Source organism: Cygnus atratus, chromosome 3, assembly GCF_013377495.2.
Source record: "Cygnus atratus isolate AKBS03 ecotype Queensland, Australia chromosome 3, CAtr_DNAZoo_HiC_assembly, whole genome shotgun sequence".
Taxonomy (NCBI): Eukaryota; Metazoa; Chordata; class Aves; order Anseriformes; family Anatidae; genus Cygnus; species Cygnus atratus.
The window spans coordinates 104,168,059-104,240,147 of record NC_066364.1 but is presented as its reverse complement, the minus strand read 5'-3'; the positions used below and the strand labels follow the sequence as shown (position 1 = coordinate 104,240,147).

Below are 72,089 nucleotides of genomic sequence, written 5' to 3'. Positions count from 1 at the left end.
AGGAGACCTGACTGAGCTAAAAGAGGCTTAAGAGTTTGTTTCTTTGCTTTCAGCTGTAACTTTTTGAAGAATGGGCCTCATGAAGGCATATTTGGACCATTAAAAAGTGATGTAGGTCTGTCAGTTTTTTGTTTGGTTGGTTGGTTTGTGGTTGGTTTGGGGTTTTTTGTGTGTGTGTGTTGTTTTTTTGTTTGTTTTTTTGTTTGTTTGGTTGGTTGTTTTTTTTTCATTAAATCATAACTGTAGAAGTTTGTACATAAATTCTGGGGGGAAATGGCCAAACAATGTAAAAGATTTTGCCCTGTATGTTTAGGTTGTTTTTGCCTTACAGGTACATCTTTATAGGCTACTCTTTTTAAAGCGGAGGAGCTAAAACAGCCATCAAGAGATGCAACTTTAAAAAATATCTAGAAGTTTTCTGTTTTAATCCAGCCAAAAGATAAGCCAGTGATTAAAGCATATGACAACCTTTCCCGTGTATGAAGCTTGTAAAGCCCAGGAGTAACACACTGTTTTATCAAACTTCTCATGTAGAGAAATAAGGCATACACCCAAGATCACTTGTGAAAATCTGATAATGCTATCTAATATGCTGTGTCATCTCAAATTGAGTGAAAATCAATTCTCCTCAAAGGATAAGTGTTGTGAGGTGTATTTGCTCTAGAGTGGCAGTACGCATGCAGATATTCTTTCGAAGTCCATAATATCTCAGGAATATAACAAAATTTGTATGCCATTATTCCTTTTTTCCTGGCAGCTCGAAATATATATATTTTTTTCTACAACCTTGGGTCTGCACAGGCATCTGAAATGCAAGTTTCAACAACGGAAGCTAATGTGAATGCTAATATTTGAAACACTCAATTTGAGATGACAGAGCATAAGCTTTTTCCTGTTAGGGTGTTGCTTAGATACACAATTGTCCATAATACATATATATATATATATATATATATACACTCAAAAATATAGGAGAGAAATAAGAGCAGAAGGAGCTTTAAAGGATGAAAAATTACGATCTCAAGAGAAGGCAACTTTTTTTGAAACAATGTTCACATGGAATTTTATCCTCAACTATGAAGAGTGTGCGAAGGTCAGAGACAGCAGTCATGAACAGTTTCAGACAGCTGACAAATCTCAAGAGAGGAAAGGAAGTGGCAACACTTGGAGTCCATGAGCTCTACCATTATGTATATCCATAGGTGCTGAAGCTGACTGTGTATATTTCTTGTTTATCATTCTTTCCTTTTCTGAAAATTTTTGGACATAGTTACTCTAAATTCAGAGTTGTGTCCTCTAATAGTGTTAATGTGTCAAAATCTCTATGCTTTAGCTGAGGTTCAGCAGAATGGCAAACTGAGACAGATGCTTCTGCACACAACCTGGAATGAGATTAAGGCTTTGATACAGCTGCAACAGCTCTTAAAGCAGGATTTAAAGACCATTAGCCTCTAGTGCAGGAAAGTGTTTTTCCACAGTAATATAACTTACGCAAACAACTCAGGAGTGTGTGGGCTATATTTTTCCATTATTAACACCACCGCAATTTCAGAAAACCTAATAGCAAAAATGTTTTTCACACAGCTATTAGGATAAGGAAAGAAAATAAACCAGGGAGAGGATTCTGATCATCAGACAGCCATGAGAAACAGCTCCTGACTAGGTTAGGTCAATTCACAAGGACTCAGTCTTCTATTGAAAGAAAGGGCATACTGCTCGATGCGTTGGAAGAAAGTTTATGTACGACATATATGTTAATAGAGAAATTAAGGAAGACTGGTGGTGCACAGTGCTTCCATCCCTATTCAGTCTAGGGACTTAGAGTCAGCAAGAATACTGCCAGCCCGTAGGTCATGGCTTTCTTTTTCTCTGTAGTCTGAATATGTAGTCTCCTGGTTTTCAGGAGCCATCCTTCTCAGAGCTTCATTCTCCATAGTCTCCTTTTTGGAGAGGGCTTCTGTCCCTCATTAGAAACCCTGTCATGATACAGTAGGATTAACCAGAAAACCCAAACATAAATTTGCCAAAGATTTCCAGCCTTAAACCTGAGACCCTCCTTGGGTGTTCCAACTCCAGGGATGCTGGCAGGAGGAAAAGGAGCTGCGTAGCAAGGCCTTGCTCCTGGAGCTGCTGCTCGTTTGGCGGTGCTGGGTGCTTAGCACAAATTGATACCCAATTGCTCATACAACGTACACAGAGGAGCAGCCAGCCACAGCCGAGGAACCATAAAACTGATTTAGAGACACTTCTGCTTCTTCCTGGTCTTGGCTCTGTGCCGAAGCAGCTTGGCAAGAGCAGATGATCAGCCTCCTTCTGTACTTATAATAACAGCCTGTAGCAGCAAGCAGGGTTTTGGGGGGGTTAGTCTCTGGTATGCCCTCAGTTCTCATGGTGTACACAGAAATGGCAATGTGCGGTACAATGCGCAAAAAAAGCTTACCTGCTTCTGGTAAATTAATAGAGCAGGAGTATTGCTGCTGGTGGGGAAGCTGAAGCTCCAACACATTTTTTAAGGGCCACTTGTCACTCAAATTTACAAAAATTATACCACTTGATCTTCTAAATGTCCCTGCTGACTACTCACTAGAAATTGACAATCTTTCTTGGAAAGCTCAACCAGGTGTCGGCATAGTAAAACACACTTAGGAAACCTGCAGTGGGGAGCAGAAGGTAAACGTATGCAGTCAGCCAGGTTGTAAGCTGTATTCTTCTCCCCTTCCTTGGGGGCACCTCCAATGCGTTTGAGTCCTGTCGAGGTGGTAACACTTCAGGTGCTCAAAAGAAACCTCATGCTTACTGCTCTCAGGTCCAGCACGTCCTTCACCCTAAATACGTTGCTCCACATCTGACACACAAGACATGTTCCTTGTAGGGCATGGGTGTCCCCCATGACAACTGTTCATTAGCTTTACCTTTTAGTTATTTATTATCATGATTGCCAACTTCATTTTTGGGGGGGAGTAAGGAAGCTTAGGGTGTTTGAGGATGACAAATCTGTTAACTCTCTTAGAAACTGGTGTGTTTTTAAAAGGAGTGAAAACCTAGCCATGACCTTTTAGGTGGTGGTTTAAATCACACCCAGCAGAGAAGCACTAAGGATAACTGATTCAGTAATTCAATCCTGTTACGCATAGCTGTGTTTTGGACAATCAATAACCTGATTACAGTCGTGTAAAGAGAATAAAATTGGTGCTGTAGAAAGCCTTTAATAATTGTCCTCAGTTTCTTGAAACCCCTTCATGTTCTTTTCATCATCTCCGTCATTCTGCAAGAGTGGATTCCTTTGAATAGCAATTGCACCAAGCACCATATTTCAATAGCAGAGATGTAATGAGAAACAACAGCAGCGACCTGGCTGGCTTTTCACTATGTTCACTGAATTTATCATAGTGCTCCTTAAGGATACAGAGCAGATTTAACATCTTTGCCCACAGTGTCTAGCTAGTGGGCAGGGTGCATGTATGTACATTTGTGTGCACTGAATATAAGAGGTGGAAAAACAAAAGATTTGTCTTAGCCCACCCCAAGTGCAGCACTGGTTCACAAAGCAAATTTACAGCATCCCTCCCCACCTATTTACCTTGGAGTTTTGGGAGAGCAATTTCATGTTGAAAGAACTTTACAGAAGTTACAAAACAGCTAGGAGATGCCAGAAGTAGCCTACCTATTAATTATTATTAATGTGGTTGTACAGTAATGTTGACAGCAAATAATTTGGCATTGGAAAAGCTCTAAAAATATGTATATTGTTTGAGCCCAAAGTGGGGTGTTTTAATAAAACTGGCTGGCAAGAATGTTAAGGAAAGTAACTTTTTCATTCATGGCCTTTGTTATTGATGGGAAAATCGCAGCTGAAGTGGAAGAACTGCCTCATGGTACTCTCAGTCTTTGGGTAAAAGTGCTGTATGTGGCAGAAGAGTTCTCCATCTGCAGCAGATTGTCTCTAAGCTGTGGCCTTGTATCCAAGGCAACTGTTTCTGGATGTTAGGTGTTGAGGCGCTATAGAATAAATGAGAGGTAGCTGGGAAATTCACAGGTAAGATTCTGTCAGGAACAGTAATGATGAAATGCTAACGTGAAAAGTGGTCGAAGGCCCTGTGCAACCTGATCTAGTGGGTGGCATCCCTGCCCATGGCAGGGGGATTGGAAATGTATATGGTCTTTAAGGCCCTTTCCAACCCAAGCTGTTCTATGAAGGGAAGGAACACAAGAACCGTAATACAGAATTTTAGTCTCAAAATACAAAATATGATACAGTATACATCTTAATCAATAATGACCTACTAAGACTAGGGAAAACCATGAAGTATGGAACAGACATGAAATAAAATTGATTGCTTTTAGTTTATTTTTCTGTAACATATATCTTGGGGACCAGCCCTATAAGAGCTTGGTCTTTGTCTTTCATGAACTTCTTTCTGCCTGGAAGCAGCATTCCAGTTAGAGGGTTTTTGTTGATTTAGAGAAGTCATCTGTTTAGAAAGTTATACTCAACAATTTTAGGGTTCAGTTTGTTATTTTTTGTTGGTGGTATTTTTTTTTGTTTGGTTGGTTGGTCGTTTTTTTTTAATTCCTTTAAATATAACCATATTACTAAGGGATGATACTAACCTCATGACTTAAGTACCATTATACTCTGGGATTTAAAATGATTTGCCAGTTTTCTCACCTGCTGCATAACCTAAGTACCATGGCAGGACACCTGCATGAGAGAGGCTGGCTGAGAGAGGCAGGAGTGCTATAGGCAAAGGCTGGGAAACTTCCTGCTCCCTGAATTCTTGTGTTCAATTTTCAGGTGACTAAAGTATTCCTGGTTAAAACATTTCTGGGTAAATATATCTCTACTAGAAAACTGTCACCCCTTGAATCTTAAAAGCAAGACCAACAGGAAACATACTACAGGCACATACGTCTTTGCAAGTTTGTCAAGTTCTGTTTCTTGCTTCAGTCACCAACTTAAATACATTGAAATCCTGATGAGCTGAATAGTAACCACAAAACTTGTTATGCAAGTCAGGGAAAGGGACTCATTAATTGCCAGCACTTACCCATGAGAGACTGCAGAAGTATAAGCATTATCTGAGAGTTTTTATCAACTCATCTCTGCTAATTCTGTTTGTCTGGGGAGCATTCATTTCATCAAAGAGATGAAACTTCAGCTTGTGATTTTTGGCAAACCATTCATTTTAATTATATGTGGTTATTCATAGGTTATTCATATGGAATATGAATTCAGCTTTCTGACTGAATCTCTTTGACTGACATCAAAGAGAGGAAATGAATGCTGCCATTGACCTAATAGCGACCTAATAGCGACCCCTGAGGAGCTCCATTCATCACTGATCTCCACTTGGACATTTACCCATTGAACACTCAATGGAGTGCAACTACTCAGCCAATTCCTTACCCACCGAGGGGTCCATCTGTCAAATCCATGTCTCTCCAATTTAGAGACAAGGATATCATGCAGGACAGGGTCAAATGCTTTGCACAAGTCCTGGTAGATGATGCCAGATACACTGTTGTTCTTTGACTGAAAAATTCGAAGCAGGCAATTCTGGCTGTATTAATTTCATCCAGGCATCATGATGTGCTGAGCCTTGAGAAGGGACTGAGCTCAGCTGTATTGTGATGAACATACCAGAAGTAACCCCTCTTGATTCAAGTGGTGCTGAGGGGACAAACACAACTGACAAAGGAAGCCCATGTAGGAAGAGTGCATGAGTGCACTTCTAGCTGCAAACTGCTGAAAGAGCACGTGATGATGCTGTATTTACCTGTTCTTACTGTCTGCCTGTTTTATATATACCTTAGTGCTCTTGTTACAGCAACATGTCCTTTCATCTTGCATAGCTATATAGTGAATTTTGGTAATATTATGCTTCAGAAATCTTACTTAAACAAAATGTATGAAAAATATATACCGCCTCTCATGACTAATCACCAGAAAATACTAAAAAAAATCAGTGCATTTACAATTCCATCTGAACTGCCACTATTTTTTTTTAAATTAATAAATGTGTTTAGCCATATGTGTGACAATAAACCCATTTATTTTGATTGTGATGGTCACAATGCTTACAGTGAAGCACATGTTTAACTACTTTTATTAATGAGGCATGGGCTAACAGATGTCTTCTCTGTAATGAGCTGGCCATGTAGTCCTAGCTGGCAGCCACAGGAGACTCCCCAGCTTCTGGCAACCACTAATGGATATTCATTGCTAAATCAGAAGGCTCCTGCAAGCAGCTAGACTGACCCAGAGAACAACTTCACCCCACAGAAGAGGAACTGAATAAAAAACTTCTCATTCACCCTTATTGAGTCTGGGGCCAGCAAGGTAGGCTTTGTGAAGTCTGCTTGAAAGGTAGATTTTCAGCACAAGAAAATAGAGAGACTGTGGGTCTAGACAACATCTAATTACCTCTGTATAATTTATTTATTTTTTTTGTTCTTTGGTACTATTCTGCAGATTTTTCACTTCCACATATTTTGTGAATAAATAGGTTTTGAGCAGCAATCTCGACTCGTTTATGGATAGGAAATACTTATTTGTTTTTGTTTAAAGGTGCATAATGATAATAAACTGGATTTAATGATTTCATTATGTGTGCATTATCTATTAAATACAGCCCTTCTTACTCTTAGCAAACTTTCACTGATGTGATCTGATATTGATATTTACCTCCCTGAATATATTACTTGCTCAGCAATTTTATGTAACAATGAGGTAAAGAAACTTCAGCTTGTGATTTTTGGCAAACCGTTCATTTTAATTATATGTGGTTATTTATTCATGGAATGTGAATTCAGTTTTTGACTGAATTGGTGAGTATTTTTACAGGGAAGAATAGCAGTAGCAAGGGTAATACCTACAGAATTAAGTCTCAGAAGAATCTTTTTGAGATACTTCATGAAATATATGCAATTCTTTTTCATAAAATGACTGGTATCAGCAAATAATGTGGGACAAGTTTGCTGTGTTTACTTGCATAAAAATTTGAGATTGCTTTTACATCATTTGCACGTTTAAGCATCTACAGCTACAAGGCATTACTGCCTATACATAAAATTAGGTATATGAGTAATGGCAAAATCAATTCTTATAAAGAAGAGAAGAATTAATAGTGTTGCTAGATGTTTCTAGACTTTGTATACTGTGATTTGTTTGTTTGTTTGTTTTGTCTAACTATGCAGCAGTGTTTTACCCTGCTGTAAGTATCCATCTGCAGGACCATACTATTCCCAGCCTGCCAAGTGGCTCTACAATGTAGCTATCACACCAGAATTAAATGAGATCGTGGCTTTTCCTTTGTTCTTCGATTGTACCAGGTGGGCTAGGCTCTGTTGGGATTTGATTTAGACTTTACAGTGGCGTTATTCTTTGAATAACGTTCAATCTTTGAGAAGTTTTGTGTTTGTTTGTTTTCCATTATGCAACCTGAAGACTTCCATCTTCTCAGCCACAGGGGTGTAATCAACCTTTGATAATAATAGTGTTACACTGATTTACAGCTTTTGAATAGACTTTTTCAGCAGGCCATGGTGGTTCACACATGTAGAAGCAGGGAGATGACCTGATTGCTTCATCTCACCACAAAATGGCTCGGGCTCAGGAATGCTTTCCACCTGAATTTACAGTGGGGATCTTCATTCCTTACACGATTTTGTGTTGACCTAATCTAACTTAGAAATAGCACTCTTTCTTTTGTCCAGTGAGACAAGACCTATGATAAGTTACATAAATCCTGAGGTCATGCATGAAAAACTGTGACATTAATGTTGCTCATTTATCTTCACACCTTAGGTTTTGGAATGACCACACCAGCAACAGTGGCTGGAAAAGTATTCCTCATCGTTTATGGGCTTTTTGGGTGTGCCGGGACTATCCTTTTCTTCAACCTCTTCTTGGAGCGCATTATCTCTCTCCTGGCATTCATAATGAAGGCTTGCCATGAGAGACAGCTGCGAAGAAGTGGTCTCCTACCTCCCAACTTCCGAAGGGGGTCAGCTATGGCTGGGGTGGGCAGCCTCATCGGGTGGAAGCCATCAGTTTACCATGTGATGCTGATTCTGGGAATTTTCGCTATCACCCTTTCTTGCTGCGCGTCTGCGATGTACACGTTGGTGGAAGGATGGAACTACATTGACTCCTTGTACTATTGTTTTGTCACCTTTAGCACCATTGGCTTTGGAGATTTGGTAAGCAGCCAAAATGCTGTGTACCAAAATCAGGGATTATACAGATTTGGAAACTTCATCTTTATATTAATGGGAGTATGTTGCATATACTCTCTTTTTAATGTCATCTCAATTATGATCAAGCAACTCTTGAACTGGGTGTTGAAAAAATTTGAATGCAGATGTTGCCCAAAGTGCCATAAATCAAGTGCCCGCCTTGGACGTCGCAACGCCATCACACCAGGAGCACGCCTGCGTCGGCATAAAATCTCAATGGACGCTGATGGACAGTACGACAGTGACACTGAAGGCAGGAGGCTCTCCGGTGAGATGATCTCCATGCGGGAGCTCATGGCATCAAACAAAGTCTCCCTGGCCATTTTGCAAAAGCAGCTGTCTGAGACGGCCAATGGCTACCCAAGAAACGTTTGTATCAATACAAGACAAAATGGTTTCTCTGCAGGGGTGGGTGCTCTAGCCATCATGAACAACCGCTTGGCAGAAACAAGTGATCGTAGGTAGAGTTTTTGAAATGCCTTTTTGTTTCCTTAATAAAAATGATGACTTCAGGAGGAATTATCACTGTAAACTACTGGAAAGTTTTAAATTCAGAAACAGACAGTATTCACTGGGCGTCCAGCAATTTGGTTTCTCAAGTTTTTATGTATTCTCTAATATGCAGTAACATATTTACCGTAATGTTACGATTTTCCCCAGAGAGGTTGTGGGAGGGACTTGGGTGTCTTTGATGAAGAATCTGATGCAATTTCAGAAGAAGGGTGTGCATTGTTATGATGCTGCCAAAACCAACATCTTCCTCAGAAAATAACCTCAACCCAAACTCTGGGTTAAAATGCATTCTGGGCACATTCAGTTCCAGATTCAAACTTGGGGGATAAGGGTTGGCTAAACCAGTATCTCACTTTGTTGAAGTCTGGATCTGACCCTGAACTTTGTACTTGATGTTCTTCACCAGTTCCTCATACCAGGCCTGTATATAACATACATGTAGGTGACTGCAGTTATACCAGCTTTAGGGTGATTGTGCTTCACTTCAATAATCCTATTGACCTCAACGGCAGAGGATCATATTGACTGAATTCCCCTAACTGTCAATGATTTTTTTTCAGCTAGTCTTGTTTGAACCACTATGTGCTACCTAACTATTAAAAGTCAGGGGATTATCAGTCAGAATAAGCATGTTGAAAATGTGCAAAACTATTCCTACCTACTGAATAAGCGAAAACATACCAGAGAAGACAGTATTCATCTCTGGTGTCAAATGTTTGCATTACCACTGAAATATAAGTTAAACTGTTTACTAATTACATTACTTTTACATGAAATAGTCTGCTAAAGTGAATGTAGGCTCTCTTTGTTGTCATAAATTTGTATCTTTTACTTCTACAATACTATTGCAGGGGATCATGCAAATAATTTCTTCATGGGCCCCAGCACTGTACTTGTTTTCCACAAACCTGACTGTGAAAGTTATACAAAAGAGCTTTGCTTTGGAGATCCCCCAGAAGCTGACTTCTCCCAAAATGTTGATATTAAATCATAAATTGGCCTAAGACTGTTGCTACTGTTTTAACTCATATTTAATCTGTACTAGCCCAAACTGCTAAAGAAGCATTTTTAAGCAAACCTGGTCTAAGTGTGTAGTTTACCATGACAGAGGGGGCAGAGGAATATCTGCAGATTTCTATCATAACTATTTCCAAAGCTCTGGATCATTTCTCTGTTCTGTGCCACATCTTTAAGGATGTAAAGATAATACGAAGGCTTCTGTATATTTCAGCAAGAAATACAACTTAAGGTTGAAGCCTTAGGCAAGGTGATGACTACTAGGCTGGCTGTTGAGAAAAAATAATGAAAAAGCTGATGGAAACAGACTAGGAATATTAGAAATGTTTGAAAATACATCTGTGGAGTTTCATATAGTTATTGTGTTTCTGTGTTTTGTATGTGTTTGGGTTCTTCCTCATTTTGTTTTCTTTTTAACTTGTAGGAGTGCAAAACATTTCAGAATTTAACCTTGGAAAACTGACTTTTAAATGAAGGTTTTGCACACTTGAGACTGCCAGCTGAAGGATGGCAGTGACTGTATATTTTGTCTAAAGGAGAAGGAATCAGGGCAGCAGATAGACCATCCCATGTGGCTCTCATATCATAAATGTAGTCACAACTTTTATCAAGATGCATCTGGCCAAAAACACTCAATGATGTTTGCATTCTCTATCTACCTGATACAGAATCCTATTTAAGAGTACTTGGCGTGGCAGAGACTGTGTTCAAGAGGCATTCATCTGGCAGGAGCTTCCTTGGTGACAGAGACCCCCAAAGCAGCATGTGTCTGTGTGTGCACTCTGTCTCAGGTGCTACGTTTGAGCAGCCTTTTGAGGAAGCATACAAAGGTCAAAGTGTTTGGTCATGCTAAGTTGAAGCCCCCTGAAAGATTACTGTAAGCAGGATGTATAGGTGCAGGTCATGGTCTGGGGAAAGCTCAAAGACCCAGTTCAGGAAGGTGACTTCCAGAGCCACAGGGGCCATCTTTGGGAACAGCAGAGGCAGGGAGCCAAAAGAATTTGTTCTTTCCCACAGAACTATCTCCAATGATAGATCTCTTTAATTATTATGATTTATGAATTAGTTTATTAAGAGCATGTATGGTGTGCTGCGGTCTCTTTGCAGCTAGACCACTCTTAGGATTGTACCTTGGTACCTTTGCCATTGCATGGACTCATTGAAGAGAAACCCGCTGCATGAAGTGCAGCTTGAGTAGAGGCAGATGGGCTTTATTACAGCAGAATTACTTAGGTTTATCGTTATAAAACTGAGTGCAAATGCATTAACATTCTGTGAGCCCAGGAGATACATTTTTATGATAGCAAAATAGCAAATTAAGGGGCTTTATTTTTTCAGTAAGTTGCTTTTAAAGAATAAGAATTATAGCTATGATTAGGAACATGTTTAAATGTTTGTAAATTGTTTTCAAACTACCTGCTCCTGCCTGGGAAATGTGAAGTAATATGGAGTTGTACATACACCTGTTCTGCTATTGCTGCACTTTTCTGAGTCCACTGAGTTCTGATTTACACATTACTGTTTCTTATTGCCTTCATCTGATCTAGATGCTAGACTGGACCCCAGAGGAAGAGCATTGTAGGACCCTTTGCAGTTCCTATTGACATCAGGGGAAGTTGGATTGGCTTTTAGAACTGGGTTCCCAAGGGATTTGGACATCTGATTGCTACTGTGTGCAATTATGTCCAGTGCCTCATTACTCCTGAGATCCTTGAAAACCTTCTCCTTAGCCTCAGAGGGATGTAAAGAAAGCACATGCCTTGATTTCTACCAATCGCCCCATTCCTTGCAGTGCATATATCCCCACATAGTGACGTGACTCAACCACAGGGACCCCCCACCTTGTGTCTAAACTCCATAAAAATCCCTAAACTCACCTGACTCATCAAGCCCAGTTTACAACAGTGTTCAGAGCCTGGCTACTGAACTGTGTCTCACTGGAGAGCTTATGAGAAGGGGTGGGCTTTCGGTTCCCTCATATTCAGTAGCCAAAGTGTTTTTCAGAGATACATGAAAAGCAAGTTCCAAATCCCTAGACTTCTGCCTTCTATTACTATCTGAGCATTCATCACCCATGTGCATGAATACATGAGCCAAGAGGACACAGGAGATTTGAAACTAGTTTTTCACAGTCCCTCCTTCTCTTTCTTTAGCTTTCTCATGGAAACTTTAAGCTTGCAAGGCTTGAGCAACTATCTCCTCTCCTTTGCAATGTACGATTCTACTCAGTTCCCCACAGCAGCCTGTTTCTTTTATGAAGTAAACCCTAAACTTGCACTAGGTGCATGAAGTGCAATTTTTCCTGGTATTTCTTCACAAACAAAGGAGATACCTACAATACCCAGATATAGGCTGAAGCACAAGAAATCAGAAGGAAACTGAAGGAACAGAGTAAGAAAATGAAAGCACACTGCACTAGATTGCACTTTTTTTTCAGGAAACTTGGGAGTTATATTACAGTCTTAATTCTTTTTTTATAGTTTTATTTTTGGACAGCCAGAAAGTTAACTTAGGGTCTGCAAGTTCATCTTTCTTTATTCACCCCTCTTTGCATCCTCCCCCAGAGCAGTAGCAGTGATCCCTGCTGGCTCACACCCAGTCATCTCAGTTGCCTGATGAGCAGCTATACAGGCAGTACAAACTGTAACTCAGCTCCGGTACCCCAAATTGGGCTTTTGCTATTTTAGCCTGAGAAGAGTGTTCACAAGCAGCAGAGAGCTGCAGGACTTCTCTGTGAGCCAGCCATAAACGAGAGAAATGGTTGCACAGGCATGAACTGCTCAGACCTCCAGCAAGAAGGGAGGAGATAACATGTTCACCTGATCCAAGTACTAATATCTTGCAGATAAGAATTAAAATTTAAGTGGAAATTAACAAGACCATGAGCATGAATTCTCTCTTTCTGCTGGAGCTCAGGACAGAACATTTACAAGGAATAGTTTCTTGTGAAACCAGTAGTGTTTAACATGTCATTACCTTTACCTCTTGGGGTTTGTCTTGACAACTTTCAAACCAAGTTTCAAGTCACACTGACACATCATTAGATTGCCACTGTTTTCTTCCCATCTGAAAACACACTTCATGTTTTGTGAAAAAAAATAGATTGCCTTTTATTTCCTTGATATGTAAAGGATGTCCTTCAAACAACATAAAAGTTCAGTGAAACAATCTCGTTGACCTCCATCACAGATAGCAGTTTTGGAAGGACAAGGCTGCAGTTTAAGTTCTGGTTTGCCTCTCTCTCCTCTGGAAGAAATCTTTCATAAGTAGCTCCTGCTAACAGTAGCAAGAATTTCAAACGCACTTTATGCAGTGGTTGGAATAAAGCAGCAAAACTGAAAATGGAAAGATAGTCTGTTATAACTGGTATTTTTGCCTCTTTGATGAGTACATGCTAATGGATAGCCCAATTGTCATCTCCATTTGCAGCCAAAATTATTACTGGAAATAATTCTCACTTTTTTGTGTTTTTCTAACTTCACTTGAAAAAATAGTCAGTGCCTAATTATTCCAATGAATGTTCAACACTAATTTAAACAAATTCATACTTGGTGTGATGCTGATTGCTAAGCAAATTTATGGATATGGCTTCTGCTCTAATTGGAGTACTGATGTGCCTTCTCAATTTTCAACATTTTCAATGTTGTATTTAAATAACACAAGAAATGTTATGTCATGGAGTAAGTTCAATTAGGGCACATAAATATTTTATTCACATGAAACAGCTAGTGAGGTGTGCTTCGGGCATTTTACAACCAACACCCAAATTCTTTTTTTTTTGTGAATTCTTCCATTATGAGCTCACAATCTGCTTTTATGCATAGTCACAATAGTAAAACAGAAGCACTACATCGTCTGTGGGAAACGGATGGCCAACTCCCCCGAGATTTGACTCACAGGATATGCATATTAATATATGCACAGTAAGTGGTTCATTATGCCTTACAAGCATGTTATGTAGTGATGGCACAGAGGTAAGGCTGCTTCAGTTTATGTGACCTCAGTCAGCACACAGAGCCCAATAAAGATGCATGCCTTTTTTTTTCTCTCTCTTTTTCTCTAATAATAGTTAACATCCACCCCTTAATTAGAATATACCTTTAAAAAACAACAATTTCTCTAAGGATTTTATACCCATAATGTAAAACCCAAGGTCATTGGATTTATTTGTTCCATGGGAAAGGACAGATAGTGTGCGTATGGATACCACTTATAGCAGAGTACCCAGTACTGGCAACTTAGCACAGGAAAAAAAAACACAGACTTCTATCAAAGAACAGCAAGTGTACCTTTAGCAAGAGACATTGCCACCTGTTGATCCCCTTTTACTTCCAAAGCTTTGAGATGTTCACACCTATCATAAAACCTCAGACAACATCACAGCCCAAAGTAGCTCTTGGTGCATCACAGGCTCATCTACCTCATCTGGAACATTAAGAGACATATTTTGTGAGCAGCAGAGGGAAGAGAGAGGGGCCGCACACTTACATACACTCTGCACTTCATCCAAGAGGAGATCATTGTAATGGTTGGATTTCAGGATGACAATGACCAAACCTACTGCTGAAAAAGCAACTATGCTGCTCCGCTACATGGATGAGCAATATTTTAGGTATAGTGCAGGCCCTAGTTCCCATGCCTAAGGTCCCCATCAGTCCCAACACCCATGGCACACTCTGGCACATGCCAGCCAGCTCCCAAGCCTGCACCAAGCACAAGGAAGCACTGGGTATGGGGAAGTCAGTGGATTTTAAACAGTGTAGCATTGTAGTACAAGTCTTTTCAGGATTAGACCCTCCAGCAGCTGATGCTTTGTCAAACCATCTAAGAAACACAAATAAGATGTTCCCATAATCCCTTTATATTTCCCAGACTGTAAGATTACTTTTTAAAGGCAGCAAGTCAATTCAAAATAAATGCCTTTATAACAATACACAATCACCGATAATTCTGACTGTGCAATTCAAACACCAAGTATTTTCTCAGTGGCTGTCATTTTCTAATTTTTGTATTAGAAAATCTGTTTTACTCCTTGCAAGTAAAATATATCCAGCCATGAGCAAGAATTCAGCTCTAACTTCGTTGTAAAAACCTCAATATCTAAAAGCACAACATCTGAAAAATATTTTGGGCTTCTTTGTGTTTGTGCAGATAACGTTTATTTACAAAAATAAAAGATGCCGTCCCTTTACTTACACAGATACACGATTTTTTAGCTCACTGGAATTCTGCCTTGTACACTTACTGCAAAATTCGTAGTTGCAAATTTCAAGCCAGTTCAAAAGGACTTCAGTGATAAAAGAATATATCTGCTCAAAGGTATTCCTGTTTAATTTTTTTTTTAAGGGACACAGCTTGGTAGATATCTCTAACTGAACTGGTATTATTATCTCCTATTGTGAATGTCAGAAGAAATTTTCTTCTTCTGTTAATTCCATTGTTTTTTGTGTTTGGTATTTGCTTACTGCTGTGCTTCAGTGTGCATTGTGAAAGGAATGACCCATACTGTTTCCTAGGTGGTATCACTTTCCCCTTTGCATTAATTGCAGACATACTTAGGAGAAACATTGAAATTAGACACTTTACTGAACACTTTTGTTTAAAAAAATGTTTTATAAATTCTAGATTATGAGTATAAATTGTTTGTAATGGTTGAAATGAGCAGACTGGATATTTTTCCTATCAATAGAAACTTGACATTAACTCAGTAAATGATGTTAAAAGTACAGTTTTATATAAAAAATTATTCCAATTTTATCCAGTTTATCCAATTTGTGTAAAATTTTTAACAGAGAGTAAGACAGATGTAAATCCCATTCGCAAAATGCTCTATTCCACACACTCCTGCGTATGAACAGAACTTCTAAAGGGATTAAAACTGAGCATACCAGATCACTGCAAACACAATTGCATTGACAAGCTCTCAAAACTTGAATACTTCACCTGTGTGGCATCTACAAAATAAGGGCATACTAATGTAATTCTAATTCAGGCAAATAAACAGAAATAATGGAGTTCCACTTTCTGCTGGCCATTTTTATCAAAAAGACCATTGGTAAAAAGCTGCTGTATCGAGGATGCTTTACTGACTCAGTGTATACATGTGCTGTGTTTGGTGCTTCTGAGAGTGAGAAAGGCAGCTTGTTCAAGGTCAGCATGCGCAAAGTAACTCGGAAGAACGAAGCTTTCGATGTTAATGCTTTCCACTATTTCAGGGGAAAAAATGGTGCTGATTAAAGGAATATTTTCTTCGAATTTCCAACATAAGGAAGTAGAGAAAGGCCAAAAAAAGTTTACATGACTGGTATTGAGCCACTCCTGAGGGGCACAGCAAAGCACTGCATGTGTTTCACATACTCCAAATGGTTTCTGGCTGTCCTCGAACTTGGCTGTTCCTGAAAATTGAGGGTTTGGGGCACAGGTGTAGTTATTGACTCATTTTACACTGGAAAAGCAGCTGTGCTGTGATCTTAATTTGCCAGTTAAATGGATGGGATGATTTGTTTAGGCTTCCTGTATGAAGACAGCATGTATAAATATTACAAGATGAATCAATTGCCCAGGCTGGTTATTTTCACTAAGAGATCTCTAGCAGTAAAAAGGGAAGAAACATCTTACCATTTAGCAATTATGTTACAGCAAGTGGCAGCAGCCCCCTCTAGCCAAGCCTTTCTCAGCATGGGTTTCACGAAAAGCTGGCCTTCAGCTGTTGTACTGGTTCTGTCAGACCTGATTGCCCAAAATCGTGCAGGTAGCCATTTTGATGGTCATGGTTTTGCCAAAAAACTAACAAAATACAATATATATTTAAAAAATAAAAAAGGGAAAAAAAAAAAAAAAGAAAGAAACACCAAATAGCAGCATCTAAGAATAGCCAAATAATCCAAATAATAAATCAAAATAAAACAATAATGATGATCCATACAGAAGCTGCTGTTGGTAGCAGCCATAGATGCTTTCCCAGCACTGAAGGAAATTTGGGTTTAGCAGAGCAGAAACTGGATTTTTAGGGTGCTGGACATTGCCCTGCAAACAGCTACAGCAGCACAAATGACACTTCATGAAAAAGCTTTTGCAGATGTTTCTGCACTGTTAGGGAAGGTTTTCATCATCTATACCGAAATCAGAAGATGACAGCAAATTGTACACAAGCACGTGCTTTTTACAAGAAACCTGTCACAGGTAATAGCAATATTAGCTGTGGCAGGTCCAGGTGTGCATCAATCTCTGTTTCCAGACAGACAAAACCCTGAAAACCTCCTCTTTTGTTACATTCCTCCTCCACAAGCTGTTCACTCACTTTTAGCAAAATTCACCTGTCAGGAACTCCCACTCGTGTGGGTTTGGTGATGACAGCAATTTTAGAAAATGCTTTGTGCACTGCAAGACTGTCACCCCCGGGACCTCAGATTCAAATAACTTTCTACTTCCAAAAGTGACAGAATTGGTAACTTAAAAGAGTGGAAATTCCCTGTAGTGTTGGGAAGGGTGTTACCCAGAGCCTTCTGGGCTACCCTGGGAGCCCGGTCTTCCCGTGGGTACTGCTGTGTCTTTTTCTTTTCCCATTGTGAGAAATGAACAGAGATGCTCCTTCACCTGCTGACTTCGCTCACCTTATTCCTAAAGAGTTGAATGATGAGGAGATTACATAAATGAAAGAGCTGGGGGGGTTCTAGGAAGCAAACGCTGCTCTCCATTTTCTGCTCTCCAAGTGCACTTGTCTGAATCTGGAGTAACTTCATTGAATTCCAGGTAGTAGCCAGCCTAATTAAACTTACACAATTACTCTTAAATGTATGCTACGAGTCAAAAGAAACTATATGAGTTTTACAGCACAATTTCAGTTTTGTTTACTGAGTCAGGAGCTGAAATAAAGGAACATAAATTCCTGTAAACCATTGACCAGAAATTATAGATATTTATCCTCTTTGAGATGATGCTTCCTAGCAAAACATTAAGCTGAAATAAACTTCAAAACTGAAATCTATTTAAGCAAGTGACATTTTAAAAATGATTTCGTTCTGGGTTGAGAGGAACTTTCCCTCCAGCACATCCAATAATTGTGAGTGCTTTTAACTAACCCACCTGATTTTTGATGTCAGCCCATGATTTTTCTAGTGTAAGATCTTTGAATGTAGAGGACTAAAAGCCATATACCAAGCTAATTGAACTCAAATCTGCTTGTGTGTTATATACAGCTTGCAAACAAAATTGAGTGGACGTTTTTGGCTCCACACCCCTTCATTCACACGAGCAGGGTTACGGCACTGGGCGGCATAGAGGGCTGGCGGTCAGCTGCATCACCGAGTGGTGCAAAGGCACTGTCCGGGGGTGCACAGCAAGTGAGAACCCCGAAGAACTTGCTCGCCACACTCAGTGAGCATGCCTCTGTGGTTTTAACGCTGTGCTACATAGCCAGTTAAAATTGCTGTACCTCTGGTAGGGTAGCAGGTTGGAGATGGCACTTGGATTGTTGCCTTTAACCTCTTACAAAGACTCTTGAAATAAATAAGAGAAAACACTGCCTGGAAGATGTGTGTGAGTATTATTCTCTTTGGAGCCAGTGCTACTCGTGTTGCTTTTGATTGCATTCAATTTTCTTTCTCAAAGAAAAGTTTCTTCATGTGTGAAGCATGTTCATTCACCAGTGTACGGTTCGGTAGGGCTCGGGGGGTAACTGTTGTGACATGCTTATAATGCACACAGCTACCATCTAGTAAAGACTGCAGCAAACCCATTCTTTGCTTTGCAGTAACACAGAAAGCAGATGAAAACTGTTTGCTCTGTAAACAGCTATAAGGAACTCCAGCTCTATCTCCCCGGTTTTCGTTCAGATCAATAGGATCCTTCTGTCCAAGGTATTAAGATAAATCCAGGAAATTTTGGTATTGATTAAAGAGAGACATTTAAAAAAAAAATCAATCATACTGCAGACAGAGAAATGTTACTGCCTCGAACGTGGAGGCTTGTTAATCTTGCTAGATAGCATGGAACCAAAGTACAAACTTTTGTGGTTCACAGACCCAGCTCCTGGTTCACAGTCCCACGCTCCTCTCACCCACCTCTATACCTAATTAAAATAACCCCCAACAAGAGCTGGTGCTTGGCACAGGTTTTTCAAGGCACCCGGTCCTGCTGCATCCCAGCCAGACACACCACCTGCAGGCACTGATTTGACAGCTCCTGCTTGCCAAAACGCACAAAAAAAATATTTCCTTGTCAGGAAGGGGAAAGGATGGAGAGAGGAAGCCACCAAAAGTTGTGCTGGGCAATACAACAAGAGGGAGAGGGCTGCTGCTGGCTGCTTGGTGTTGAATTCACCACTGCTAGGTATCATCAGACACCAATGCTGTGAGTACCAGTTCCCCTGGCATTTGTACAGGGTCGGAGAAGTTAATAATCTCAGAAACATTCAATTTCTTCACAATTAAAACCATAAAATCCTCCATCACAGAATATGGGAGAAAAAAGCTACTGATCTGATAGAAATCCATATTTACATAAAATAGCGTGAGGGTTGGTGCTTACATGTTGAGACAGTTACTGCTGATTCATTAGACCTTGTAGAGTGTAATGTGGGGCTTTAATGGTATTTTACATTTTTCAGTGGTTCCACTCACCCAGCTGCAAACCTCAGTGGCTTAAGATGACTGCTGTTGCATTTTCCTGTGTCTGAATGTTCTTCTCCTTCCACCACTGGTGGACATCTGGTCATGCACTGAGAAACACACTGTCCCATACTTTGCATGTCTATACCCAAGTTGGAACGTGCATTTTGTGTGACTGTTACCTTTATATAGAAAGATTACATAAAGGTTAAAATCCTGCTCACCCTAGTTGTGTAACCACTTATTTTGGTAGAAAATTAGGCTATTGAAATGAGTGTAAGCCAAAAGACTTCAGCTGAAATGTCTTTTAAATTAGTGCTAGAGAAACGATAACAGGCTCTGTATTTGCCTCTTTGCTTTCATGGGGTTTAATCAGTCACACACAGACACACACAGACACACAGTATGTTGACACCAAGAAGGATGATTTCCTGAGTGCTTCAGCCCCAAAGCAACAGCAAGTGATACAGAATACTTCCTATTTGGGCACGTTTACAGAAATAGGAGAGCCAGTCCCCCTGTCTCACCCCAGTAGCTGCTGATGCTGCAGGTGGATGTGTGTTGTGCAAAGTTTGACACCCGTGTGCTAATCGCCACCTCAGTGTTAATTAGTTGGCAAAATACCACATTTACAACTTACTTGGTGGAGGAAATTGTATTGACCTTATTCTGCCAGCAAACTACAGAAAGGAATAACAAAACAAAGAAAAATACAGTAGTAAATTACATGCTTGTGTTTGTTTTGCCAAGAGTAGACATCTAAAGGCATCTCTGCTTTCACTGGCCATCACATCCCCATCCTAGGGAAAAGACATAGGAGGAGTGACTCTGAGCCACTCAGAAAGGCCCTTTCAGTAGAAAATAAGTGGGAATTTGATAGTAGGTGTCTTTCAAATGATGGATTTTGGCTAAATGGAGGTGTCCAGGAAAGGAAAATGTTTAGCCTAATATGCTACAGCAGCTTAATTTTGACATGCCAAAGAGACCAAACCCAGGAGCACTTCTCAGGAAAGGAGCGTGGGGGGGTCACTTTGCCTTTTCCACATTTTTGGGCTCTCCCCAGCTTACTCCCACAGTGGCCATACAGGTTCTGAAGTCTTCTCCTCCAACCCCAGCTCTGAAAGGAGCTGCAGCCACCTGTGTCTCCTTACATTGCCTGAGTTTACAGTGTTCACCCCCATGCAAGATCAAACTGATTCCTCTGAATTATACAGAGGAATACACACTCACTCCTGAAATCACTGCAAATCAGGTAAAACCCATTAGCAATTATACAGGATCAAGCCAATATTGGAAGAGATTGTTCATACCCATACAACCAGGCTCAATCTTTGCCCTTGACTCTTAGTGACTGCAAGTAACATCTTGATTTTTACCAAACTTTATATTTTTCCTCCATCTCCCAAAATGTAGTTATAATTAAACAACCTCTCATGAGCATCAGCTGTGCTATTACAGAAGAGATTAAACATTTCTAAGTAGATCTAATAGATGATGGGAAATTTTAACACAGCCAGGAGATCTGTGAAATCATTTAAACAGAAATTACCTTATATTAGAAATGGCAGTTACAGGCTGTATCCCCAGCGCTTCAGAGAAAAGAAAAAAAAATCAGGAATCAGTTTTAGTGACTGTTTCCATCTGAAGTACAATCACCTTTTTCTAATGCAGAGCATTATCAATAGTTAGGATCCTATGGATGTATAGATCCTCTGTCTTTTTGCCTTCTGTCACTGGTACTTCTATTGCCTATAATTTCCAAGTGTCCCATGAACCACCCTCTGAGTAAAGAATTTCTCCCTTATTTCTAATCTCAACCTACCCTCTTTTACTTTAAAGCCATTCCCCCTTGTCCTATCACCACAACCCCTGACAAAGAGTCCCTCTTCAGCTTTCCTGTAGGCCCTCTTTAGGTATTGGAAGGCCTCTGTAAGGTCTCCCTGGGGCCTTCTCTTCTCCAGGCAGAAAACAACCAACTCCCTCAGCCTGTCTTCATAGGAGAGGTGCTTTAGCCCTTTGCTCATCCTCATGGCCCTCCTCTGGACTTGTTTTAATAGGTCCATGTCCTTGTGCTGGGGGCCCCAGAGCTGAATGCAGTACTCCAGGAAGGGAGCAGACTAGACGGCAAAAAAATCACCTCTGACCTGCCAGCCATGCTTCTTTTGATGCAGCCAGGACAGAGTTGGCTTTCTGAACTGCAAGCACACATTGCCGGCTCATGTTGAGCTCCTCATCAACCAAAACCTCCAAGTCCTTCTCCTCAGGGCTGGTCTCAGTCCACTCTTCACCAAGACAGTTTGGCTCAAAATCATAGAATATTCTAAATTGGAATTGGACCCACGAGGATCATCAAGTTCAACTTATGACTTCACATAGGACCACCCCAAAATCAGACCATATGTCTGAGAGTGTTGTCCAAACACTTCTTGAATTTCAGCAGGCTTGATGCCATGACCACTTCCCTGGTGAGCCAAAGAGCTTTTTGGGCTCCAGTACCCGAAGATGTGTTCCTGGCTGCCCTTTAAGCCAAGCTGAATAAATACGTAGCAACTCCAATGGAGGAGACTTGGGAGACATTTTCGAAAAACATAATTTGATTAAAGGATTTTAAAGAAATTGTCTTTGCCCAAAAAAAGGCAAGGAGAAATGGTGCCATGCCAGGACCTGTTGTTCAGGGTGATGCTGCTGCTCCCAGCAGCTGTCTGCCAATCAGCCCCTTGGCTCAGAATTGGGCATAGAGGCATCAGTCTGGCTTTCAGCCACACTTTGCTTTCCACTGTGCTGGCTGACTTCCCGGTATGTAACAGTGTCTGCCTTGGGAGCACAAACAAAAGACTTGTGGCAGTGAGGGCAGGAGGGCCACTGCTGGTACCCACTGCTGGTGCACCAAGGATGCTATGGGCTGGGCAAAGGATTCCCAGTGCTGGAGTCCCAGTCAGCACTAGCAGTGCCCCATGTTGCCAGGAGATGTGTCCACAGCACCATTCAGCACTGTCAGTCATCTCTGCTCTAAAATATTTCCAAACCCCAGAAATTACAGCTGGGCATTATTAGCCTCAGCCCTATAGCCTTCAGTATCTTTCTAGCACCCCATTAATGATCAGTATACCACATCTCCTGCCCTGGAAGTGTGGCTTCCCAGAACAAGCTCTAGCTGCTAGACAATTCAAGTCTCCAAGCTCTCTTCTGCTGCAGTTAGACAGCACAGCTCACAGGGCTACGTGACATGGTGAGTGCCCACATGGGGGACCTGCCCCTGCTGTTCAGCAAATTCTGTCATTAAAACCCACCCCACAGGTGGATGAGGACTCCCACCTGCAGAGAAAATAGCTTCAGGGGGAAGCCAAGGGCTGGTCTCCTTCCAAGACCATCCACAAACACCACAAAATCAACAAAGATGTCCATTCAGAGTTTACCACTTATATAATATGAGGCGGGTAAAGAGCAACATCTTCATAAATATCTTCCAGAAACTACTTTTTTCCCCTCAGGCCATTTTAAAATAAGAACTGCTAGCTTTGGGGATATACTGAAGGAGACACTTGTTGGGTCTCTGACACGAATTTCTGACAAGTCTTTGAAGCTGCTTTGAGCAGTGCTGGGTTTACCCCCCCACTCTCTCAGCCTGCCATACAGACCATCAATAAATACCCATCACCACCTGTCTGCTCGCAGGTACATTTTTAATGAAGCCTGATAGGAGGGTGCAGAATGGAGGGGAAAAAAATATTTTCAGAAAGCTGTCTCTAGAAACATGAATGTAATACATTTTTATCTGTATTACCTCCCCTCCCCTTTTTCCCTTCCTCTCCCCTTTGACTCCTATGTATACCAACTCAGCAGTGCAAGACCCAGATGTTTGCTGCTGGCTGTCTGGAAGCCAGGTGGATTCACAGCTGTGCTAGAGCTGAGTTCTCCTTTGCAAAGGACAATATCTACTTTTTGCACTATTTCTATCTACTTTTACAGCGCTAATCACTGTGGGACCTAATCAGTGCCCAAGCAATTGGAAAATGGGATCCGCTGTTAGCTGGCAGCCCAGAGCCAGAAGAGGAAGCCAAGCTGGAGAACAGTGACACTGGTCAGCAAAAACCATGGCCAGCATTGGCAAAGCCTTTGGCTGGCCAGCTCTGCTGCAACGGGGTCTCCTGGGTGTGGAGCACAGCCTGGGCAGAAAAAAAAAAAAAAAAAAAAACATCCACCACCCCCCACCAGCACCACAGTTCATCACAGTGTTATTTGGAGGTTCATGCCCAGTGCACCTGGCCAACAAGCACACAGAGTCGGAATCCACAAAGACAGCAAATATTGTCTTACCCAACCTTCCCCCCCCCCCCCCACCTTGGATTGAGTCTTTGCACTAACATACCTTGTAGGCCTCCTGGTGTTCTTCTAGCTGCTTCCTTGGCTGCTAGGCCAGCTTTTCTGCTCGCTATTATTATGTCATGATCACCCTTTTGGTGGGCCTTACCATGCATTACTGCTATATCTTTGTGCCTTTGCATTGCCCCTGCACTTTCGTTGTTAAACTGCAGAATTTCTGGACTGTGCTCAATTGGTCCTCCAGCTGTTGTCAATAGCCCTTTGTCCCACCAGGTGGCTCCATGGGCATGCAACACTCCAAAGGCATATTTATCTGTATAGACATTGAGGGCCTTCCCTTCTGCTAATCCCAAGGCCCTAGTCAAAACAATTCAGCTGTTTGTGCTGAGGTATTATGGGGTAGTGAATTTGTTTCTACAGTGTCCCAAAGGGTTGCAAATACCATCAAAAGTTGTCCCAGAGTCAGTTTTCTAGCCTCCCGGACTAGGAGTACCGTCACTGCTATTGCCCTCAGGCAAGACAGCCGTCCCTTACTTGTCTCATCTAGCAGTTTGGAAAAGTAGACCACTGGTCTTTTCCAGCTTCCCAACACCTTGGTCATCACCCTGGCTGCCACCCCTCTTCATTCATGCACAAACAATTGGAAGTTCATTTCGGTGCATAGCAAAGAATGGTGTTCCCACAACGCACACTCAGTCTGGCTTCTCAGGTCCCGATACAATGCTATGAAAGCACTAACATACATCAGCTCATCCCATTTTCCTTCCCGCAGGCAAAATAACATTAATTGCGATATAGTATTGTAATTGAAGGATCCATTTTCTGGCCATTGTTCCCTATCATCCAGTTTGTATTGAGGCCACTCCTGATTACAAAATTGCCTAATTTTACCCTTTGTCCTATAATCACCACCAAATTTAGACCAATTTTTAAGGATGCATCCAAGAGGGGAGGAAGGGATTCTGGACTGACTGCTTCCCGTGTTCCCTGAAGCGGCTGCTCACACTCAGCTTTTACTTTAACCCACCGTAGGTGGCTCAGGTAGCTCACAGGGCCATGTCCTATTCTTGCCAAACCACAGTGCCTACGTGTGAGACTGACAATCCGCACTCCAAAAACCCAGAGGAAGATATAAATCGTACTCACCAGTCCAGTGATGTCCCCCTTGACCCCCAGACGTTCGGTGGTTTCCTCAGAGCGTTGTGCCGCTGTGCCACTCGCCGGCCCCGGGTTTTCGGAGGGTGTAGGCCGGACCCTGATAAAATCACAAGTGCGTGCTCGGTTTCTGGCATGCTCCCCTCCAACACTGATTTCCCTTGCTTCTGCTAGCTCAAGGCTACCAGTCCCCCTGTTTACTTCAAAGTTTCCTTGTTTCGTCAGCTTAAGACTACAACAGGCTGTGGGTGTGGAAGAACCAGCTCCTGCAGGCCTGGGGAAGCAAATATGAAAGCAGTAGGTTTCTGTGCGTTGTGCAGGGCCCAGAGCTGGCCTGTCCCACTTGCACAACACATCTCAAAGGAGCACCACAGCCCTGGGACATGGACAGTCATTCATTTCCAGGTAACCAGGCATTCACTTGTATGACTGCTACAAAATGTTGCGTGCTCTGACTCTGGGAAAAGCTACAAGGGATAGTCAATGGATCACCCACCTGTTGGAGCACATGCTGTGGTATTTGCTGCTGGCTTATGGTGTGGAGGCAGTAGAATTCATTATAGCTGAATGGGAGATCAATACACAGTTTAATTAAGATAGATGGTTGCAGGTTCTCCTCGTCGTGTGTTGCCTCTGTTGGGAGATACTAAGAGTGCCATACCTGGAGCTTTCTACTGCTTTCTGTCCTCTTTAGTTGTATTGCCACACTTACACTAAATTACAACGAGGAATTTGTTAAGAAGTCAAAGGCCCTATAGTTATTCATGCTTCTTATTTTTATTTAATTATTTTTTTCTTCTTAATTAACCAAGTTTTTGTCTAATTGATTGAGCAAGAGCAAGGCAAGAGGAAATAGCAGTTCCCATAAAGGGTACTTCAAACTGCAGTGGGTGCTGTGAGTGATATCTGTGTGCTCACAGCAGTTCAATGTCATGTGATGCTGAGTGCGAAGGCTGAAATTAAGTGACTTTAAGTGAAATTAAGCGACTACCAGACATTCCCCCAGAGCAACATGTTTTGCTTGTACATGCAGCATAGGCTGAAGCTTCAGAGTAGCCCTGGTGTGGACACGTTGTGTTCTTCCATACGTGCAGTCCCCAAGACACATCCAAACCCACAGACATGTCCAAATCTCCAGCGGGCTGAAGATGAGCTCCGTGCAGAGCGGATGGCAGGCTGCGTCCAAGGACAGTACCACGTGCTGGTTCAAATGCTGTACAAAGGCTGTGGGCAGAGTGCTGCAGGTATAGAAAAGTAAAGAACAAAAGCAGAAACTGTTTTTCCCTGAAATAGCAGTTGCACCAGCTAGTCCTGGTTTCCTCTGGCTTGATGGGTAGGTGCTGGATGTATTTATTTATGGCCAAAGCCCTCCCTGAGGGGAGGCTGGCCCAGATGCCAGTGGATCAGCAGCTCTGGGGTTCATACCAAGCACCCCTCACACAAACACCTTCCTCTCCTAGAAGAGAAATCCTCTCCAAAGAGCACATTTTTAGCCATCATCTGCAAATGTCAGATTAGTGTACAGGTTACTGTATTCCCCAAAAACTTTTGTGCACATAAAACATCTTTAAACAGCTTGGCACCTCACCTGATTTCTTTTGACAGAGGAAAAAGGAAAAGAAAGGTGATAAGAAGTTCATCCCACAGTATGCATGGGAGGGGGATTACAGTCCTGGATGATGGTTTTACTCTTTCTCATGTAGACAGAATAAGTGAGCATCTGGTCACTGACTATACAGTTTTCACTGCATTACTGGAATCCCTTAGAAAACAGTAAAGCTAAACTTTACAATGCTAACGGGTGAGATATTCATAAGCTTCCAATGTTTTCCTGAGAGAAAATAACACTTTTATCTACAGACAGAATAAACTTAAGAGAGAGAGAGATTAAACCATCGAGAACTACCAAGAATAGAATAGTGTAGACCCATGGACCAAATCAACAGCCACTCTGATCTCAGGAAAAAAATATTTACTTCATGCAGCTCCTCAGATTCGCACCAGATGAGCACTTCTCTTACAAGAGAGATTACTGAGAGATAATCCTGTGTCTTTCTATAGCAGAGAGATAATAGCATTGCCATTTTTTCATAGGCAATGGTGCACCATAACACGCTGTGCATAAAATCCAGTCCCTGCAGCACAGATAACAGCGGTTCTGCAAGATTTTCTTTTCACAAGTTAATTTACTTCTTGGGAGAGGAAAGAAGAAAAAAAAACTATTAAAATGCTACTACAAGTAAAAATATAACTCAGAAGTCTAGGAATAAGACTCAAATCTGTTACAGCCAGTTAAACTCTGCTTTGCTGAGTGATGGCAGGTCAGAGAGAGCCTGGGGCTATGCAGGAGCTGCAGGGTCCTATCTGCCCAGCACTTCTGGGACTGGTAGCATGGTGGGGAGGGGGGGGTGCTGCTTAATCAGTGTCTGCTTAGTAAGTGTCTTAGCCTGCTTAATAAGTGTCAGTCATCTTTCGTGGAAACCTCAAAGAGGGATAATCAGCCTTGGTGGTTTTATTCAAATCAAAGGTAATAAGTAGGACACTGTGGTGGCCACAGGACCAGCTCAATAGTGTTTTCAAGGGGTCTCATGGAGTATGGAGAACCAGTTGTAGACACCGAAAGAGACAACACCATGGAGCCAGCACAACTGGAGCTACTCTCTGAGAAAGGGCAAGAAGAGTATGCATGAAAGGCAGGAAGGAGGTGGAACCAGGGGCTTCATTTTCTTGTCAGAAGTACGGAATAACAGGACACCTATTGCAACCACCTCCCAAACCCTCTCACCCTCACCAACAGATGTGTTTAACAGCTGGCACAGTAGCAGACTGGCTTTCCCCCCTGGTAGAGCTGAGATGCTCCCACACACCCCATCTAACCTCAGCCCATGCTGAGGTTGGGACTTTTGTGAAAATACGTTCATCAGGTTCACCCACAGCTGATGGGTTAGGAAATGGGTTGGCTTTTGTCTTTAATCTCTGGGGGCTGCTTGAGTTTCAGAGCATTTCACAGAGCTCATGGGCACCTCGTGTCTCTAACTCCAGACCTGCCTTTTTCACTTTCATACTGTCCTGCTTTTGGCTGGGATAGAGTTAATTTTCTTCACAGTGGCTGGTATGTGCCATGTTTTTGATTTAGTAGAAAAATAATGCTGAAAACATACAGATGTTTTGGTTGTTGCAGGGCTGTGCTTACTTTAAGCCAAGGACTTTTCAGCTTCTCACACCGCCCTGCCAGTGAGCAGGCTGGGGGTGCACGAGGAGCTGGGAGGGGACAGAACCAGGACAACTGACCCAAACTGGCCCAAGGTACATTCTGTACCATATAACACGGTGTGGGAGAATAAAAACTGAGAGGATTGACTGGGGGAGGGGGATCATTGCTTGGGGACAGGCTGGGCATCAGTCAGTGGGTGGTAAAGCAAGTGCATTGTGCATCACTTGTTTTTATATAGTTATTATTTTCCCTTTCATTTCTATCTTATTAAACTCCCTTTAATCTCAACCCACGAGTTTTTACTTTTTTCCATTCCCATTCTCTCCCCCACCCCTGTGCTTATGTTTACATAACACACAGGCACAAAGTAGGCATGCAGTTTTTCAATGTTATTTATTGCTATTAATATGTAAGTTAATTGTTACATTGCATCACAGCATCCCTGAAAAGAGTAAATGCCACAGAAAAATGAAGATACAAGAGATGACCTACTACAAGCAAGAAGAGAGTGTGAGCTTGAAAATGCTATTAGTGCCCACACTGAAAACAGGAGCAATCAATGGTTACAGAAAATGAGCCCTTATTCAGGTATGGGCACAGCCACACAAAGGGAACCAGCAGGCAGCAGCAACAAGGCAACTGAAGACCAAAAAACAGCCCACAGGGGTTGGTATTTCCCTGGAGATGTATTTCCATGCACAAATAAGGGTACAGGACAAGAGAAGCCACAATATTATTTCAAAAGCTCAAGATAACAATCCATATTCCCCAGAGCACAAGTCAGCCCCTTCAAGCAGGCACAGACACCCTTTAGGAGTGAGCTGCCCACCAGCCACCGTTGCTGAAGCCCCTGCCTCACCACAGCACACTTTAGGTGGCATGCTGGGGACCAGGCTGTCAGCGCGAGCTGCTGTAGCTCCCAGCTCAGGGTGAAGGCCTGCTGCTTGCCATTGCACAGCCGGGTCCCGAGCCAGAGCCTGCAATGAGTCTCCATGGGAACAAGATTTTTTGGTTTTTGTCTTCTTTTTTTTTTCTTTCCAATAAGGAAACAAAAGAGGAAATCAAAGGAAGTCCCCTGTGCTAGTGCATTGCCCCAACAAGCGATGACTGCTGCATGCAGCGGGAGCAGGGGGATCCGCAGGGGAAATGCTCACCTAAGCACAGGCCATTTACTCTCAGATTTTCCCTCCACTTGTTTTCAGGTTTCCAGCCATCCCCACATAGACAGAATGACTACATCCTTATGGAAATGGCCACATACATCCACCAGCTCAACCCAGGTGCCAGGGCATCTTATGCCATGACAGCAAAAAAGCAGATACGTTTTTTCAGCTCCAGGGAAGTGCTACTTACTCCAGCTGCAGAAGCAAGCACAATCTGCCAGCTGCTTTACTGCATTGTTTTCTTTAGCCACAGCCACTGCTACTGGTCCAGGTGGCAGAGGACACTGCAGCAAGCTGAAAACGACTACAAATTGTCACTTTCCTCTTCAACAACAGAGGCTGCTACTCTCAACTTGACAGGCAAAGCAAAGCATGCCATTAATGTCAGGCCAAATTGAGCTACACCAGCTTCTTTTAAGGAGTTTTTTTTGTTTGTTTGTTTTTCTTTAAGTCTTGAGCATAAGCAGAACTGTTTTGGGAAAAGAATACACATGCATACCTGTGTCTACTCCTGACCCATCTCATGCAAAGGATCAAAAAAAAATTGCTGCTAAAAGAGCCACGCACACAAAGTGTTGTGATTCACACAGTGCAAGGTACTCCTGCATGTAAAGGAACACTGCAGACACCAGCATAATGGAAAAGAAAGGGAATAGGCTGGGAAGTATGACTGCAAGGCTAAAAAAGGAAGAAAATCTGAAATACAAGTGCATACGAGGCTTTTAAGTAAACAGCAAAGAGAGACAAGTTCTAACTGCAAGGGTCACAGGTATCTCACACGGAAATGACAATACCTCTCCCATTGTCTTTCTGGCCTCAGGCTCCTCTGGCCACTTGTTTTCCTTGTTCCCAGGTCAGCTAGATGCAATCCACTCAATGCATGACCTCACACTGCTTCAGATGCAAAGCAGCACCTGCTGCCTCTTGTTGGTTTTATTCAAATAAACCTGCCACGCTGAAGAATAGCGAGGCTACTTTTCACAGGGTTCTGTAGCCGTAGAAATCTCCCAGCTTACGTACCATAGTTGTATATTTTGTATATTTGAAAACTCATTACATGCCATGAAAACTGGTTTGAACTGTCATCCTCATCATGTATCAAATCAGAAAAAAATCTGTGCACACAATCCTGGACCTCAGTTGAGCTGCAAAGGCAGCATCTCCTCCAGTAGAACAATGAGCTCCCACACAGGCTTCACTAAATCTGAAGGAATTAGACCCCCAGCACATCCATTTGCTTACAGAGCATTTATCAACCCAGAACACCTGTATAAACTAAACTCATGCCAGAGCTAGTAAGCACAAACTTAGGCTCACAAAGCCTAGTCCAGGAGAAGACCTGTTCCCCATGAGCAGATGAAAGCAGAAGCTCAACTGCAGGTATCTGAAGGTCTCTCAGGCTTGAAATTCTTCTCAAGCCAGCTTTAGTGCACCTGTCAGTGGGAAAGGACTCATCTTGGTGGTGTTCTTGCAATTTCTGCTTCCAAAATTACCTTGGTTCCAACAGAGGAAAGAGATACAGAGCCATTTATCGACTACGTTATTATTTGCGATAAACTTGCACAGCTGCAAGTAGGAATAGGTATATGGCAGAGACAAGTCCCAGTACTGGCAGGCTGCTACCTCTGGATTCATTAGCTTGGTCCCCAAGTCCTCCAGACATTAACTGGAGCAGGCTGACCACAAACAAAGAGGTGAGCCCGGCCTTTTTTCCTCATCCTGGCTACCACATATTCCTGCAAACAAGTAGGTTGCTCCATCTCCTGATCACTAGAAGGTGGGTGGTAAAGCAATCAAAAGAAATAAATTCCTTCAGTGTTTGATCATGTGTGCTCTTTTCTTTCATCCCACTTAATGCAATTTCCTTCATAAAGAGCCTTCGAGATGAACAATAACTGAATAGAGACTGCACCTGTAATAAAAATTCAGTGCCGAGCTTTCTCAAGGGAGCAAGCAAAGAGAAACTTGCATCTTTAGTCAAGGCTGACAGTAAGGGGCCTCACTGCTCCTCAAAAGCTACATTATTTTGTTATGAAGTTCAGATATCTCTGCATTCTTGGCACAGCTCTGTAATAACAAGAGCAGCTTTGGAATTGCTCCTGTCTCTTAGGTATGTTTCTGGAAGAAAAATTAAATTGGAATTAGCAAAAATAGCCATCTTCCGTTCGCATGAAATCACACTACCTGCAACCCAGTTTGCAAGCCACCACGACATATGGAGACTACTTGGTTCCTGATCATCTTTTGCTTATATCTGGCAGCCTCAGTACATTCAGGAACAGAGGATGTGGAAGCGCCATGTAGAAGGATTAATTGAAAGGACTTAAAATCCCATTAATTTGCAGCTTTCTTCCTTGTCAGTGTTGAAGGACACAAGGTGGGAGCAAACTACCTGAATTCTCTTTGTTCAGATACAGAACTCTCTTTCTGTGGCACAGAGGAGATGTCACCTGGAGCTGGTCCTGTCAGGATACCCCATCACTCCCGTGTAACACAGGAGTACTGCTTTCACCCCTGGGGAGGGGAGAATCCGGTGTCACATAAGCAGCTCTATCAGCCTCCAACTACCATACAAAAACAATGGCATTTCCTGAGCATACTGCAGACACGCTGTACTGAATAAAACCAAGAGGCATTGAAAAAAAAACCAACCTAGAAATCAGGTTCCAGGCAAACAAGAAGCGGTCCTTCCTGCACATGGCAGCTCTGTGAGGAAGACCTTAGCCAAGAGTGTTGTAGGCACTTAAAGTTCACGCAGGGTCAAAGGGAAAATAAGAAGTTCGTGGAAGATAAACCCACTGCCTACTATGCCTGTTTCCCTCATCAGGGACAGGAACTGACATCTTTCATCAGACCAAGGACACCTCAGTATACCCAGGAAGACATTATAAGTGCCAGCCATCCAATCACTTACAGTGATCACTTACTGTCCTTACTGCCCACTTCTAGCAACAGTTCAAGCACTTTGATCTAATGCAAACAATGCATCATTGCAGTATTTTGTGCTCTAAATTGATTCTCACTGTGTATTGTATGTATAACTCTATTTTGGAATAGATTGTGCTTGAACCAACTGCATTTGCAAAAAAACCAGCTATATAGGTAGGTACATTTCTGACATAAAAGCTAAATCGGAACTATCAGAAATAGCCATCCTCATGCTCACATGAAATCACACTACCTGTAACCCAGTTTGCAAACCATTTGTCATCACTTAACAGATTTTTCCATTCACACTTTCCAGACACAGCTACTGAATACACTTATCAGCTGTGCTTTCTGTAAATGCAAGTCTTTATTTTTGCCTTTAGGAGAATGCATTCTGATTTAAAGACCAAAAAGGTGTTATGCAGAATGTGAACCACTCACAAACCATCCTTTATTTTCTTCTGTTGAGAAGTACATCTCCCTTCCAAGTTCTTGTCTAACTACAAATAAATGCTATTCAATAGCAAGCTGACCCCCATCACTCATTTATGTCAATTGTTGGAACATTGAAATGCAGACTACTGCAACAGACTAATCCTTTACGCAGTTACAGCACAGCTTTAACAGCAACATTATTGCCCCCAGCGCACAAACCACTGATGTAATCTCTGCTACAGAAAAAAAACAAGAATTTTCATGACATCTTTGGCATAACTTTATTCCTATCTCAATGCAGTAAACACCTTTTCCCATTAATCTGTTAATATGGGTAGTTTTAAATACAGGTAAAGCACTCTAGAGCTACAATTTAAAATGCTAAATATCCAGGAGAATATAAACCTGTATCCAAATGCTTTCAAAATGTCTCAAGTTTGAGTAGTAGATTAAAAATAAATAAATAAATCAATGCATACTTTCTTCATAGACAGACTTGACAAACCAAGACCAACTCAGAAGTTCCAGTTAAACTATAACTTCACCTCAGCCTCTGCTTACATTACAAAATCATCAAAAAAAACGCAAGAGTTACCACCACTCAACCATGAAGAGTAGGCCTGTAGTATATTTGACTCAAGCATTACCTGCCCACACATTAAAACAAAAACAATTCTCTTCCAAAGCTTCACACAGGTACACCCACAAAAATTTTAAGACGTATCACTTAGGATGCCTTTTATAATGGAACACTAAAAGAGCATTACTAAAACTTCACTGAATTAATGTAATTGCACCATATTAAAAAAAAAAAAGAGATTTTGTGTATGGGCCATTGCTTTTCAAGGCTGTGGTAGCTGTATGCTATCTGAAGTGTTACACTTTCTATATTTTCTATTCTTCTGGTAAAGCCTTACCTGTTTTGTTTGTACAGTCAATAATTCTCTCACTATGAAAAAAGCCTTTTATTGAAAACTTCTACAAGAAGACAAATGATCACAACTAAAGCAAGAATCTAGCACAATGGGTGCCAATTTATTTATTTTTTACAAAAAAAATACAATCCAAGAAAAAAAGCCTACACAAATCAGTATGAAATATCAAAGTTCAAAAACTACACAACAAGAAAGCAAGAGTTCTTGCAATGTAAAGAAAAAAAGCTTTAAGCACTTCAAGAGCTGCATCCTGTTCTCGTATCTTTTATGATGTAACTTTTGTTCGGGAAATGATTTCGTTCACAAAACTGTTGTTCTTTGCCAACACATCAGTTCTCAGCTGCTTCAGCTTGATTTTGATGTCTTCTTCTGACATATCTGTCAGGGGCAATGCTTTCACTTGACTAAGAAAATACTGAATGATCTTTTCACCTTCCTAAAATGGAGTGAGGGGAAGAAAGAGGAAAAGAAAACAGAGTATTTAGATTCTTTCCAAAAGCTCTTTTCCAGATTATACCATAAATACAAAGTATTATTCAGCACCAGAAACTTCTTGCAGGAAAAAATTTTTGGACTTGCTATCGTGGTCCCAACACCAGAACAATACACAGTTATACTGGTACCAGGAGTTCTTTCCCAAACATAAGCTGATCAGCAGAAACAATGTTTACCACTGAGAGCTCCTATGGCTGTTCCACATTTCATTCCAGTACACAACCACAGTAGGAGAGGTTTGCAAGCTAGAGAGGCTGTATCATCCAAACTAGTTACTTTTTGGAAGAACTGTAAATCCAAATCAATGTTTCCATATGCAAAAGCAAAGAACAAATTGTTACCAAGCAACTGGAGAGTGGCTCTCAGCACTGAGAACAGATGATAATTAAGTTTTATGCATATGCTTTTACACAAACAGGAGAAGTGGAAATTCTAAACAATTTGAAATGAATAACAAGAACAAACATTTTAATGAATTGTGTTCAGGATTCCTGTATCAGAAACAATTTGCCCAGAACATAGATTTCTGCCTAGTCCTCTGCATTTTCTACATTAGCTACTCTGCCACAAAGCATTCATACTTTCATTTCAATATTTAGGACTAATGCAGTGTCCATTCAGACAGGAATTCTCCAAAGCACTTGGAAATATAATAGTACGATTGTGCCTCTAAATATGTTAATGAAGGTAGACAAATTGCCTGGACAAGAAATCTAATGCTATGCCATTCTATTGCCCAGAGAGTTTTTAATATATTATGTATTACTGAATTATCAAAGAATAAAACATGACACCGTATTTGTCAGAAGTGTTTGCCTTGTCAATTTAATTTATAAGGAATTAACTTCATACAGCCAGATCCAACTAATCTGAAAAATACTTCACCATGGTATCTAGAAAGTTGGCAACGGAAAGGTAATAGAGCAGCTGATGTAGCTGGAGGGGGGAACCTCCTAACACCCACAGCTAAGACAGAACAGAGATCATTCATCTATAACACTTATTCTATCTGTAACGTTCTTACTGAGACAAGGAAACATGCAGTGGACCTCTGAAACTGAAAATAAAGTATCAGCCTCTTTCTAGAGCAAAGGCTTTTTAAATGTAGAAAGCTCTTTGGATATGATTAACACTTCAGGAACAGATCTGAATAGAATCACGTTGAGCTCAAAGGAATTAGTGCTAACAAGCCCTCAGAAAAAAGGGGGGAGAGCAAAACCAGGTACAACCCACCTGCAGAGCCAAGAATAATCTAAACAACTAACACAAAAGCTACAACTTAAGTCTCAAGTAAGTAGCCAACAAAAGCATCGAACACAAAAGAAAATCCCATAGAACAGCTACAGACACGGTCCCATGAACACCTTCAGTTCTATGCCAATCACACCAACTGCTGATTACTATTCTTTAAGAAAAAATAGATATATTTAATTCTTATGAGTAAGTCTTTAGATAAAATTCTTGCCCAAGCTTAATGTGAAATGAATTAAAACCAAAACTCACTACCATTGAGCATCTCTTCAACTCATAACAAACTTCATAGCTAAAAGATTTTATTACGGAAAAACAGGAGCACATTTAATTATGATCAAGCTTCTGGGGAAAGCTGAACCCTAAAACTATTTTGCTTGAGCTACTCCAGCTAAACAAATGGAAAAAAAAAAGCATTTATTTTGGCAAACCTCTCTTTCTCTGTAGAATTTCTTGGATGGTGGTTCTCCTTCAGATTCCTTGGACTTGCCAATGTTTTGAAACTCCTCCAGTTGCAGTGCTTTCTCTCTTGCACTTTCTATCACATGTTTTGGGAAAGCCGCCAACTCTGCTACATGTATTCCAAAACTCTGGTCACAAACACCTGGGTTGAGAGAAAAACAACCTGACAACCTGTAAAGAAATCTCAAGAGGTGATAAGGCCATGCACACAGAGATTATGTGAACAAACTTATAGTAATTCTCTGTTCTGAAGAAGTGTGTGATATAGTTTGGTTTTCACAGTATATTTTGATTTAGCTTTTGGACTATATATGATAACACTGATTACAGAATATGCTCTTATTAAACTAAGCTGTCTTAGAGCAGTAATTGCAGAGGTCCAGAAGTGCTCCAGGAAGAAAGAAAAAAATTCAGGCAGAAAGAGCTTTCCTCTAGTACTTGAATGAAGTAGAACAATTTTTTTCATTAAAGTACTTCAGCACAATCTGTAGAAAATAACCATCTGCATCATTTGTATAAATATACAAAAACTGCATTTGTACTTACATATTAAAAAAATGGTGTGGTACACTCTCAGTCCTCCTCCTCCTCCTTTCTGTCAGTCCCACATAGCTTCCTAGTCTCCAGGAGGAGTTTAATTATATCAAAACCTTTCAACTGCATGCTTACACTGACTTCGATTAATATACTGTTTATAACATTGGGTTGAGAATGAAAGTTCTCACACTTGCTCAGAATATGTCAATTATACACAGTTACATAAAATCATTTGCACTTTGGTATCAAAAGCCCTTTGATACAACCCATCAACTCCAATTGTTTACATTGCCATCATTCCAATTGGCCACCCCACATATTACTACATCCTTTTAATTCTGATCTTCAGCAAGGAGTTATAATAAATGAATTACACATTTAAAATGACACTTCACTAAGCATCTATTAAATACTGGGCAACTGAAGAATAGGCAAAGAAAAATCTGGCATTTAGATTTTTTTCCGTTTCATCAACATTGTAATCACTCAGGTTTCTTAAGGGAAATTAAGATTTTTAAGCAGAAATTAGTTTTCCTGATTTTGTATTAAGAACATGCACCTCCACAGACACGAAGTTAACTCAGATTTCTGTTGAGAAAGTCCTGAACAGAGGCCTGGAAAACTGTACCCAGTGTACCCTTTCCATGAAGAGAGGGATGAAAATACTCTATAAAAAGTTTCATGTCATGTCTTTTACATTTAGTTATACATTGCGAATGACGTGAAACCTGTTGTTTGTTTCAAAACAAAACTGGATGTGAGGTGCATACACTTACATTCTTGCTTCAGCAATGCAATTCCTCCAAAAGGGAGAGAGCACGACACTAAAAGCAAAACCTTATATGAAATGCATCCAGTTTGAGACTAGCTATTTTAAGATAAAGATTTTGTAATGTCGCACCTAATCTGACTGAGGTTTAAAAAGATACAAACTATTGTGCCTCTGTGCTCAATAGCTCTTCCAAGAAACTTGGTCTTGAAAAAACACTGCACATACAAAGACGTGTATGACTAAAATTGGGAAAACAGGTTGAAGAAAAGTATGAAACCTGGCTTCTAGAGATTTCACCAAAGACCAGATTAGATGAATTAATACATGTTTAAAAAAGGAGGGGATCCGAGAGAAAATTCACCCACCTACTTGGGGCATATTAGTTTTGTATTATTTTTTTTCCTATCATAATAGTTGCTAAGTTTACATTTGCACCATTAATAGAGTCTTACCTGCCTTGACACGGTAAAGCATTGTCAGTGTGTCATCACTGGTTAGAGCAGTAACATGTAGGTTATTTACTGTTGCCACTTGATCAGCAAGTGCTGTCAGTTCATGAAAATGCGTAGCAAACATACAGAAAGCACAGATTTTGCTAGCAATGTATTCTGAAATAGCCCAGGCTAAGCCAAAGCCATCATAGGTAGAAGTTCCTCTTCCCAGCTCATCAATGATTATTAGGGAGTTTTCAGATGCTGTCCTAAAACAGAAGAGCATTAAGTTTGAGAAAAGCGCAATCTCAATATGGTTATTCTGGATATTGGAGTACCAGAAGTTATGTTCGTTCCATGTTAGGCTTTCTTTGGCCCTTTTAGACTTTGCATCCTGGTAGCACCTCTGTATGACCACTGAAATAAACAGTACGCTACTTCAAGAACTTAGAGTCCTCCTATGAAGGACTTGATATCCTCCACTGAGATCCTACATAAAAGAAAATCTTGAGATGCATCATTCTTAGAGCACATCCTTTCCAATCAACCCTAACCTACAAAAACAAATAAACACAGGGCTTACCTAAGGATTGAAGCAGTTTCCAACATTTCAGCCATGAAAGTAGACACGCCTTTCAGCTGACTGTCTCCAGCTCCTACCCGAGCCAGGATACAATCCACAATGGTTATTTCCGCAGAGTCACAGGGTACAAAACACCCAATTTGGGCCATAAGAACAATCACCCCTGTCTGTCGGATGTATGTTGATTTTCCTCCCATGTTAGGGCCTAAAGAAGAAATTTTGCAAAGGAATTCAAAAACGTCATCTTTTACCATTCAGCATTCCTTTTAAAGGAGAACAGGCTCTTAGAACAGAAAACACATAAGCTTCTTACACTTTTGCCAGGAGAGAGAGAACCAGACTTGTCTAACAGGTGCAACAAGTAGCTCTACCAGTAATAGTAGAGGCGGCATGTCTTACTGAATGCTTTTTTTTTGTTGTGGTGGTGGTTTGTTTTTTAATGCTGTTTTTTGTCTCAGAAGTCATATAAAAGACATGTTCATACCTATTCCTAATAAGCTTTCATTTTAAAGTCATCAGCATTACTGCTTAAGAACGAAAATAATTTGCTTTCACTTCAAACTACAATTACAATTTGTCTGTAAAAATGAAATAGCTTAGTTACAGACTGGGTACAAGCTTTCTGGTAATGTAAATTACAATCTAAAGGGATTCTGAATCATCAAAAACAGATATTATGAAATTATACTTTAACTAAGTGCAAATGAAATAAAAAGTATTTTCAAAAAAATGATCATTTGACTTTTGCTAACCAGAAAAATAAGTGTATTGCCATGCGTTTATTCAGATTCTTGCAGTTTTTGATCATGTTAGAAACGTTCATCAATCATTCTCTAATTTCAGAGCTTTGCTACTCAGAATGCGTCAAGCACATCTGAATGAAAATTAAAATTCAATTAAATGTATAAACACTAAAAAATGTTTTCCTGTACAGCAAAATTATCTTAATTACACCAAGAATGGGGAGAAAGAAGGTAGTCATTAAAACATGTTTTGCATTTTAAATCAACTTTATCACTAAAAGAAAACATTAACAAAGTGGGTGTTTAAAATCTTGTCTACAGAAGATGCCTACATGGCTACGGTACAATTGGTGCCTAATGGAATTTTCCAAATCACTTCAGTAGGTTCAGGTTCTCCAGCTCCTGAGGTCATATGACCTGTGAAGTGACATTCAGTAAGGCACAGAATAGATATATTAAGGAATTGATTTCTTACTTCCTAGTAAGAAATTACTTCCTTCACAGCAGCCTGTCTCTTCTTCCCAAATGAATACTTCTAAATTAGTGACCACCTTCTCCAAACAGTGCACTGTAACTACAATTGTAAAATCTAATTCTATGATTAGTAGTTTGGAAGACTTATTTATGTGCATAAGCTTCCATAATATCCACTACCACAGGAATCATTTGACAAGAACCCTGTAGACACTTTTAAATATATATGTATAAAATAAACAATAGGTTACAAATATACATATATAATAAATCAGTTACAAACATCCACCCTTCTTTTCCAGACCTAAATCTTAGCCTACATACAGACACATGAATAACTCTCTAATTGCTCACCCTTTGTTGATTAGAAAAATTGTTCTGACATAACTTCTCCCCTCCCTGCCCCCCCCCTCCCTTTTTAAAAAAGACTAGAAATACTTCTTAAAAAGAGTTAAAATCTAAATGACAAGTGAAAAAGGTACGAACACTTACCAGTAATAATGTGGAACATCTGCTTGCCCTTCTCAAATGTAATGTCATTGGGGATGAAGGCCACTTCATCTTGCACTTCAATGCAAGGATGCCTGGCACCTTTCAGCACAATCCTTCCTTGTCCCTTTTCCAAAATGACAGGACGGACATAGGGCACTGGTGCTCCATTTGACACATGAGCAAAACTGACAATTGCATCTAAATGAGCTATTACATCATTCATAGTCTGTATTGGCTCTGCATAACCTGTTTTTGATTACAGAGAGACAAATTCAACATTTTTTTTTATTCTTGTTGAAAAAAATATCTTAAAGCATATACTGAGCATCCAAATTTAATCCGTCTGCATTAAAATCTTTTTTCCTCAAGATACCAGTCACCTTCTGTGACAAACTCTGATGCAACCCTTAAGTTTCTGTACTTCGAGTACAAACGGGACTTTGTCAGACTCAGAAAAGAAGAGGTGAGGCCATGTTGATTGTTTTGCCTTAACAGTAGACAATGACAAACACCTTATCTTAGTGTGGGAATGCAAATACAATGGCAAGAAGGCTGGAAACCCAATGCATTTCCTTCCCCAATAATACACTGAATTTTGGGGCAAAGACAATTGAGATGAAGCACTGACAACTCAGACATAGCACTGTGCAACCACTTATGTTTCTGCAGATTATATTATGGAGGGGTCTGTAAAATACAGTGATCTCAGATGACTAGATTAGATGGCCCAGGATGCTCAGTACCAACTTTGGTTTTAAGTTTTCGTGTTTTTTGTTGTTGTTGTTTTGGAGGTGGGGGAGATGGGAAGGGCTTCCAGTGAAAGGGATGACGGCCTACAGAGGTAAAGCATGTAACATCTGCAAAAGGGATGCATATGTAGGAAGAGGTGAGTAGTGACTTTCAGAAAGATTCTCACCTTTAGAAAATATATTCACTATTCTAACATTTCTTGAACTTTGCCAAGTACAGATCATTAGAACGACTTCAAGTCACTTTCACTACAAATTACACATTTAATCCAGTCTTTTTCATTAAACTGCCTCCACTGGGGGAAAAAATGCTTTTTTTTCCACACCTATACACTTGTAAGTCTATTACTGCACACCACAAACCTTAAGCAGCAGCAAGACTTTTTTTAAACATACTAGGTATTTATAGGTGACATTGCAGCTATTTTTGCTATATAATACTCAGTTTAGCTTTCCAGATACATATACAAACCTTACTATATTGCACACAAAAAAATATCACTTAAAGATTACCAAAATAAAAAAATAAAAAAAAAAAACTTTTGTAATATACTGGCAAGCTCCCTACCATAACAGCGGGTCAAAGATTTCCACTGTAACTTTATATGTTGAAATCTATTTATATTCAGCTTTAAAAGTGCTTTCCTATCTTTAATACATTTGCCCTTAGCTTAAGACTCATTAGGGCTTTCACTTTCTACTTCTCCCTTTCAAGGACCTGATCTACTGGGTGTCATCCCTGCCCATGGCAGGGGGGTTGGAACTGGATGATCTTGAAGGCCCCTTCCACCCCAAGCCATTATATGATTCTGTGATTTGTTCTGCTGGAACTTGTGCTTTTAGGAGACAATATTTACAGAATCCTCCAGACTGAAACTTCCTGGTGTATCTTCTCCTTTTGGTAAAGAACCGTAAAGATTCTCTGCCTGTAGGTAAGCAATCTTGGAGCAAAAATACATGAAAATTAATTAGGAAAATAACAGGTTTTTTATTGTACTATATAAATGATGACTAACTTGTTCTTCTATGGCACACCAACATTCTCCCATCTCAGTCCCGAGGTCCTGTTACCTCAGTTCCTTGTTGCCTTTTACCTCTTCTGCCTTCTACCTAGCCTGTTGTTTGGGTGGAGATGCCCACAGTCAGAGAGGGAAGATCATAGATGTGGCCTTTATGGACACATTTTTTTCCCTGTTAAGGGACAAGGGGCACATGCCCCATCACTGCACATTTGTAGCAACTCCAGGAAAAGGTCTGACCAGAAGAAAACAAATTTCAAACTTTCAACAACTATCTGCAGGCCAAAACTCATTTCACATATTAATTCTTTATGGAAAGTTAAGGTCCTTCGCTGTGTAAGGACCTACAAAGTCCTAAAACAAGCCCTCCCAGCATTCCAGAATGTCATACACATCAACACTGATGCATTCACCTGAAGCAATATTAATGATTTCCTTAACAATTGCGTCCTGAGCCTCTTCATATTCTTCTCTGTTCTTTATATATTCTTCATTGACGGCACTCAGTTTGCTGTGAACAAAACCACAACATTTAGAAGTTGTGACGTCCTCTGTCTTCACTGCTACAACATGTAACTTCTGGCCGCATCATCTATGAGTCAGTACCAGAAATCCCCACCTGTTATAACAACTGGGTTCAACCCTAAGACCACAAAACAGCTAACCTACAACTCATCCAGGATATCAGTAAGATTAATTCTGAGTTGAAAATCATCCATAAGGGCCAAACCAGCAATTCTAGCAACTCCAAACACAAGCATTCTTAAAAGTCTTACAGTGCAGTTATTTGTTATGGACAAGCTATGTGCTATGAGTTTTCTCTTTAAACTGAATTCATGGCCATCTTAGAACAAGATGTGGCACACTGCAGAGCTGGCAGAGAAGAACTCCTGCCAAGCAACCAAGTAGCCCAGAGTCCTGTAACAGGCTTATCAGAGCTGAAGGCATTTAAGTTCTTCCATTCAGTAAAAAACTCGGTGAACTACTGTCTCTAACAACTGGTTCTAGCCTTCAAAATAGGCTAAACCAAAATTAAGAGAATATTTAAAACAATCTTTCATTCTTCTCAAGCTACTCATCTCACTTTTTGGAACAGTCAGTAGGACTGAATATGAAACGTGGATATCCAGGTAGTGCACCTCCATTATAGGTAGAAACCTTCTACTTCTCGGAGTGTCTACAGAAAGAAGTGTAACTATTAATTAAACACAGAGAATTCTGCTTTGTTAGTGATCCACAAGATTTTTCCTTAGAAAAGTAACAGATGACACTTAAAGTAGAGGTTCTAAGTACCATCTTCTATGTTCTGGAAAAGCCTAACTTCATCATTACATTTAGATTCATAACACATTTAGAACAAAAAAAAAAAATCAGGAATATTTTGAAAAAATATTCTTGTAATAAATGTTAAAACACGCATAAGGTTTTTACTTTGTTCATTTAAGTAAATTGGTGTGAAATACACAAGCATGTTGGTTGGTGTGAAATATATCAATATTTTTGCAACCGTTTTCAAAGCAAAGGATTTATTACTTAAGAAAGTGAGTGATTAACAGAAACAGTCACCATCAGTAATAGCATAGGCTTGAAACCAACCATGTCCTTTACATCTGTCAATCAAGATCTCTCTCAAGAAACTCACTTCTGTGATGTGAACTCCAGCAGGAACTGTTATACCTAAAGTGACAGTTACATGGTTTGTCTGAAACAGACTGTGTGATGTATTAATCTCTGGTATTTTAACCATTCTATATATAACACATGAAGCAGACAAGAACAAACTTCTCAGGAATCTGAAGTCCAAGTGGTAGTTGATTACTTGTAGCATTTCTTGGGTAGATACTGTTTGATTATTAACCTGGATGATGGGACTGAATGCACTTTCAGAAAGGTTATAAATACCACCACTTAAAGGGAGCCATCAGTACACTGCAGGACAGGACTGCCATTCATTGGGATATCAACAGACCAGGGAAATAGGTGGACAATTTCAAACACAGTCCAAAAGTCCAGCAGGTGGGATGAAATAACTCCATGTAACCGTACAGACTGGGGTCCAAATGCTTATAAAACAGCTTTGCATAAAAGAGTTGGGGGACACAGTGGACAACAAGCTGAACCTGAGGCACCCGAGGCAAAGGCCAAGCTCCTACTGGCTGTACTAGTAAGAACACAGCCAGCAAGCATGTCAACAGGTGGTTCTTCCCCTTTACTTATGAGACCATATCTGCAATGTTGTCTTCAGTTTTGACTTTCCAGTGTAAAAGAGACATTGAACTTGCAGCAGATGGCCATCACAAAGATTTCAAGCTGGAGCACATGGCATACAAGGATAGGCTGAGAGAAGTGTGTTTATTCAGTCTGGAGAGGAGAGGTGTCAGACTCTTGGAAGTACAGAGCAAAAGGATGAGATACTAAACACCCAAGCTGCTACAAGGGAAGTTCTCACTAGATCTGATGAAGAAAGTTTTCATAAAGACTGGTTAAGCAATAGAATTTGTGCCCCAACAGGTTATGAAGGGATGCTTGAAGCATGGGCAACTGAACAAGACCTTGAGCTACCTTATCTAATTTTGAGATTGCATCTAACTTCAAAGGTGGCTCTGCTTTAAGTGAGGGTTTGGACCAGTTAACCTCAAGAGATCTCCTTCAATTTAAGTGTCATAGATTCATAGAATACCCTGATTTGGAAGGGACCCACAAGAGTCAACAAGTCCAACTCCTGGCTCCCCACGGAACCACCCAAAAATCAAATCATATGCCTGAGAAGGTTGTCCAAATGCTTCTTGAACTCCAACAAAATGGTGCTGTGACCATCTTCCTGGGGAGCCTGTTCCAGTGCTCTACCACCCTCTCAGTAAAGAGCCTTCTCCTAATATGCAATCTGAACCTCCTCTGATGTAGCCTCATTCCCTTTCCTTGAGTCCTGTCACTGTCTCCAGAGAGAAGAGATCAGTGCTTCCCACATTGCTCCCCTTCGTGTGGAAGCTGTAGGCCACGATGAGGATTCCCCTCAGTCTCCTCTTCTCTAGGTGGAAAAAAAAACAAGTGACCTCAGATGGTCCTCATACATTCTCCCCTCCAGGCCTTTCACCATCTCTAGTGCCTTCCTTTGGACACTCTCTGATGGTTTTATGTCCTTCTGATATTATGGTGCCCAAAAACGCACACAGTACTCAAGGTGAGGCCACACCAGTGCAGAATAGAATGGGACAATCACTCACTCTATATCACAGCTATGCTGTCCTTGTTGCACCCAGGATGCAGTTGGCCCTTTGGCTGCCAGGGCACACTCCTGACTCATATTCAACTTGGCATTGACCCGAACCCCCAGATCCCTTTCTATATGGCTGCCCTCCAGCCTCTTGTCCCTCAGTCTGTGAATATATCTAGAGTTACCCCATCCCAGGTGCAGAACCTGGGACTTGCTATTGTTAAACTTCATGCAGTTGGTGATTGCTGAGACCTCTAATTTGTCAAGTAATTTCATGATTTTTCATAGACAACTTTCTACATAGGTAACTTCTTTACTTCTGTATTAAAATAATGAAATTCTGAGAGAGATGATGACTGGATTAGTCCTTGCTCCTCCTAAAAACTTTCAAAAAGAGCTAAAAATCCAACAAAAAGTACAGACTTGGCTGTACCTGTGACAACTAGACAAGGAGAACCTGAAACAGCCATGAAGGCAATTAACCTAAAGGTTTAAATTTTTAAACGGCTTAATCCACAGAAACACAGAATGGAAGTCCAATACATGCTGTTATCTTTGTTGGTGCTATAACGTGGATCAGAAAAGGTAATTACCAACAAAATTGCTGCATGTCATATTTGGTGATAAACATAAATAGCTCTTTTCCATTGCAGCTTATGGAAGTGTCTGTATAAACACTCACACTGAATGTAATTACACTGTTAGGTGTAGCTAAAACAGAGAAATTAGACAAAGTTAAAAGGAGCAAAAATAGCTAACAGTTGGCAAAGGAAATTGAGAATGCAGGCATGTGCTTTTAACAGAAACTGCATGACTTCTCCTCCCTCATGCCAGTCTTGCTCAGTTTCTCAATCTGTAAGCCAATTAAAAAGATGAAAATTCAGCCATTTAAGATGTACAAAAAACTGTTTATTGGCAATATTATAAAGAAAGGAATAATTGTTTCTTTTACAAAACACTTTCAAAACTACCGATATGATCTCATACCTGTTAGTAAATTTCACACCATTCTTCTGTGTATCAGTTATCTTGTATTTTGAATTGTTCCGGAGGACTTTTTCCTCCTTGCAAGTAATTCGAAAGTGATGTCCAAACTGTGCATTTGACTCCAGTTTAATACTTTTGCCAGCTTCCAAACCTTTTAGATGAAAATAGAAGAAAAAAATAGGAAAGAAAACAAAAAGAAAACAATGGTGTTATTAAAAATCCTTCAGCTTGTGTTATTTCTGTGCAATAATCCCAGATTGTATGATATAACTTCTTGGATATGCTATTCAGTATACTTGCTTTGGTTCTGCACATGTATGAAAAATGCCCAGACCTAACAAAGGTTTACTGTTTCGTTCTCTGCTCTTACCTTTGATATACCCTCAAACTGCATATTGAAATGAAGTGTGCATCATTACTATATTGCTACACATTCTCCAGAAATATGAAAAATGTTCATAACACACTACAAGGACATTCTATATTGCCGCTGTAAGCACAGCACATAGTCTTGTGATTCTTTTACTAACACATACTTCTGCTGGTGAGATTTCTCATCCTTACATAATCTTGTCTTTCTTTTCATTCAGCACGTTAAATTTAAAAAAAAAAGTATTAAAAAATAAAAATATAAAAAACATAAGACTAAACAACATGCAAACCCTTAAGAGTATAGTCTAAAATACCTACAGTGATTCCAGTTTTCCTTGCCACATTTGCATTAAAAATTGTCATTTAATTTTAAAGTTGCTCTTTAAATGCCCAATTCGTCAACTGCACATCGATTATCCGATACAAAAAAAAAAAAATCTATCCTTTAAATGTCATGTGTAAGCAAATGAGACATTCTGCAAAGAAGTTCAAAGGAAAATTAGCATATCCTGAACAGATAATCCAGGGGAATGGACAGAAAAAAATTGTTCCAATGCACATCCTCAAAGGATGTAAAATAAAACTAGGCTTATTCAAGAGTTAGAATTCCACAGTACATGGCAACATAGATTATAATTTCTGAAACATTCTGTAATGCCATCTTTAAAAAAGGCCAAGTTGTAGCTCCAAAATCACTCAGTTTTCAACAGATCATACTGTGACAACTAAAGTCACCCCAAACTAATCATGAAATAATAGAAACATCCCCTAACTCCTCTATACCAGTTTACATCACTTGATCTCAAAACATTTTAAAAAGGAGGTAAGAATCAAAGGCATTGCCATACCCTACCTAATTCTTTGGCTGCACTCTGTAAGAAGGACTGCATGTTTTCTTCCAGTTCATTCATCTTCTCTCTTAATTCTGTCAAGTTAGGATCAAAAGAAGCCTTGACAAGAAATTCATGATTCTCCACCTAGGGGGAAAAAAAAAAAAAAAAAAGGGAAAAAATTGTAGGATTATTATCAATAATAAAAAAAATAATCTCTCTGATCATACACAGTGAAATTAATTTACTTAATCACTTATTCAATTTGTTGTGCCTTTTTATACACAATTTTGTAATGCAGTGCCATTAGTGATAATTGGAGTCTGATACACCTACAAAATAAACGAGAATTTGCATCATGGACAATTGAACTTTCAGTGTCTATTTTCTCTGTGCAATTACCAGCACTGCAAAGTATTTCACTCAGCCTGCTATTTCAGTTGCAGTTTTGTTGCATGCAAACATACTGCAGTAGCAATGTTCTCCAACTATTTAACCGTAGATGTGGACACCACAAAATTATGCAATTTTAGAAGACCTTCTTCAAACTTGGAGACATTGATAAAGCAGTATAAAAAAATTCGTTCCCTGTTATCAGCCCTGCTGATAGGGGTGCTCCTCCCATTCCCTTAATATTTCCGCAAAAAGAACAGTAATGAACATTTATGACAGAACATACAGCAGAAATGACCATTCCTGTTTTAGTAGGGCAAATCCCTGTTCTGAAACAGAAAGAATAGGCTGAAAAGGCTAAGAATGACAGCCTTTGTCATTACTGGCCAGACCAATCCCAACACTGATGACACTTTGATATCTGCATGTTTACTTATGTGAAATAAGATGCAAGCGAGTCTTGTTTCCAAGTGTTTCTCAATTAATGAGTTGACAGTAAATGATTTGGAGACACAGACTATATTGAGCTAGCTAACTAATCTGAAAAGCAAGTCCTTCTGTAAAAGGCTGTGCTCTTTACTCAAACTAAAATCCTACGTAATGAAAGCACTAACAAAATTTAGAGGAGAAGTTTGGAGTAGATGATTTTCAAAGGCCCTTTATGATTCTATAAAATACAGGAATAGAAGTGACGGTTTCTTAACTTTATTTAATTAAACAGCTAGGTAAATGAATAGCCACATCCCCTGTGTTTTGAACTCAGACGTTGTTTTTTTTTTTAATATCAGAAAGCTTGCCCTGAATAGATTACTGACATAATATAGTTGCTATGACAACCTGTCCTTCAATCACACTTAGATTAGATCTCAGTGTTTAATTTCAATTCCCTAAAGATCTAAGAGGAATTGCAAGTCAAAGGCTCAAGTTTTAACATTCATACTGAAAAGGTTTATTCTTCATAAAACCAGTGTTGATTTATCTGTAGCCATTTTAATTGATTCCAGTATTGTGAAGGAAAAGCAACCACAAATTCAACACATCAGGTCTCGATTAAAAATAACTGACTCATCATTCTGTTTAGAAAACAACAAAATATTTTTTAAAGTAGAAGCTGAAAATAAATTTGAATAGCTGGACTATGAAGGGTGAAGGCTCAGAACAGCTGTTAGTTTTGAAGAAAACAGAGTTCCAGGGCATACAAAATTGCATCAACAGATGGTCTGTAACTAGCATAAAGCTATAAATTTCTTCATTAGCATATATCATAAATTACAGCAACATGTCAGTCAAACAGTCTTAAAGAGTATAATGCAGCTGATGAATGCATACACAGTACAAAGAGGGAAAAAAATACTTCTGCATCTGGTGCAAAATATGCATGTTCAAAATTTTAAAGCCAGTACACTTTTCAAAAGTTCAACAGATTGCTGTTACTACTATGCCTAGCACATTGTTAGGTAGGTCTCATTTCTACAGTGAGCTGCAATTGACATTTATGGCAATTCTAAAAACCTTCCAAGTTTTCAAAATTGATTGAAACATAAGAAACAAATATTAACTAAGTTTCTTAATAAGCAGAGCAAATAGTGATACAATAGTGATAAAAACATGTACATTTCTATGTGTAATGTACCAATTCTCCAACAAATACAATGGAAAAAATATGTAAAAAATGCACCAAAAATGTTGGCATTGTTTCACTTTTGGCAACTGGACACAGCCAAAAACATGAACCAAGTGTTCAATGTTAAAACAATGATAAACCACTCACCTATACTTATCCCTTATCCTTTCCAGTACAGAGTTAAGAAACAGAGCTGTTCCTTCTAGCTTTCTTTGGCCAATTTTTCTCTGAAAAATGCCAGTTTTGCCTTGCAGGCTTAGTCCTGTCTGCAGTAGTATTTTATAAGCAGGTGTAGATGCAAAGCTAGATTAATTTTGGTAGCTTTCCCTCTAGTGAGAAACTTCTTTACCCTGGGAAGTCCATCTTTATATCTAGGTCAATCATTTTCCACAGAGGCAAACTATTAGTTACAAAGACTTAATGTGACCATATAGAAGCAAATCTACTTAACTCTACAGAAGCAGAGAAACAGGTAACATGCACACTCTGTCTACATCCTAGATTGGAGACACATCACAGTAACATGGAAGTGATGACAAAAGAAGCAGAAAAGTGGCAAAATAATCTCCCCACTTTTAATAGTGAGTTTTCTAACAAGTTTCAGGACCATAGCATCCATGTACCCAAAGCATTTTTTCCATTGGCTACATCATTAAGCCAGTAGTGTGAATATCCTCTTGATATTCGTCTGCTATATTAATATCAATCCTCATATATTAGCTTAGCTATGTATGGCTAACTACTTAAAATACATATTAATCAATTAACTTGGTGAGTGTGGAGCAGATTGTGAAGTTCAATAAGAAACTTTAATTGCGAAATAAACCTGTTCACACACACCAGCCCGTACCTTATCCATATCCAATGTTGTTTCTATCATCTCCAAAAACTTTGAGAAGTCAGAGTGAATATCATTAAGAGGTGTTATAAACACTGCTAACAACAACATCTGGTGAGTTCCTGTTAAGAACAAACAAAAAAAATGAATCAAATGAATTAATCGTTCAAAAAATCCACAACTTAACCAGAATTCACTTATCCAAGGTAAACAGCACAACTATATAGCTGGTAAATTTCTACAAAAACATGCGTTCTGACGGGCTAGGATTGCTGTTGCTGTACTGAATTACCCCCCTACTGTGCTGACACTATCTTATGTTGCATTTTCTTGGTAACACACAGAAAAGGAAAAGAAATGGCAACCTTTATTTTCTAAGCTTGCTTTTCATAGCATTGAGATCCTACTAATAACGATGAGGAGAAAGCCTGCCACATTACTCTTCTCCACAGCAGGAATATTCTGCTACTTCAAAATCCAAAAATGCTGTTCAAATTATGCCACTGACCCTTAAATGCAAAAATCACATTAATTACAACTCAAAGTGCATTTGAAAACAGTCTTCAAAAGGAACACAGTGTTGTATCAAGAGCTATCTTGACTGCAAGATACACATCATGCATAAAATTAGCCAAGAATTCTTAGAGACAAGCCAATGTCAAAGACTACAAGACCACTGCCCAACAGTTCAAGTGTTTCAGCTACACACTGATTGAAAAACTTTCTTGTGCAAAAATTTTGCTATGTTCATTTTTAAGTATCTGACTGCTATTTCAGAATTCCAGTATATTTCAAATTCATATGTCTTTAAGCTTTATTCCTGCAACAAAAGTACATATGAAAAATGTAAGCTTTAGAAATCTATATACTATTTCTTGGCATCATTAATGCATTCTAAAACATTGAAAATAGGCAGGGAATAGCATTACCTTCGTGTTTTTCTAGTGCTTTTACAACATTAGGCAGTTGATTAATAGCCTGATACATTCGATAACAGTCCTGTAAGGTTGCAGCTTGTCTCTGAAATTTCTTTGCCAGACGGTTAAGATCTGGAAAGCGACGTAAAAGATCTTCTTGAAGGCCCTGACGTAGTTCTGGATCTACCACAAAGGCTTCAACCAAATTCAACCTAAATAATATTTCATAACAAGGATTAGCATGGCATGGTCTGCAATTCGTTTATCATCAATTAGAACGAAAACACTTATCTGTAAGTTTCTCTATCCTTTCTTTAAGGGTGTATCTGTTGGCCACTTTCCTGATGAGAGAGCAAGTTAAACCAGAACAACGCATAAGCTGAGAAAGCAAGGATACTCAGACTACATCGTACTTGTGTAATTTTTACTGTTGGGGTATTTAACCAACAGCATTGGGGTGAAACTATTTCACACTGCCAACACCTGTTCAGTAGGTATTTTGAAGCTCAGGACCTTCTTTGAGATTAATCTTTTCCTTGACCATAAAAAAAGTCATCCAGTAACCTATAGAAGAACAGATACTTAGTAGGGAAGAAAAACTCTATTCTTTGCAGACTTTAGCTACCTGTGCTCAAGGCCAACCTTGACATAGTGGAGATGTGCAGATGTATATCGCAGAATCAGAATCCTTAAGGTTGGAAGATACTCCTGGACATTTTCTATTCCACCCAACTCTGCTCAAAGCAGGATCAGCTACAGCCAGTTACCAAGGACCATGTCCAGTCAAGTTTTGGGTATCTTTAAGAATGGCTCCAGTAACAACCCCTGGAATACACCACTAGTTACTGACCTCCAGCTGGTCTTTATGCCCCTGACTACTACCACCTGACAGTTCAGCCAGCTTTTAGTCCACCACACTACCTACTTATCTAGTCCACACTTCATCAGATGTAATGGGAGAGAGTGACAAAAGGCTGCTAAGTCAAGATAAACAATAGTCACTGTTCTTCCCTTATCCAACTACCTAGTCATTTTGTCGTAAAAGGCTACCAGGTTGGCTAGTCATGATTCTCCTTTCAAAAATCCATGCCAACTACTTTCAATCCTTTTCTTAACCTTAGTATTTTTGGAAATGTTTTCTGGGATTATTTGCTCAATCGCTTTTCCAAGAATAAAGATGAGGCTGACCAACCTCTAATTCCCTTCATAGTCCTTTTTGCCCTTCTTGAGGGCTGGAAGAAATCAAATGTCAATTTCTGTCCTGGAGGAGCCTTCTCCAATTGCCATGACCTGAGATTATCAAGAGTGGTCTCTATGGCCACCTACCTTAGCACTCATGGGCATATTCCATTGGGTCCCATGGACTTGTTTGCTAACCTGATCCTCCTTTAATAAGGGTATGTGGTCTTTGCTCCAGGCTTTACAACTGGTTTCAGCTGGTAGGGATTCCTGAGAATGTCTGCATTTGGGAAAGACCGTGCCTTGGATACTATTGTGTTCAGGTTTGGGCCCCTCACAGCAAGAAGGATATTGAGTTACTCAAGCTTGTGCAGAGAAGAGCAACAAAGCTGGTGAAAGGACTAGAAAATGAGACATATGAGGAGTGACTGAGGGAACTGGGATTGTGTAGTCTGGAGAAGAGGAGGCTGAGGGAAGATCTCTTTGCTCTCTACAACTACCTGAAATGAGATTGCAGCAAGGAAGGTGTTGGTCTCTTTTCTCAGGTGACAAGTGATAGGATGTGAAGGATGCAGCTTAGGATGATTGCATGATTAAAGTCCTAACAATTGCTGTTCTGTCCACTCACTTGTCCTATTGTGGTTTTCACTAAAAGTTAGGCCCTCTTTTGTGCCACCACCTTACTAGCTAGCTAGCTCCTATCCTGCTATCCTGATCATTAGAGAATCTCTTTGGTGCAGCTTCTAGACTCTTGAGCTCACTCTTTCCTTTTTCCCTTTTCCTTTTTTCTTTTCTTGCTTGTGCTTTTTACATAGTGCTGTACAAACAAATCTTTCACTTTCATCCCACGATTCTTTCAGCTTGTTCAACAGCCTCTTGGAAAAGAACTTGTCAAAGGCATTTTGAAATGCCTAATTTATTCAGATTTTTATTCATTTTTTTTTCTCCTGTGTCCACTACACTGACAAGTTCAAAGAGTTAAGATATGCATGATACATTTTTCTTCTGCCAAAACCATGCTAATTAGACTAACATCTCATGATCTTCCTGGTACTGTTCTATTTTTCCCTCCTGTATTTGCCAGCCACAAATACAAGGCTGACAGGTTTATGTTCACACAACATTTTGCAGAACAGGTTCCTGTCCAGTAAGAATACATATAAGGTTGCTGAATAGGAAGGGCTACATTAAGGTAACACAAGTATAAACCACATCTAATGCTCACAAGTAATAATGAAATCAATTGATAAGCTTTATATTAAAAACAACCTATGGCTGAGGAAACAAAAAGAAAATACAAGAAGAAATAAAAACAAGAATCCAAGAAAGATGTAAACAAACACTTGAATAAGTTCTCTTTCAGCTCAATCAGTCCCAACTTCCCCCACAAATGCATGTCCATGCAGGAAGCCTATACTTCAGAAGCAGACAACACAAAAAATTGTCGCACACCTTGCTCAGGGGTCTGCTAACCAAGAAAAAGCCCACTTGAACTGTGATGTTGTCCAAAGCTGGCTAAGATACGACTCCCTTAAGCCACAGTCCCACAAATACTTATAAGCTGGCAGGAACCAGCACCGCCACCACAAAAAGAGTGAAGTAGCATTGGTGTCCTGCGGCTCTTCTCCACCCTGCCATACCCTCTCCCTCAAGTCATGAGTGAACTTAATCAAGGGATCTGCAGGCAAATATCTGATGCCCTCAGGACATATTCGTTACTAGAAAGTGGCCTTTGTTCCACTATGACAGGTAGGTCTTTGGACTGAACTCACAACTACTGTCTTTTAATCTCAAAGGTATAATTTCAAGTTACTATGAATTATGCTGACTATTTCCTGCAGCTCTACTGAAGCAGTCCCTTGTGATACTGAGTCCAAAGTCTCATGGGCAGGTTTAGACCCTAGAGGAGCTGCAAAAGTCATAGTGCACGCACTTCAGAGCGCTTGGTGCACACTGTGCACCACATCAGACTTCCTTTTTAACCTGAAAGATTCTGCAACATAAGAGAAAGCCGCAATCAAACATCAGTGTTATGCCTTTTCTAATATTCCTCATTAATCCTCAAACCGTCTTACCATGAAAACAATGCTGGATATTTGCAACTTCAGAATGATTCATTTACAGGTATGAATTCAATACACACATTCTACATAAAAGTAATATACAACAGGGAAACAACAGACTTTTTCCCACTCGACATGATACTCAAACATCCAACAATTCATGTAAAAACCTACAGATTGTAAATGAAAGCCCTTAGATTACATCAAGGATACCTGGCACAAAATAAGTACTTTCTGTAACTATCAAGCAAAGCTTTGGAAGCAGCTGCATTGGCTGTAAGGCTGTAAACTAATGAGCTGAGATTAAAAACCAGACAGGATTATCAAAAAAGCATCATTAACTCCAACATAATGTTTCCCCCCCTTAAGATATTTCAGAATATAAGACAGCAATAGAGTAAGTTACCAAAATTCATTGTTTTACACAAGCATAACATTTTTAAACATTTTCTGACCTCAGATTAGCAAAGTAAAGAAGAAAATGATTCTTCAGCAGAAAAATAGAATTTTGGGTCTCATCCTTGCCAGCATGATGCCATTTAATACAATTAATATCTTGCTCCTGAAGCAGGCTGCTGCAAAGGCAATATTTTTAGACCCCAAGGGAAAGGAGTGCCTGGCATCATTCTGAGGCATATGCAAATAAATCACCAGGACACAAGGAGAGCTCTGCTCTTCCTCCTCTAGCCAGAAAGCAGATCAATGCAAAGAACTGCCAGGCTCTGAGACACGCACACAAATGCCCTACAGTGAGAAGTAAGAGAAGCAGAAAGGAAACACTTTTTTATTCATTTACAAGGCAAAGCTGGCAACACCCCTCATAGTTCTATCACACACCTATCTTTTCATATGGCCGAGAGCTGCAGGCTGCAAGCTGCATTTCTGCGCACTAACAAAAGGAATCTTCAGGAACGTTCCTACAGGCAGGCATTGACCAGAGCTTATCACGGGTCCCACTGTTTCACACCAGACAGGCCACCTATACTCTGCAGCAGAGACCCAAAGAGGCCTACTGGCAGCACCCGACCAGCTCCCCCATAATGGCTCACTTCACAGTTGGGACTACTCCACACTCCCAGGGCAGACCAGCCCTGCTCTGAGACCTGGATCCTGAAAATATTCAAACATTTAAAACACAAAGTATTGTTCCTGTCTACATTCTAAAGAAACTTTCATACATCTGTGCATCCGATGTATACCTACATGATTACCCCAGTCACAGTTAGTGTCTTATTTCCCATTCTGTATCAAATTAAAATTATAGATAATAAACCTTCACTTATGTTTCTCAAAAGTTATGTTTCCCAAATAAGAGGAAATTTTAATTGTTACTGCTAACTGCCATTCAGACTACAGTCTTCTGTAATAGCACTATTTAGGTTTGATTTACCACTCCTCATTCTCATTTGAGAAATAAAATTATTACCCTTAAAGAATTAAACAGCTCCACAAAAGAGTAGCTGGAATAAATCAGGAAATTTCTCTCCTTTTAGCAACCTGCTTCACAGAATGATTATCACTATTCCCAACTTTTAAACTCACTTATTGAAGGGGGAAAAAAAATCATATTCAAAATGCAACTTTGCTGATATGGTTTACGTAGAAAATCTTCTCCCACCTCAAAGCATGATCTTGCTGGACTGAACAGTCTCCTACACTCAAGAACTGTACAGACGAAAAGAGATAAAAGAATATTTCATAAAACAAGATTCTCTAAGTACCTCCAAGCACTTCAGCAGAGGCATGATATCTCCCCAAAGTTACAAGAGACATATTAATTTCTCTCTCTCTCTCTCTCTCTCTCTATATATATATATATATATATTTTTCATAAAACTTTCATAGTCTTACTTTTATGAGAGTTAAAATTATTCAAATAGCACTTTCATAGCAAATCTGTCAGAAAGGCAGCACAGTTTTATTGAATACTGGTAGTGAACAGTTCCAGTCCACAGATTCAGACATTTTTCCAATGTGAGGATATGCAGATATCCAATTAATTCTCATGTAGTAAGTTTTGTAATCCAATTTACAATATAAGCTAATTAAGCGTGAGCTTTAAAAAAGTCAACATACCAACAGAAAACAAACTCTTACAAGTCAGATCATTAAATGTCAAGAACGGGCTTTTGGCACTGCCTGATCTGCATTTAAGATATTAATCTTTTCATGTTTATGATGACAGCAAGCCAAGGACCAGCTGCAGAGCAGCAAAAGGATTAATTTTAGATTACATCCTTCATCCTTTTTTCATGTATTAGTTTTCATCAAGTGAATAAGCCAAATCAAATTATTCTGTAGCTACAAGATAGCCAGACCAAAAGAAGGGAACAGCAGAGCCAGAAGGCCAGAAAGAAATGGGACTGCCCCTTTTGGCAACTGCCTAGTTTTACTGGATTAGAGGTTACATGACATTATGCCCTTATTTATTTTAGCAGGCCAAATTCCCCATCAAGAGATGAACTAAGCAGCCACATAAACACCAGTGCCACTAAAAAGGGAAATGATGACAATCCACATTTGGGAAGGCATGACTACATCTTTTGATTTGAATTACAAAACAATTCCCTCAGTGTTGCAGGCTGCTTGCATGATGTGAAAGAGTCAAAAACCAAAACAAAACCAAAAAAAAAAATCACACTGAATTCTGACCACCAAAGACCAAGGCAATACTACATACAGGACTACTAGCTGTGAACAAGTGTTAAGGGCATGAATACAATGCAACTTCCTAATTTAAATACAGACAAGAACAACTAGTTTCACAATACGTTTTGAACACTGCTGTACCACCAATGCAATATTTAGGCTTCTAGAAAACAAATGAACATCGTTTTCAGAATTTCTAATAAACCTACATTTTTCAAATCATAACAAAGAACAATGAAGACAACAGAGCAAGTACTGCATAGTCATGGGCAAATTCATAAAGCCTGTGTAGTGAAACTGCCCCACCCAAAACCTTCTATAGAAACTCAAGGTGGGAAGCAGCTAAGGCTGCTTCTCAGCATAATTCTTTACATTGCAGGGGGAGGTTAATTAAATACAGCATTTTGGGATCCAATGATGAAACAACATTATTATATGGTCTTTCAAGACTAGGTAAAGATCAGGAAAGGAATTTCCATGATTTTTATTTAATGATTTACTCCTCGCTAGCTTCCATATATTACTAAAATTAAGCAGTTATGTTTATTACGCTCCATCTATACTAATACTCTCTCAAATTGCTAACCCTTAAACTTGTGCAAAGAGCATACCATGCAAGTTCTACTTCTTTGCTGTAAGACATGTATTTCTTCATTTGCATTCATTCCATAAAGCAAAGAAACTCTAAAATGTATGCAAACAAATCCTTTATACCCTTTATACATGCTAAATTAAATTAAATTACATGTCAAGACAAAACTATCTTGCATAAAGTTTCCATTGCAGTTTCCTAACATGTCACCTTTCCAACGTTTGTGGATATAAATTAAACAGATCAGAAAAAAATAGTATGTTCATAGTTCTTACATGAAGAATAAACCATATTCTTGTACGCAACATTCAAAACAGTAATCACCAAGTACACTGTTACAAAGCAGAGAGCTTTGCACACATACATAGTGAAAGTTTTCTTATCGCCACAGAGTAGGCAATTCATTCTTTAAACTGGAAACTTAATTAACTTTGGCTGTGATCTAAAAAAAATCCTGAATGATTTGCCTCAGTCTACCAACAACAGCAGCCTTCAGGAATCCCAGGTCTCAGAGACTAGAGTAAAAGGCTGGAGCAAAGGAGATATACCCTTGGTGTTAGAGAAGCAGGTCAGGAAATACTTAAGCAAATTGGATGTTCTTAAGTCTATGGGCCATGACGAGATGCACCCACAAGTGCACAGGGAGCTGGCAGATATGACTGCAAGGCTATAATCTTTGCAAGGCTCTATAACCTTTGGTCAACCATGGCAACTGGGATAAGTGCCTGAAGACTGGAAAAAAGCAAACGCCACTCCTACCTTCAAGAAGGGCAAGAAGGAGGACCCAAGGAACTAGAGGACAGTCAAACTCACCTTGATCTCTAGGAAGGTGACTGTCCTGGAAACCATTTCCAGGCACATGAAGCAGAAGAAAAACATCAAGAGTAGATGACGTATTCATAAAGGGGAAGTCATGCTTGACCAACCTCATAAGATTCTATAATGAGACTACCAGCCTGATGGATGAGAACTGTGGAGATTGTCCTCTAGACTTCAGTAATGCCTTTGACACTGTCCCCCATAAGATCTTCATAGAGAAGATGTCGAATTATGAGCTGGTTGAGCATACAATGAGGTGGATCAAAAATTGGCTGAAGAGCTGGACACAGAGAGTACTGGTGCATAGTTCAAGGGGAGGAAAAGGATTAATGGAATGTTAGATCTTCAAGTTCCAAACATGTTACCAGAGAACTCAGAGACTATAACTTTTAAAATGACAAAGGTAATGTTTTTCTAACATTTCTAGAGGCCTACTGTGAAGCCAACACCACTTACATAGCACTGGAATGACAACTTCTTTCATGCAAAATATTTATTGCGCGATGATATGCATGACAATATCAAATTACACTCCTGTCTTCCAGTTAGTTCAGATTCAACCTGTGTTTCAGAACCATCTTTGCAGGTATCGGAGGCACTCCCAGTGTTTAGCTGAAGTGCATTTTAATTAAGTCATTTAGACAAACCTCCAAGCTGCTCATATTCTCCCCTCCCTTCGTGAGGGCACAGGCCACCACCTACTAATTTAACTGCCTGAAATCAGTCTGTTGCTTTAGAGAAGTACTGGCCTGTACTTGGAAAAGTACTGAAGGTCTTTACAAAGCTGCTAACCAAAGCAACAAAAGAAACAAAGCCTCCCTGTAGTCCTTTGCAGGGAGGGTTGTAGGTTAGGTTTTCATTACTCTGGCGTTCTTTTCTATCACAGACTGAAGTATGTGGGAAGGGAATTCAGGGCCTATAGTCCCAGTCTTTGCTCAAAATGGGTCTAGTATCAGTTGAACGTTTAACAAGAACAGAGATCCCTCAAACTCTGAGTACCCGTTCCACAGAATGACCATACTCACTGTGAAGATTTTTTTTCTTTATATCCAAATCAGATGTCCTCTGTTGCAACTTATCTCTGTTTCATCTCATCCTTTTGCTGAGCCCCTACAAGAAGCACCTAGCTTCACCTTCTTTGTAACACTTGCCCACGAGGTAGTTAAAACCATCAGTAAGGTGCCCTTAGCCTTCCCTTCTCCAAGCCACAGGCCAGCTCCCTCAGCCTCCCCTCATATACCGCCGTATTCTCCAGCCCACTGCCCTTCTTGGTGTCTCTGCTGGCCTGGCTCCCATTTGCCAGTCCGCCTGTAACGCAAAGCCCCAGACTGGCTATGGTATTCTTGATGCAGCCTCACAGCTGCCAAGTAGATGTGAACAATGATTTTCCTCAATCTGCTCTTCCTAATGGAGCCCAGTGGTCCTAATGGTCACCCTTCACTGCTGCAAATGCACACTGCTGACTTGTCCACCAGGATATGAGATTTAAGCACCATGCCTCACTCCTGTGTGGCTCAAGTCCTCCAAGAGAGCCAGAGCCTACGATCATGTTCCTTCTTGTTATCTAAAGGCAGCTTTGTCCACTTCCTCACCTTGGGGCACGTCCGCTGCGGATGTTCTCTGTTGACACCCCCACCTTGTTCTCTCCCTAACTCTGACCATAAGCTCTTGATAAGCCTGCTGCCCTCTCTACAGCAGGGCTCTGCACATTCGCACCTTTTGCAGAGACATAACCCTTAGAATCATAGAATATCCCGAGTTGGAAGGGACCCACAAGGATCATCGAGTCCAACTCCTGGCACCACACAGGTCTACCCAAAAATTCAGACCATATGACTAAGTGCACAACCCTTCCACCTTCCCTGTCTGACCTCCATAAAGAGCATGTGTTACAGCACTCCAGTTACATGATCATGTTTCTGTGATCTGAGGGAGATCACAAACCTGCAATGCCCACAGACTTTGCATTTCAGCTGGATGTTTCTCATCCATGTTAAGAATTCACATGCACCTGAGATGAGTCCCCAGTCATACAGCTTCTTACAGGGCACTGCGAACACTTACCCTGCTGAGCTACCCAACATGGTTTACCCAACTCGGTCCCTCCATTTGTCTGCTAGAGAAAGCATATGACAGGATGGATTTAGCATGACTAAATAAAGCATGGAAAGGAATTAAAGTCTTCCTACGCTAGCTAGCAACAAGTTACTTTTTCCATTTTTAAACAAGCTGCTACCTCAATTTTCATTTAAGATCAATTCATGAGAACGTTCTACGAACAGGGAGACTTTACCCTGCTAGACCTTTATTCACCTCAAGTTCCCTAAATCTATTACTTTCTGACTCTGTTAGATATAGAATTGGTTTCTCCAATTTGGTCCTCATGCAGCATAGGTATTTAGGAATCTGCAAAAAAAAGCTCAAAACAGTCTTGAAATAGAAAATGATGCTTTAATACAGCCTGTAACTCCTGTGGAACTGAGACCCCCACACCTCTTCTGCTACAGGACACAGCTACAGTATACACTGAGGACTAAAAAGGTCTGATGGAACCTTGTATTCGTGCTGTGTACACATACAGTTTCGTACTCAGAAAGATAGTTTCCCTCAGAAAGTAATAAAAAAAATATATATAATAACAGAACAAGCACTATTTTACATTCTTCTGCATTTCTCAAACTTTCTCGTATCTGAAAAAATAAACAAAACCTACTGAAGTTGCTTGCTGTACTTCACTAAACCACGTTACCCAATTAATATACATATTTGCAATGTAATTTTCACTTCCCGTCTCTGGAACTACATTCTAATTTCAGAAATATGCTGACTACAAAAGAAGGAGTAAGAACCTCATGTACTTGCCATCTGAATTCACTGTATGGCGAAAGCAGTGTTGTATCTTGCATACTTATGACCGATCATTATTTTTTTAATCATGGAAAACCAGCCAGACATGGGCAGAACCCCACGTCTTTCAAGACAGACAAGAACCAGGAACCTCTGTTCTCTTAGTTCTCATTAGAAGCTGTTCCAGTAGGTAAACTTTGTTATCTGAAGCACCTGCACTGCATACATTAATTCATGTTGTTACTGTATCCTGTATGGATGGTTAATACAGATTACTGATAAAACATTGTGTTCCATTTAACCATAAATGCAACACCACATTGCAGGATACAAACTACTGAAAGTTGACCCACTTAGCTCCAAAAGATGAGTTGCACCATCTACAGGCCTTAGCAGAGGGTTACAAAAGTCTCAAGTTTTTGAAATAAACTGTCAAACATCCAACTCTACACTTCTGAAATAAAAAGTTAAGTGAAGACACTTCCTGGGTAAGCAAAAGCAATGGGCTTACTCCAAAACAATGTCATCTAACATCAGTGAAACCTGGATAGTTTAGGCTAGTTTGCTAAGAGGCTTGCAATAGGTGCTTTAAAATGGGGTGCTTTATTGTGACAGACATTCAAGCTAAGAAATAATCGGTTACCCACCTTGATAACAAAGGAAGCACTGGTTTTCTATGAACAGTAAAGGACCAGACATCCAGATATTTTCTTCGCTAACTATGTGCTCTAAAATTATACTGTGTGAAAATTCTGAATTCTTAAAAAAACCACAATATACAGTGCAGCATACAAAAGATAACTTGGCTATCACAAATATTTGAAAAGATATTTAAATCTGGCAACGCATCTTATCAGTCCAACTAACAATTTATCTTATGTTTGTTCCTTTGAATTAAAAAAGAACAGACCTACACACTCTGAATAGCATTAAGATTAGGAGGATGGTATATCAGCAGTTTATAAGTAAAATACATTGCTTTTATCTGGAGGCCAAATAATTAAATTCATTAAAGCAGTCCTTGAAAGAAAGACGCGTTCAGACAAGCTTAGCTATGATGCAGCAATGCTGCAGAATAAACTGAAAGGTACGACTATTTTTTGTTTTAGTCTGTACTTATGGACACTACTTTCAATAAATTGCAACCTTGGTGGTTTTGTGACTAGGCAAGATACAGGAGGTTATCAATGACCTCCTTAAAATGTTTCAAAGTTGGATACACCAACCTTTACAAGGCTCACTGATGTTAACTCCACCCAACTACTCCCCTCCTCCTTTAAATACAGCTTTTGCTAAATACAACCACCATCAGCCACACAGAATCACAACACAGAATGTAGAGATGATCGTAACTCTACAGAACAGTTCAAGTTACATTTTCTGCCCCCTATCGTTTAACCCCAACTTCATAAGGAAAACTCTGTCTTTCTTCCAGATTTGCAGGACTTTTGATGCACAATAAGCAGCAAACAAGACTGATAAAAAAGTTAAAATTTCCAATGTTTACTTTGGCATAAGAAAACCACAAATGGGAGTAACTAATTTCAAAATCTTAAAACCAGCATAACCATAAAATTAAAGTTGTCATGGATTTCAGGAACCAGAACTGACAGAAGTACAAGATCCTAACCATATAACCAAGAACTAACAATTAAAGCTATGTAACACATGCAGGAGTAAGATAAAGCATTCAGTAAATCTGAGAACTAATATTTCATGTCAACTTCAAACAGTTTTAAGCATGTTTTGATTAAGTTATTAGGCATCACTCCTAAAACGATTTGAAAACGCATATATTTGTTGAATTGTTTGTCTTTTTTCAGTCTGTAAAACTAGAGAGAAGACTACTGTTTGTATAACTTCTTTAAACATCCCCTTGTACAAGCCAAAATGTCATTGTTGGCAGTATTGATCTGTGCTAAAGCTCAAGACATTACAGGTACGTTCATATACGCTGTTATCTGAAATATGAAATGCACTTGAAATGCACTAACCTGCCATTTACTTGAGTTGCATCAAGTTTAGTTTTAGGTGATAGGGGAATAGCTATATTCAGTACAAGTTTAAAAGAAACTCTAGGCTTTCTTTGTGTGGTGAATATAATCAAGAAATAAACACACATGCAAACTTTCTGTGGGAATATGGCATTTGCAGTTTTCATTTCTGAAGGACTGAGAATTAGTTGTACAATCTTAGCAGTAAGTAGAGAAATTCTGTAAAGCTTCATATCAACGGATACTGCTCTCTACTGGTAGGGCAGACACATGGTGACAGGTGGCAGTATGAAACATCAAGAAAGATTAAAGACCATACTTGGGCCACAATATCTAGGCAAGATATGGTAAGTGTGTCCTGTTGCAACCAAAAGTATTTTCTAGAAATACAAAGAGGTCACTACCGCTTAATTTATTCACTGGTAAACTGGAAGTGGCATCAGGATACCATTACACAGACTGAGCATTTGCAGTATGAAGAACAGTTAGAAAGTGGTTGCTGCAGTGTCTTAGCATGCAGAATTAATTATTTGACCATCTAAATATATACCTCCTTTCTAAAAGGTCATAATTGTAAAAGTATTTAATCCAGCAGTGAGCTGTCACTATATATCTCATAGAGCAAAAGACCTTCTGCTCTGTTTAGCTACAATATGTTAGAGGATAGCACGCTTTCAGCTACCATTTCTAACACAGCAAGCGTTAAACATTTTTTGTTTGTTTGGTTGGTTTTTTTGTGTGTGTTTTTGGTTTTTTGCTTAAGAAGAAAAAGACTTCTGTGAAATAGTTACTAATTTGCATACGTCTGTGAAGCATGCAACACCTTTACCTTTCTTCAATTCTATTCTTGTCCATAAGAGGCTGTTTGATCCACTGATTAACTAGTCTTTGTCCTTGAGGGGTTCTGCATTTATTTAGTAAACCAGATAAGGACTGTGTAGTATTAGCATTTTCAACAGAACTCTGGAAAAAAAAAAAAAAAAAAAAAAGAGTTAGTGAAGTTTACTGACACCCACCGAATGGCACTCAAGTTTGCTACTTAAATACAGATCAGAGAGTTTTTTCTGTAGACAACTTGGCACCATCAAAAAAAAAAATCGAATGAAACAGCACAGCATTAAAGCAACTACACTCTGGTCCCTGGAACATGGCAAGCAATGAATAGTATTTTGATACTAGCTGAAAAATCAGAAAAATGAGAGACATGCCTAGTCATTGGATGGTCATTCCTTTGAATAGGAAAAGTGAAAACATATTTGCTAGTTTGCTCTTTGTAAGGTGAAAAAAAAAAGGGGGGGTAATCCTGTCCATTTAAAAAGCAAAAAAAAAAAAAAAAAAAAAGGCAGAAACAAGCCTTTGGTTCAAGGGTTAGAATTCCCAGTTAGAATGCCATGGTGCTTTCGGAATGTTCTTAAATTCCATCTTGTTCATTGGTCTACCTGCTGCAGCCAGCCCTCCATTTCCATCACCAACAGCAGTGCTCCTGGCATATGCTTCCTATTTCCTTAATATGAACTAATTCAGACTTCAATTCTCTTTTCCAAAGCCAGCACGACTGTAGAAAGCAACAGTACTTCGGAGTTCTTTATCATAATATGATCCAACTATAGAGTTCTTCTCTTCTCCCACCCCAAGTCTGCTCCTGCCACTGGAGACATGAACTTCTCAGACTAAAACAAAGGAAAGTCAAAGCATTCCCTCCTCTGCTTAGCCAGACACCTCAGCAGCTACAACCAAGTACTTCTAAGGGACTTCCCGTATCTGCATTTTACACACAGACACTTGTTTATGGCCACTTCCTACCTCTCTTCTGATCTTCTCTTCTACATTGAAAGAAGGCTAACAAAAAAAAACAAAGAACAGCAAACAGAAACAGTGGTAACACTGACTGACTAAAACATACATTATACAGCAGTAGCCAAAAACAAAGCCAAAAACCAGAAACTGTCCTTAATCAGGATCTGGGGAGCTGAGACTTGACTGTCAGGCTACTACTGTCCTACTGTCAACAGCTAAACAAGCATACTGCCAAACACTGATCAATTCAATTGTGCATTTCTTACCTGGAACAGGTTGAGGGCTTGGACAGCCGCATTATCTAGAACCATGTATTGACTAAGATCAAAAGTAGTCAGTTCAAATTGTCCAAAATTAGACTCATCCGACAGCAACTCTAAAAACTTGATAATGGCTGACAAAGATGAAATAGCGACCTGAAGTTGGAAAAAAAAAAAAGAATCTAGTTCGAAATACTCCTGAATCTGGGAGCATTTGATAATAAATAAAATTACAAGAAATACAATCAGGCAATGTCTCTCCACCATATCAATTATATCAGATGCACTCCTTTTTTCTAGGGCATGGCAGCTCCTGTCTAGGTAGGTGCAAGAAAAATGAACTAGACATTTGCATAATCTGATAAACAAACTAAGATGTAAAATACATGTTTGCCAGCTTTCCAAAGCTGTTATCAGCTGGCCCAGGAACACATTTCTGGCCCGGGAACACAAATGAGTTATTGCAGATAAATAAGACACCATGGATCATCCGAGGACATGGTTTCAGGGTTAGTTTTCAGACAGAACAAGGATCTGATCTGGCTCACCAACATGGTCTTACAAATGTTAGTGCCAGCACAAAAGAGAGGGAGCAGCATTACTGACTTGTTCAGTTGTAACAGACTTCAAACAATTTTGAACTGTTATGAAATCACACATTAAGGGAGAATAACTCTGCTGATGCTCATTGCAAATGTAAGGTACAATCAAAGGCATTTTAAAACAAATTAAAACATGTTTTATCTCAAGGAAATTAACTCTTGTTTACAGCTGACTAAGAGAACAAGTACACTCAGTTGATATGCAGGCACTACATCACATGTTTGAGCTGTAAGATGATATAAAACATTAAAATATTAGCATACACAGTACTCTATTTCCAAATGAGTTTGCCCATTATGCAAATTAATTTAAGGATTATTCTTGAGTCCTTATGTAGACAGATTATGAATAGGACGTACGCCTTGCTCACAGTCAATTTGTTTACTAGAGTTTACTACTTTAAAGAGATATTTGATATCTAACTTTTTTCCAGAATCCCTAGAATCTGACTTTGACATAAAGATTCAAGCAGGGCAGAACTGCTAAGCACTTCAACAAGAATGCAGCTTAATATGCCATGGGTTATACAATGTAATTTCCCAGAAGTGCAGGAATCCAGTATAAAACAGGATCAAGAAGGGTAGAGATCAGTTTACAACACATGCATATACCACTCTGCTTCTAAAAAACAGGGGCACATTAAACAGTGCTCTATGCTCACCTGCTTCTCCATCTCTGGCAATGCTGCACTATTAAGTTGTTCTTCTTTTTTTGATTTTAGCAAGCGATTGAGATCCTGAACAATATCTTTTGTTGTGAATTCCGCCTTCTTTCTGTCTGTAATCAGGATTCCTCCTCTCTGAACGACCTGTCATCCAAAAGCAGACAGAGTTATCAATTATTTTCAATTTTCAGCTGATAGATGTTCATCTCCTGAGAGGAGACACACTGAGGAGACATTTATTTACTGCTGATTTGCAGAGAGAAGAATGACACAAGATTTTACCCTTACAATTTTTTCTGATTAAAATGCAAATAAGTCAGACAGATCATATATTTTATATGCATAAACCAAAATTTCTTCAAGTTTACATAGCACTTCCTCATTTTTCCATAAATCACGGCACCTAGCTAAAAAGATAGAGATAAAGCTTTTTAGATAAAGTTTTGTCTAGCTGTAAGCCTAAGGCTATGAGCACAGGTAATTCCCTTACTTGTCGCAGTTTTCCCATCTCTCCTGCAGTCTCTCCTCCTGGCAGCACACACTCCTTAGGTCCCAGCTGAACCAGTAGAGCTTCAAGGTTTGAGAACTGATCATTATCTGGAAATTCACAGACGCTCAATTTTCTCAGCGTAGTGTCAACATACCCTACTCCTACAACTCTTTGTCCATCAGCAGTAGACAGCTTCACCCCCACAACCCCAATTGCCATTGACATATCATTGTTGGCAAAGAGAACTTCTTCAAACTGGGCAAGATTTCCCGGAGAACCCTGTTTAGAGAAAAAATATAGTTTTAAAGAGTGTGTATATACAGATAAACTTATTTAAAAAAAAAAAAAAGACAACAACAGATAAGAAAAATCCATTAATGCAGAACATACAGCTGTTTTAACTTTTTTAACCATTGAAATTTTACATATCATATACAGAAAGTGAACTACTTCTGGCTTCTTTAATCTCCCAACCTATGACAAGTTCCTCCAGCATTAGAATACTGGAATATACAACAGACCACATGATTTGCCACCCTACCACCAGTCAGTCACTGAAAATCTCAGAGTTCTAAACCGAAGGACACAGGAAACAGTAATTTCCCCCACACACACATCTGTAAAAAAAAAAAAAAAAAAAAAAAAAAGGTAGAAATTTGTACCTTGTATGCTAGATACCAGTCATTTTCTTTGACAGATTTACTCCCTGCTTTATTCTTGTAAACTTCAACTCTGTAATGACGAACCAGGAGCAGATCTCTTACAAATGATTCAAAGTTCATTTTACTAAGCACAACACTTTCAAGTTTCTGATTTCCTAGGGGAAAAAAATAAAAGTCTTATTAGATGCCCAAATAACATGTTCACATTTATTTTCTGTAATCAAAATCCCCAAGAAACAGAGCTAACAGCCTTTGTGGTAGACGTTACTCTGATATTGAAAAGTATGTAAAACCCATGAAACATAAAAACTCAATATTCAACTGATTAACGTTAAGCATGAAGAAAGTATACACCATATAACTTTGCAACATTAAGCTCCTTAAGATAATACTAAGGTTTGCCTCTTCTGACAAAATGCTTTTATCTAAATGCTCTTACATCTGTTGTCTGAAAGCTCTACCTCCTTACTAGTTATTTTATGAAGAGATAAATAAAAAATCAACAAGGGGCAGGCACAAGAGAAAATCTTAAGCAATACATAATTAAATGTTATTCACTGCTGCAGGCCATCATGAGTCAACCACCTAAGAATGGAGACATCGTACAGGTGAATCTCACTGGTGTTAACCAATTTGTCACCTGCACAAGTATATGAGTCCTTAGCTATCGCAGAAAATGTCACGGAATCATCTCCACAAATGGAAATCTGACAGTGCTCTAACGTTAATAAATGGTGTTTATTGTGTCCAACTAGTCATCCGCATCTGACGGTTGTGCAGTGTGAGGTTATGGGGAGAGGTGTGTGTAAACAAAGAGAGGTGTGTAAACAGAAGCACGCTGTCTGCTGTAGATCCTTTCCTACATTATCTGTCACATACACCCTACTTGGAGCGACTAATAATTATCATTTCAAAGCAGCGAGAAGTTGGAAAATAAAAAGATTCGCATTTATTTACGCTTGCTTTGAAGCAGCCGCGAACCAGATCAGACACAAAAACCTGGAGACCTCTTATCGCCTTCCTTCCCACTCCTGCCAGCCCAGGGAGCAGCACCACACGCTGCGGCCTTCAGCAGGCCGCCACCTCCGAGTAGCGAGGCCAGAAGCGCCCAGGCCGCGAGGAGGCCACGCTCCCGGGCCACCGAGCGGCCCCCGGCCTCCAAACCGGGCGGAACGGGCCGGGACGGACCCCAACGGACCCCAACGGAACGGGCCGGCAGCTCGAGCCCCCCCCGCCCGGCCCTGACGCACCCGCGGCGCCCGCCAGCTGCCGGATGACGGCGCGGGTGCGGAAGAGCTCTCTGGCGGCCAGCCGCGCGTCCGCGCCGTGCGCCGTGTAGTAGTCGCCGCGCTCGAAGAAGCGCACGGTGGTGTCGGGCTTCTCGGGCAGCGACAGCACGGCACGCACGAAGCCCGCCTCGGCGCCCGCGCCCTCCGGCCACACCGCCTCCCGCGGCGCCTCCACCGCCATGCTGCTGCTGCTGCTGCTGCTGCTGCTGCTCCCGCCAACCGCCACCGCGCACGCACCGCTCCGCCAGCGGCGCACGCGCCCCACCGCCGGCAGCCAATCGCCGCCCGGGTCTTGCAGCACGTCACGGCCTCCCCGCCGGTCCCCAGAGGCCGCTGAGGGGATGGCGGCTGCGGGGCGCCGTGACCGGGCGCACCGCGCCGCCGTCAGCGCCGCTCAGGTCTCGGCCCTGCCTGCAGGGGGCTGCGGCGCTGCGCTAAAACGCCGGGCAAGGTGGTGTCCGGGGGCCCCGAGCGCACGCCGGGGCGAAAAGAAATCACTTGGATGTTTGGCATCGCTTTTATTGTTGTTTTTTTTTTTTTTTTTTTTTTTTCCAGTCAGTTCCACATCATGATTCTTATGCCCCAGTTCAGTTATCTGCATCTTATCGCCTACAGTCAAAACACATCTTAGAATTGAATAAATGCCTTAGCATTTCTTGCATGTGTCCTTATCCCTTCTTGTTTCTGACTCCCATTGTTTGCTTCCCACTGCTTTCCTCCCATCTTTCCACCCTACATTAGTTTCTCCCACCTCACCTCTCTCCCCTCCGTCCATCCCGCCAGTCCCTGGCTGTTCCCTCCCAAGAAGCACTTAAGCATCTCCCACCACAATCCCCCCTCTGTCCTGTTCCTGCACAGCGTCACCTGAGCTGCCCATCCCCTCAGGGGCACCTCGGCCTTCCTGACCCAAACACCAGCGCCATACCCCTGAGATAACAGCTTTCCTCACACCAACACTCTCCTCAGATTTTCCTCCTAAAAGCTAATGCAGCCCGTGCTCTGGTACCTCAGTGCTTCCCACCCCATCTGCCACCCAAGGGTCTGTTTCAGCTTCACACACGCACATACCCTGCAGCATCGCCCCAGGGCCTCACACTATCGCCACCCCAGCAGTACTAGGATGTCACAGAGCATGGTGAGGACTGTCGCTTTCTTCCCCCTGGGGCCACCTTCTCACCCACACCCCTCAGCTGGGGGCTTGCCCTCTCACAGTCCCCGTTCACAGTGACACCCCCTAGGCACCCTGTCCCTCCCGTTCCACCTGGTCTTCATCAGGTTATGGTACAGATGACTACTTCAATTCAATTAATAAGACAATTGGAGACCCATTTTCAGTTATAAATGTGGTGGCATTGCTGCAAGTATGTTACTAGAACTTTGACAGCTTTGCTGTAGCTCCAAATCTTCCCCTTATGTCCTGAACAATTATAAAATCAGCATCTTTTTTGAGGGGCAATTGGATTTATTTTCAGTATGTGTAAGTATACTTTTCCAAAACTTATTTTCAGAAGAGCTAAACCACCTAGCCTGATATTCACCTGCACCAAAATTGTTTACTTGAGGCTGTGCTCACATAGAAAAATTAGGCCTAAATAACTATCATTCAGCAAACACAACAGGCAGCCTTCTGAAAGGCATTCATAAGTGAGGTGATAAAACCACATTAGCCCAAAATAGATGGGATTACTTCTCTTTGTACATACTGATGAATATGGATAAGGCAGATGATGGCACAAGAAGATTAAAACAAAAACAAAAACAAAAACAAAAACAAAACAAAACAAAACCATACTTTTATGAACATTTGGAGAGGAGATGAGCTCAAGGGACCTCATTACCACCTTCAAAAGAGATAATAATGCCTGTTAAGCTGTAATTGCTGTGTGTTGAAGTGCTTCATTCTCACTCTTCAGGGCTGGTTACACCTCCTCCTTCAGCAGTTTGCTCCAGGCAGCTCTGCTGAACTGCAGTCTCCCATTTACAGAAAGCCACCACCTAAACCTGCCACTAGCGTTCTTTGTGGTGAGCACAGTTCATGAGAAACCTTTATGCCATGACATCTGCTCTTCAATATTTCACTGGATCAGTCACATTTCCTCTGAGCTTTGGCTATTTCTTTAACCCACCTGTTCTGCACACTGGCTGATCCACACAAGTCTGAGTGCAGACCATCAACCTATTAGGAAGGGTGGTTGCTTCCTCTTGCTATAGCTAGCAGAAAATTTGCTGCTTTCTCTTTTGCAGACCAGGAGGGACGAGAACAAGAAGATGCGTGTAACTGTTAGGCACGTGGTGGATGGTAAATGTATGCAAATCTAGACCTTCATTACTTTTGTTGCCTTTTTACGCATAATGAGCGTACACAGAAATCTTCATCTTTTTTTTTTCAGTTAAGAAAATGGATGCCCTTTAAACACTAAAAAAATAAATCCTGTTTCACTAACAGTTAATTAGTATTCAATGGTGATCAGTGGCAGCAATAATGCTTTTGAATTTCTAGGGGTGTCACCAGGAAATTTTGTGACTGGTACACATGTGCACACATACAGTGCAACAGAGGTTTAAGATAATATTAACGGGATAAGAATAGTTAGTTAATGTAAGCTGGAAAACAGAAAATGTGGCTGTTACCTTGTAAAGGACCTTTTAACTTTCTTGTATGCAGTTTTTTATTCAGACCAACTTGCCACAGCCATCCCTCTACTTTGCAGTCACCTGAATGTGTAAGGATTCTGCAGTGCATTTAGGGCTTAACAGAGGGAAAACAAAAACATCTTAAATGTATCAAGTTTTTACATGCTGTAACTTGATAAGTGTTGCCTTTAACATTATACATCACCTCCTTTATCTACCACCTCCCCCTTGTATGTCTGCCATTGCACTAAGAAATAAGAACAAAGAAGGATTTTAGCAAAGTCCATAAAACTCCCGTGGAGATGAACCCACTATTCCCTATATGTGAGCCTCCCTACAGCATGCCTGACTACCTGCATGCCTAACAATGGATCTTTGTAATGCCAAACTGCAGTCTCACAATGAAGTTGATAAAATTCAGAATCAGTTGTAAAGTTGGGGCAGCAGAGCTACTAGCATTTTTAGTTACCTAGACTGTTTTTTTGCAGGGCTATTTCAAGCAGTCTGTAATTCAAAGCCTCTGTGTCTTATGGCAATCAACATCCAAAAGGTAAAGATGCAAATACACGTTTCAGGAACAGTGCTATTTGTCTTACCACATTTATTATGGTTGTTGATGAGGGTAACAGGCATACTATCACCAACAGACCCTACATACTCAACACTGTGCTTTCACTTTGTAGTCGTGGAAACTATGCTTAGCGATTACTTACGTCTTTGTAAGAAATTTTTATGACCTTTATTGGTCATGTTTTCTCAAGCCTGTTATTTGCATGTCCTCTTCTAAAAAGTCTCTCATTAGTTTTGCATAAACATTTAATTTTGCTCAGCAATA

General features: G+C 40.3%; 2 protein-coding genes across 2 annotated transcripts in view; one reads left to right on the top strand and one right to left on the bottom strand.

Moving 5' to 3' along the window:
* KCNK12 (potassium two pore domain channel subfamily K member 12) overlaps positions 1 to 10,024 on the top strand; it is an 18,188-nt gene extending 8,164 nt beyond the window's left edge. The window contains exon 2 of the mRNA XM_035563598.2: positions 7,808 to 10,024. Within this exon, the coding sequence (XP_035419491.1) occupies positions 7,808 to 8,703 (896 nt within the window). The 3' untranslated portion in view covers positions 8,704 to 10,024. The remainder of the gene's footprint in view (positions 1 to 7,807) is intronic.
* A 23,584-nt stretch (positions 10,025 to 33,608) lies between these two features.
* Positions 33,609 to 68,881, bottom strand: MSH2 (mutS homolog 2). The gene is made up of 16 exons (XM_035563609.2): positions 68,582 to 68,881; positions 67,332 to 67,486; positions 66,670 to 66,948; positions 66,177 to 66,323; positions 64,919 to 65,068; positions 63,685 to 63,818; positions 50,725 to 50,924; positions 49,808 to 49,917; positions 46,964 to 47,087; positions 45,739 to 45,889; positions 41,951 to 42,048; positions 39,770 to 40,015; positions 38,061 to 38,265; positions 37,499 to 37,746; positions 35,707 to 35,879; positions 33,609 to 33,965 (listed from the first exon to the last, which is right to left on the bottom strand). The coding sequence occupies exons 1-16, from the start codon at positions 68,799 to 68,801 to the stop codon at positions 33,795 to 33,797; spliced, it is 2,811 nt and encodes a 936-aa protein (XP_035419502.1). The 5' UTR covers positions 68,802 to 68,881; the 3' UTR covers positions 33,609 to 33,794.
* Between the last annotated feature and the right edge of the window lie 3,208 nt (positions 68,882 to 72,089).

Coding starts and splice junctions, on each gene's coding strand:
- MSH2 (XM_035563609.2), bottom strand. CDS start 68,801: ATGGCGGTGGAGGCGCCGCGGGAGGCGGTGTGGCCGGAGGGCGCGGGC. Junction 63,819..64,918: donor AAGCCCTCAACCTGTTCCAG/GTAAGAAATGCA, acceptor TTTTTTTTCCAG/AGTTCTGTTGAAAATGCTAA. Junction 47,088..49,807: donor CAACATTGGATATGGATAAG/GTACGGGCTGGT, acceptor TTTTCCCCCTAG/GTGGAGAATCATGAATTTCT.